At 40.7% G+C, this 72089-nt stretch overlaps 1 protein-coding gene across 3 annotated transcripts; it reads right to left on the bottom strand.

Annotated features, from left to right (window-relative positions):
* Nucleotides 1-3996: 3996 nt before the first annotated feature.
* On the bottom strand, nucleotides 3997-52283 carry kif7 (kinesin family member 7). 3 transcript variants are annotated; one of them, XM_072278134.1, is made up of 19 exons: nucleotides 52190-52282; nucleotides 51588-51738; nucleotides 49513-49917; nucleotides 43628-43828; nucleotides 41678-42594; nucleotides 40917-41060; nucleotides 34055-34291; nucleotides 31591-31787; nucleotides 28723-28850; nucleotides 26957-27151; nucleotides 25784-25986; nucleotides 24709-24906; nucleotides 22560-22685; nucleotides 20780-20956; nucleotides 17748-17963; nucleotides 14001-14207; nucleotides 12351-12549; nucleotides 9958-10122; nucleotides 3997-7994 (listed from the first exon to the last, which is right to left on the bottom strand). In XM_072278134.1, the coding sequence occupies exons 3-19, from the start codon at nucleotides 49838-49840 to the stop codon at nucleotides 7603-7605; spliced, it is 4230 nt and encodes a 1409-aa protein (XP_072134235.1). In that variant the 5' UTR covers nucleotides 49841-49917; nucleotides 51588-51738; nucleotides 52190-52282; the 3' UTR covers nucleotides 3997-7602. The 3 variants fall into 3 exon arrangements, with proteins under 3 accessions (XP_072134235.1, XP_072134233.1, XP_072134236.1); XM_072278132.1 differs by lacking the exon at nucleotides 51588-51738 and having other exon boundaries at nucleotides 52190-52283; XM_072278135.1 differs by lacking the exon at nucleotides 52190-52282 and having other exon boundaries at nucleotides 28789-28850; nucleotides 51588-52180.
* Between the last annotated feature and the right edge of the window lie 19806 nt (nucleotides 52284-72089).

Genomic DNA, 72089 nt, shown 5'->3' on the forward strand with positions numbered 1-72089 from the left:
CAAATATCCTTTCAACACAAGTAGTACCACACGTGTATTCAGCTATGGGACATCTCAAAGTGGTGGCCACAGGATAGTCCAACAGAATCCATGTATGGATTATCACCAACAGTAGCTCATCACAAAGGGGAACCTCTTCAAGGGAGCCACCACCCAGGCAAGGGTCGACACACCGGTAGATTCCACAAGGTTACCCTAAACACACAACGTGATAGCCACTTATCCAATTCCACGACATATGAAATAACTCCAACAGTGATTTGCCACAGGGGTGCCTTTCTTCAGTGAACTACCACACCCAGACAAATGGTAAATACATACGTGGTGTTCACAAAGGTTTTCCCCTCACCTGGGAACCCACTCCTGTGGATTAACTAAGTGACAATCACACTTCTGTAGTCCAATGGAAACAAACTCATTCTCGCGGGCTACTTAGAGAGAGAGTCCAAACAGTGATCTCTTTGTCACTAGGTTTCTTCTGTTTCAAACCTATCTCTCCTTGCTTCTCTTCCTGTAAACTTGTTCTAGTTGCAGAAAATTTGTGAGAGTCATTTATCAATACTCAGGATCGATCTTAACTCACCCCTTTTGGGCTACTGAAAGTTTAAACCAGCGACCGACTCACTGGTGTCTTCCATTGACCAAATCGATCTTGACTCTAACTGCAAACAACAGGAATTCTGCAGATGCTGGGAATTCAAGCAACACACATCAAAGTTGCTGGTGAACGCAGCAGGCCAGGCAGCATCTCTAGGAAGAGGTACAGTCAACATTTCAGGCCGAGACCCTTCGTCAGGACTAACTGAAGGGAAGAGTTAGTAAGAGATTTTAAAGTGGGAGGGGGAGGGGGAGATCCAAAATGATAGGAGAAGACAGGAGGGGGAGGGATGGAGCCGAGAGCTGGACAGGTGATTGGCAAAGGGGATAAGAGAGGATCATGGGACAGGAGGTCCGGGGAGAAAGACAAGGGGGGGGAACCAGAGGATGGGCAAGAGGTATAGTCAGAGGGACAGAGGGAGAAAAAGGAGAGTGAGAGAAAGAATGTGTGTATATAAATAAATAACGGATATGGTACGAGGGGGAGGTGGGGCATTAGCGGAAGTTAGAGAAGTCAATGTTCATGCCATCAGGTTGGAGGCTACCCAGACAGAATATAAGGTGTTATTCCTCCAACCTGAGTGTGGCTTCATCTTTACAGTAGAGGAGGCCGTGGATAGACATGTCAGAATGAGAATAGGATGTGGAATTAAAATGTGTGGCCACTGGGAGATCCTGCTTTCTCTGGCGGACAGAGCATAGGTGTTCAGCAAAACGACCTCCCAGTCTGCGTCGGGTCTCGCCAATATATAGAAGGCCACATCGGGAGCACCGGACGCAGTATATCACCCCAGCCGACTCACAGATGAAGTGTTGCCTCACCTGGAAGGACTGTCTGGGGCCCTGAATGGTGGTAAGGGAGGAAGTGTAAGGGCATTTGTAGAACTTGTTCCGCTTACAAGGATAAGTGCCAGGAGGGAGATCAGTGGGGAGGGATGGAGGGGACGAATGGACAAGGGAGTCGCGTAGGGAGCGATCCCTGCGGAAAGTGGGGGGGGGGTGCGTGGAGGGAAAGATGTACTTAGTGGTGGGATCCCATTGGAGATGGCTGAAGTTACGGAGAGTAATATGTTGGACCCAGAGGCTGGTCGGGTGGTAGGTGAGGACCAGGGGAACCCTATTCCTAGTGGGGTGCTGGGAGGATGGAGTGAGAGCAGATGTGCGTGAAATGGGGGAGATGCATTTGAGAGCAGAGTTGATGGTAGAGGAAGGGAAGCCCCTTTCTTTAAAAAAGGACAACTCCCTCGTCCTGGAATGAAAAGCCTCATCCTGAGAGCAGATGCAGCGGAGACGGACTGTCCTTCTAGGTGAGGCGACACTTCACCTGTGAGTCGGCTGGGGTGATATACTGCGTCCGGTGCTCCCGATGTGGCCTTCTATATATTGGTGAGACCCGACGCAGACTGGGAAATTGTTTGGCTGAACACCTATGCTCTGTCTGCCAGAGAAAGCAGGATCTCCCAGTGGCCACACATTTTAATTCCACATCCCATTCCCATTCTGACATGTCTATCCACTGCCTCCTCTACTGTAAAGATGAAGCCACACTCAGGTTGGAGGAACAACACCTTATATTCCGTCTTGGTAGCCTCCAACCTGATGGCATGAACATTGACTTTTCCAACTTCTGCTAAAGCCCCACCTCCCCCCTCGTACCCCATCTGTTATTTACTTTTATACACACAGTCTTTCTCTCACTCTCCTTTTTCTCCCTCTGTCCCTCTGACTATACCCCTTGCCCATCCTCTGGTTGTCTTTCTCCCCAGACCTCCTGTCCCATGATCCTCTCATATCCCCTTTGCCAATCACCTGTCCAGCTCTCGGCTCCATCCCTCCCCCTCCTGTCTTCTTCTATCATTTTGGATCTGTCCCTCCCCCTCCCACTTTCAAATCTCTTACTAACTCTTCCTTCAGTTAGTCCTGAAGAAGGGTCTCGGCCTGAAACTTCGACTGTACCTCTTCCTAGAGATGCTGCCTGGCCTGCTGCGTTCACCAGCAACCTTGATGTGTTGCTTGACTCTAACTGTGTGTCTGTGTGTCCTTGTATATTCAAAACAAGCTACAGAGAAACCATAACATCAATTGTCCATCAAATAACTCCACCTCTCTCTCTCTCCCTCTGGAGCAGCTCAATGTGTCCAAGAGTCAGTCTCATTCTCCCGACGTTTTAAAGTGACAGTCCACAGAAAATATGAACCCTAGGGGTACATAACAAGCAGCATTCATCTTCCCATCAATCCTGACCAGATCTGCCCTCTCTGCTTCTGAAAAATATCCCCATAGCATGATGCGGCCTCCACTATTCTTTACGGTGGGGATGGTGTTACTTGGCTGATATGCAGCAAAAGGTTTATGCCACACATACTGCTTAGTGTTGAAGTCAAAAAGTTCCACTTCAGTCTCATCCAACCACAAGACCTTTTTTCACATCTTTACAGTGTCTTCTAAGTGATCTTTGCAAAGCCTTTACGACCAAGATGCTTTTTTTTTTGGCTAGGGTTTCTTCCTTGCCACTCTTCCATAATACCCTTTTTGTGCAAGGCCTAAAAGATTGTGGAGCCATTAACATCATCTTCATTTGCAGCCACTGTCCTCTGCAGCTCTCTCAGATTAACTGTTGGTATCACAGTAGCCTCTCTTACGAGTGCCATTCTTTTTCAGCAATTAAGTTTAGAGGGGCAGCCTGCCTGTGGTTTCATATTTTTTCCACATTTTCACAACCGGCTGCATTGAGATCCAAGGTATGTTCAGTGCCTTTGAGATGACCTGGTACTATTCCCCAGATTTGTGCCCCTCTATTCCCTGACTTGTCTTGAATGCTCTTTTGTCTTCAATTTGGTTTGGTCTATTGAAAATCTTCCATTCTGTTTGACCTTGCCTGGAGAGGGGTATTTATTCTTATGAATTCATTGAAAACAGGTGATCCTCGAATTTTCTACATCAACAAATTGGGTAGGTTGGTGAGGTAATATACAATATTGCACCTGAGGAAAGTTGGCTTAATAATTACAAAGGGGATGAATACTTTTTCAGCCTCACAATTTTGGTCTTTAATTTTTAGTAAACTGTTGAGGTTTTGGAATTTTTCTTTTGATGTGACATGATGCACAATATTTTGCAGATTAGCTGAACAATCCTACTTCAATATATTTTAAATTTAGAAAATGAGACAGTAAAATGTGAAAATGGTTGTGGGGGCTGAATAATTTTTCAAGGCACTGTATATTGGTGCTAAATCTGTAAAAGAATATTCATTAAAAAGTGTAGCTGTTAAGAGTACAAGTATGAGTAATGTTTTAAAGCAAACATATGCGCTGCTGTTTGAGAATTTACACCAATTGTTTTCAAATCAACCAAGGAGATCTCTTCGCTGGAAGTAGTAACAACAAAACATAACAATAAGGAAACAGTTTGTATTTCTTTGCAAAACAAATGCTGCTCAAGTGGAACTCTTGTACAGCAAGAATATAATAAAATACAAAACAGTACAAAAAGCAGAAAAGTTAATTAAGAAAAAGTCTAAATACTTACAGAATAGGAAATTTTTTTTTACAGTTTTTCTCAGTTGCCTAGACACTTTGATCAAGCCAGAAATGCATACGGTCAATTCTGAACTTCATTTGAGCAAACCAGCAACGCCTCAGAGTCAACCATTTCTCATTGGGTGTATACAAATCTCAGTTGTCAAGGAACTCAATGCAAAACAGTGGACACAGCAGTGATCAGAAGACACAAAAATCAATTGAAGTGTCAGGTCCAGCAAAACACAATCAAATGCCCCCAACTGCCAGCAATCAATTCCAAATCTTCGGCTCAAAGTGGCTCCTTTTTGCAAGGAATTAAGCTACCCTTGCAAACCTGATACACCAATCTGCACATACTCACACACCTAAGAGTGGTTGGCAGTGCTGCAGCTTTCTGCGAACAAGGAAAATGAAAGGGTGAGGGCATCCACAAGCCTGATGGGGTGGGTTCAGATGCATGCTGAAAGATTTGATGGGAGAGGATTGTGAAGAATGAAATATGAGCGACCATTGTTGACCATGTCCTAAATCATGGACTGTCCATGCACGAGGCTGGTCTAAAGATGCAGCCCAATATGTCAGGTTCGTGCGTGGTATCAGGGATGAGAAATGGTAAGACAACACATAGCAAATTCACACCTTTATGTTATGTAACTGACTTTGACATTCATGTATAAAAGAGTAGTTTTATCAATACAAGTAGTGTGCTTCAGTAAATGTACTCAATGGAAATGTACTTGCATTTTTATAAAACTGAAAGAAGATCTCTAGCTGGTGGGCAAGCCAAGGTGTCTAGTGCTGGACAAGAGGACACAATTGTTCAGATGGTGCTTGTGAACAATACCATGCACTTTTGTGAAATAGATAGCTGTAGTTATTCATCTCAAATACTCATACAGTCAGAGTATTGACAACTAATAACAGTGTTGAAATGCCACTGCAACAGAATGAAATTGACAGTGCCCTTTGATAAAAACAATGACATGGTTAAGGAATTGAGGTATCTGTATATACAGGTAAGTTGTCAAAATCGTACATGTAGGTTTTGCCAAGTACCGTATTCCTTTTCATACACTCCACGTGTTTCACCTTGTCTTCTCTACTGAGATTACAGAGGATAATGGAGCTGGAGTCCAATGCAATACCACAAATTCATCTACGTTGATTAAGATGACTCGTATATGTCACAGACAAGGAGGTGATGGAGGAATGTCATAGGGGTAAGGGCAACAGCCCCAGGTACCGTACCAGGGAGGTTCAAACCTAACCATGTATACAGCCATATTAGACACTGTTCTTCTGGCATACATCCCAATGATTGGGCCATAAAACACCTTATGCCTTATCACACTCCTTGATGGGTTTGTTAGACAACTCTTAGTTTCCGAGGAGAAACAGCATGCCAGGATCAATGGCCCACAATATGTCATCGTGTGGGACAATGTAACTTTGAGATTCTTGATTAGAAAGATAGTCAGCATTTTCCCAGTGATTATAAGATCATGAGACATAGGAACAGAATTAGGCCTTTTGATCCATCGAATCTGCTCCACTATTTAATCAGAGTTGATCTATTTATCTGATGTTTGCTTACATGTGCTAGTGATGCATTGAATTATATATTTGAGTTATTCACTTTTGCTGTAACTATTTATTGTTTTGAATGGTTGAGTGTGTTTTGCAGTGAGAATGAGGGGTTTCTGCAAAACACGTTAGTGTTTTGAGAATGTGCCTACTGTTCTGACCAGCGTGGTTAAGTGACTGATGAAAACTGTATTTGTTCAGTAGTGTTCTCAGCTAAGTGGCATTCAATGGCTACTTGTTCTATCAAGCACTGTTGTGTTGGATGTGGCAGTAGCTCCAGCCTTTACCAAAGAAAGATCACTTATTCACATTTGGTAAAAATTGAGGCTGCCTAGAAATGTCTAATCAGGTCATGAAATGCTTCTTTTTTAAGCAGCTGGGACTGTCCTGGGAATTGCAGGCAGCCCTATTATTCGGCAAGAAATATTGCAAGTAATATTTATTTGTTCCTTTACTGAAAATGTTATAGGGAGGTCTTTATTCCGTTACAATCTCTGGTGTCATCTATACTTACCCCTGCCTGTTCCACCTAACCCTACACCCTTCACTCCAATTTTGGAAACACTGAGACACAAAATAAAATCATGCCTACCTTAACAATGAACGTCAGTCTTAATTCAGAAGCGTGCCGCTTATGCAATAGAAGTCTCAATTTCTAGACACAGCTTTCCTGATGTCTCTTAATAAGATTCCCAGTTTTATTCATTGCTTTTCGTTGAACAGAGTAAGAATCAATAATGTTATTGTCAAAATCTTTGAATGCTTGCATCCAAGAAAAAGACAACCCCAATTTAATGCACCAGCCAGTCCTTATTAACACTGAATTTCTCCCTTGTTTGAAAACCATTAGGAAATTGAGTTGTAAACTCTTACTCTGGAGAATACTGAATGGCCCATCAGGCTGAACAATTCTCCAATCAGCTACAATTTCAGAATCAATGCCTAATGTAAGAACCTAATTGACTTAAACAAAAAGTAACACAAACATTAGAGGAACTCAGCAGATTAGCACCATCGACGGAAAAGAATAAACAGTTGACACTTCAGGACAACACCCTTCATCAGGGAAAGGGTCCTGGCCTGAAACGTTAACTCTTTATTCCTTTCCTTAGATGCCACTTGAGCTGCTGCGGTTCTCCAGTATATTCTGTGTGTTACTCAGGATTTTCAACATCTTGTGTTTATTAAACAAAAATGATAGTTTTAGCAGAATTTTGAATTTTGACTTATGAAAATAAACAGTTTCTAAACTAGAATGAGGTACTTGAGATAATGAAAAATGTCTCCGAACCAGAATAGTGTTAATTGAGATTTAAACAGCAAAGTGGCTAACTTTATAACTCCACCTGTTCTCCACTAAATACAGACCACCAAACAAAAAAAAGCAAAGAAACAAAGAGCACCTTCATTGAGACCAGTCAGAATGCTCTTCAGCAGCACAGCGCGTCCTGATGAAGAGCATTGGCCCAAAACATCAACTTTTTATTTCTTTCTACAGATACTGCCCGACTGCTGAGTTCCTTCAGCATTTTTTGTGCATTACTCTTAAAGATGGTCTCTCATTGTTCAAGATCGAGCCAATAAATTTAGCTACCCAGTACTACTATTTCTAATCTTTATTTTGTTTTACTTCTGTTGGAATTTCACCTTTTATTGCTATAACCATGAATCTCATTGTTATACCTGAGATTTTTTATTTAAATGGAAATTGAAATATATTTACCTTTTCTATTACTGCCTAATTCACCAAAGTGTTAACTGCTACCTTTCATATTTTAGTTGCTTTGTAGAAAACTTATGAATAAAATAACTTTCCCTCAAAGTGTTGTTTTCTTATCTGTACAATGAATATCTGCCTTTTAGCATCCTTATATAATAAGTAATATTCAATGTTCTGCTATCCCACTGGATTCTTCCTGACATCGATAATCCCAGGATTGAAGTAAGTAATGCTTGCATTGAGATTGGTGTTTCTGAATGTTTTCTGGGGCTTCTGCCCAGGCGTGATACTCCAGTGCATGGCGCCCTCTGCAGGCTGCACCACCCTATTACACAGATGCTCCAGTTCTTCCAAACCAGTCTGATCATCTGTGGGCAGCGATGATCTCCGCCACGATGGTGGCAAAGGCACGTGAACCAAGTCTCGGAGCTCCTCTTTCGATTTGGCGATCCGTTCAGGAGCAACTGTTGCCACAAACTCTGATGGAATACTGTTCCCACTTTCTTCTCTTCCGGCTGCTGGGAGCACTCGGTCAATATGCAGCTGAGCTCTACTGACAGTTCCTAGGCCTAAAAAATATCAAAGTCGACTTTATTGTCATATATATATATATATATATATATATAGTGCATGTATGCACAGGTGTAATGAAAAACTTGCAGAAGCAACACTGGTATATAGCATCAAATAATCATAAAAAAAAACAGGAAGTGCTTTTCCCAGATTAGCAATATCCAAATCAACGACATTAACACAGTGATAAAGAGTGAGAAGGAGCCAGCGAAAGGCACGGGTTTTATTTCTGTGCATACACCTTTCTTTCCTCTGACTCAATGCTGAACCTAATTTCAGATCTGTAGAAATGCACAGGGAAGGCCTAGTGAAAGCCTCTACACCAGTAAAATCCCAATCCGAGGCAAGCTTGACCTCTTTCCCTTCCTGGGCATTATTCAACTTACACTGGGTGCCACTTGATGTAATATTTCTATGGCAACATTATATTAAGGAACTGCATAACTATTTTAATTTGTTGTAAAGTACTGGAAAGTTCTATAAGATATGAAAGATGGGACATATGTACATTATACCACATTTGACGTCAAATATGTATAAATAATCATTGGGATGATCTAGACAAGGAGGAGCACAGGTAACCTTACTCAGATACTGAACTTATGGGAAGACGGCAGCAAAAGGCAGCCAGCTCGCATTGCTCTACTTTCCCCTACCATTGAATCAGAATTGGGTTTACTTTCACGGTATTATATCAAATTTGTGTTTTGTGAGTGCAGAACAGTGTAAACAAAATTACTGTAAACTACAAAATAAATGAATAAGGCAAAAAAAGAAGAAATAACGAAGTCCTGTTCATGAACTGTTCAGAAATCTCATGATGGAGGGGAAGAAATGTTTCTGAATTATTGAATGTGGGTCTTCATGCTCCTGTATCTCCTCCCTAATGGTAGCATAATGTGGTTAAGCATAGCTTAACTAACATCTACAAATTTGCAGGTGACACCAGCATTGTTGGTACAGTATCACGTAGAGACAAGGAGGCATACAGGAGTGAGATGGATAGACAAGTTGAACCTCACTTTCAATGTCAGTAGGGCCAAAGAGATGATTGTGGACTTCAGAAAGGGGAGGCCCACAAAACACATAACAGTCCTCATTAAGGGGTCAGCTGTGGAAAGGGTGAGCAGTTCTAAGTCCCTGGATTTCAGCAACTGATGCAATCGTGAAGAAAGCATGCCAGCAGCTCTATTTGGTTGAGCTTGAGGAATTTTGGTACATCACCAAACACTCTTGCAAATTTCTAGAGCTCTACAGTGGAGAGCATTCTGACTTGGTATGGAGGCTCCAAAGCAGAGATTGCAAGAAGCTGAAGAGGGTGGGAGACTCAGCCAGCTCCATCATTGGCAAAACCCTCCACAACATTGACGACATCTTCAAGAGGCAGGACCTCGAGGAGACATCCATCACAAAGGAGCCAGCTGTTACTACCAACCACTTTCAAAGAATGGTTATAAATATCAAGGCTCTACAAATCAGGAATAATTAAATAAATAAAACTGATGAACATATAGACTGTTATAGCAAATAGAATAGCAAATTGTGAGACTGGTTTCCACATATTCTCTGGAATGAATAAACTTACTCTAGCGACTGAGCAACAAATACAGGATACAGGATTATATGCTTGAATTTATGACTATGTGGCAGAGATTTTTTTTATTTTCTTTTAACCAAACATTTTTTTTTTCCTGTTTTTTTTTCCTCTCTTCTTTTTCTATTTTGTTATGGGGTTTTGATTTTGCTTTAGATTAGAATAAAATACACCTTTTCAATATTATAGTTAATTTACTATACATAGTTATGGAGAAATTCAATCTTGTTTCTGTTTCCATAATGCCATAACATATTTTGTATTTGTCTATGCAAGTAGTTAATAAAAATATTGAAAAAGAAACGAATACAGGATCAGCAGTTAAATGGGAAGTTCGGCATCTGCTAGCATGTTGCATTCCTTACGTTTGCTCTGCTCTGCCGGAATATTCAAAAGATAAGTGGATAGGTCTTTCAGTTTCAGGTTCAACTCATGATTTGCTTGTTTGTACCAAGCAAGCTCCTTTTCCATCATTTGGATCCAACCCTCGTACTGCTTCTGGCTCCCAGCAATTCCTTCGTCCACTTGTCCTGTGAGCAAGTGGCAAAAAGAGAAAGATGATTCCATCAGTACCACAAAACTATTTCACAGGGTGCCAAGGCTTTTAAATTTTTGCTCCATTTTTTCTCTTCTTTCCAAAAGCTTCTGGCAAAGAGTGGAGCACTGCACTAGAGGCATTGATCAATTTCTCGTTCCAGCTGCTGTTCTTGTGTAACATACACTGTAAATATCAAATAATATAGCATGGAACACAGAACTGTACAGTACAGGATCCAGCCATTCAGCCCACTACATCTTTGATGAACAAAATATCAATTTAAACTGCATATTAACCTGCTAGTGGTCTTGATCCTCCAATTCTCTGTATGTTTAGTGTTTGAATAAGTGCCTCATGACTATTGTAGATGATTCCACCCCCTCTCTGGCTTCACATTTCAGGCACTGACCACTCTCTTGCCACATAAACTCCTGCAGTATGGTCCCAAATTGACAACTGCCTGGTAGGCTCAGATATTCACTGTCTGAAAGTAAATTGGGAAAGAACCAAGTCCAATAGAACATAAAGGCAAGGATGTAACGTTGAGGATTTATAAGGCACTGGTGAGGCCTCACTTGGAGCATTGTGAGCAGTTTTAGAAAGGATGTGATGAAACTGGAGAGGATTCAAAGAAGTTCACGAAAATAATTTCAGGATTGAATACGAAGAGAGTTTGATGGCTCTGGGCCTGTATTCATTGGAATTTAGAAGAATGAGGGGTGACCTCATTGTAACCTATCGAATGGTGAAAAGCCTTGATAGAGTGGATATGGGGAAGATGTTTTCTATGATGGGAGAGTCTAAGACCAAAGGACACAGCCTCAGAATAGAGGGGCATCCTTTTAGAATGGAGATGAAGAGGAATTTCTTTAGCCAGAGAGTGGTGAATCCGGGGAATTCATTGCCATAGGCAGCTGTGAAGGCCAAGTCATTGGATATATTTAAAACAGAGGTTGACAGATTCTTGATTGGTCAGGACATGAAGGGATACAGGGAGAAGGCAAGAGTTTGGGCCTGAGAGGGAAATAGATCAGCCATGACGAAATGTCAATGGCCCAAATGGACCAATTCTGCTCCTATATTTTATAGTCTTAGTCTTCTCCTTGTTTTACATCCAGGTCATTCAAGATAGATAATTGCATGCCATCACTGCCTGGAAGAAATCATTTAAATGCATGCAGTTTGGGAACCGAATCAGAGGTCTTTGCATTTGATGGCTTTTTTGCCCAGTTTATAAAGTCATTTACAGAGACAGCAGGGAAACCAGTCCTTTACATCCCCCCTCTGCTGAGTCTGTACTTATTATCAAGCATATATTTTCACAGTAATTCTATCCTAACCCATTCTATTCTCTATACATTCCCCCATCCAGTCACATTCTACCAATTATCTGAACACCAGAGCAAACTGAGTGGCTCATTATCAAAGCAAACTGCCCTTTCTCAGAAGCTGAAATACATGGGGGAGATCCACACAGACACAGTGAGAACAGGCAATCTCCACATAGTCAGCACCTGAAGTCCGGATTGACCCTGGGTCACTGGAGCTTGGAGGCAGCAGCGCCATTTTGCAGAAAACTGGATGAAACATACTGCAACAACTTAATAAAAGTCTTAATACATTTAACTCTAGGATAGTTGTTAAAGTTTAAAAAAGAAACAAGAATACATTATATTGCAGAGGCCAAGTCATTGGTATATTTAACGTGGAGGCTAATAGGTTCTTAATTAAAAGAATAAGAGGGGATCTCATTAACACCTATTGAATATTGAAAGCCCTAGATAGAGTGGACATGGAGAGGATGTTTCCTATAGTGGGGGGAAGTCTAGGACCAGAGGGTACAGCTTCAGAATAAAACTACATCCTTTTAGAACAGAGATGAGGAGGTATTTCTTTAGCCAGAGGGTGGTTAATCTGTGGAATTCACTGCCACAGATGGCTGCAGAGGACAAGTATTTGGGTATATTTAAAGCGGAGGTTGATTGGTTCTTGATTAGTCAGGGCATCAAAGGTTACAGGGAGAAGGCAGGAGAATGGGGTTGAGAGGGATAATGAATCAGCCATGATGGAATGAGGAGCAGACTCAATGGGCCAAATGGCCTAATTTTGCTCCTATGTCTTATGGTTTTATGTATCAATGATTATGCCAAGACATTATCAGAGCTCCTGGGTACAATATGCATCACTGGAATACATTCTACAGATGTAATCATTTACTACCTTGGCAGTGCTGCAGCAGGATTTGCAGGTTCCGCTCATGTTCCTTCTGCTGCAGGGTGAGGCGGCGATCGGTCTCCAGCTGCTGACGCTCCACTGCCGCCTCCAGCCAGTAAATGAGTTTCTGCTGCTCCTCTGCTCGCATCTCCAATTCCATGAAGGCCAGCTGCATCTTCCGTTCCTCTTCTCGGAGTGTTACCACCTGCGGTTACACAGCGGCACTGTTCCAGAACACGTCGCAAACAGCACGCAGTCTGGAAAACCGCTCAATCTACCTGACCAATATAGTGTGAGGTGTGCAGTGCAGCTAGAGAGGGCAAGAACAGAGCTGCTAATATCCACTCAAGATGAAACAGCCAGTCTCAAGGGGAAAATGGGAATGGTGTAGATGGGTAAAAAGGTTGGCACAGATGTGGTGGTCTGAAGGGTCTACCTATTTCTCTGTTGTACAGCTTAATTCAAGGTTCAAGATTGTTTACTGTATTGTCCTTCTTCAGTACATTAGTGTAAAGGAGAACAAAATGACTGTTATGTGGATCCGATGCAACATAAAAAAGGCATAAAAACACAATAAATATAAAAGCAATTCTATAAAAGACATGAGTGTGGCCGTATATATAGTACTGTGCAAAAGTCACAGGCACATACATATATGTAGCTGGGGTGCCTAGACCTTGGCACAGCACTGTAGTAATTTTTATGTATTGCACTGTACTGCTGTCGCAAAAAAACACAAATTTGTGAGTGATGATAAAACTAATTTTGATATGGGTCTCTAGTGTGGACTGAGTGTGGGAAGAGGGGAATCATAGTTGGGAAAAGGAGAAAGGAGAAGGGAGAGGGAAGCACCAGAGAGACACTCTGTAATGATCAATAAACCAATTGTTTGGAATCAAATTACCTTGCCTTGGTGCCTCAGGGCTGCACGTGTCTTCACCCATGCCAACCTCCACCACCCCTCCCCCTCGCCAGCACTCCTCCTCTGCCACCTGTCCCACACCCCTTCCCTGGTAATTCACCCTCGCCATTCCTAACATCCATTGCTCGTGCCAGATTTACAAACTCACTCTCCATGTACGTTGACAAATACAGCACTGTGCAAAAGTCGAGGCACCATATGTATCTAGTGTGCCTAAGACTTTTGCACAGTACTGTACATACAATTAGCATATAACGTGACTTTGATAGGAAATGGTAAAGTGATGAAGTGACTCTTGGCAAGGGGAAACCCTTGAGGTAGCTGTAGGACATATGAAAACACAGTAGGACAGTGACTGTGCCAGTGTAGCTATGAGATGTGGAGTGTAAGTGTAAAGTGACAGTGACTGGGGGGGAATGAAGGGTGCTGGGGGGTTGTGAAGAGGAGTGGCTGTTGTGGATGTAGTAGTAATGGGGTGGGTTAATGGGTGGAGAGGTTGATCAGCCTCAAAAGTGGAGAAGTAACTTTTTGAGGTGAATTCTAATGACTCTAAAGCCTGGTCAGACAATGACTACAGTGGCACAAGCAGTACAAACTTTATTGGTTCTTCTCTCACATGTACTGATCACAGTACACATATCCGTGTTTAGAAAAGAGGCAAAAATATATGTGTTCAGAAAAGAGGCAAATCCCCTCCTCGTCATAAATAAAGAATACTAAAAGTTAGCTCCTACCTTGTCAAAGTACTTGCAGAGCAGCGCTCTGGTTTCGGAAGCTGAGAGGTAGCTCAATTTTGCCATCAGATTCATTTCGCACTGGGACAGCATGCTGGCAGAGGCACGTAGCACCCTCTGCCGACGCGTGATTGTCTCATTCTTGTACTCAATGGCAGCGTCAAGCGCCTCAATAGCTTCGTCCAGCTGGAAAAGGATCCTTTCTTCCTAGAGAACAACAACTGAAAACACTGAAGTGTATGTCTAATTTTGCAAAATGATGGTAATATGAAAGACAAATGCAACACTCAGCAGATCAGACAGCATGTGTGGCGAAAGAGACAGAATAATTACTTTTCAGTGGGATACTGAATGGTGCAAATCTCACTTTGTACATGATACCTTGCAGCTTAATCTCCTGTGAAAAACCAATTAACTCTCAGCTAGAATTTTACATTCATTTATGAACATCACACTTTAGTAAGAATGCAAAATATTTCATATTTTCTAATCTGGATGAGAGAATTCAGTTATGCAAAAATGAAAGCTAGTTGTTTGCTTTGACTTGAAAACCTTTATCATCGTAAGAGGTTCCCCCTCCCACCCCCCACATCATCCAGGCTTCTCATTACTACCATCCGGCAGAACGTACAGGAGCCTTAGATCCTGCACCACCAGGTTCAGGAACAGAGGTTACCCTACAACCATCAGACTCCTAAACCAGAATGGATAACCTCACTCACCTCAAAGCTGAACTGACTCCACAACCTACAGACTCAATAGTTCATCTTCTCGGTATTATTTATTTTCTTTGTCCTTTTTTTTTGCACAATGGATATTTGTCAGTCTTTGTTATATATTGTTTTAAAATTCTATTGTATTTCTTTATTTTCCTATAAATGCTTGCAATAAAATGAATCTCAAGGTAGCATATGGTGACATATACAGTACATACTTTGATAATATATTTACTTTGAGCCTTTTTCAGGAATTTGATTTCAACATCATAAGAAGAGAAAAAAAGATGAAATGAGAAAATTATTTATATACAGGTGATTAGGAATGTTTAACACCTGTCAGCACTTGCTTCAGCCCAAGCCCTCTACCTCTTTATGCCGTCTTTCTCCACTATAATCTTTGTCAAGTTGAACAATCTTGACCAAAATATTGCCTCTTAGTTTCCCTCTGTAGCTGTTGCCTGACCCTGAGCTCCTCCAGCAGCTATTCTTGAACCAGTTTCCAGCATGTTTTGTCTTTCGCGTCTTCACTGCTTACTCTTAATGAAAATAAAGAGTAGATTTACATAGAAGGCTGCAATTCCTAAAAAGCTTTTTTGTTTTGCCCTGAGGGAAACTTGTGGAGTTTTAAACAACTTGAGCATTCAAATTCCTTTTCAGAAATTTGAAGGTGTGCATTAGCTCCTCCAAATGGCTCAAGTGGCAAATGCAGCGAATTAACTGACTGAGCTCACCCATTGGGCTGGTTCAAAACCTTGATTTCCGTTCTGTCGTGGTCAGGATAGCCAATCTTGAGTGTAAAGATAAGTGCATGTAAATAGCAAGTTTTTTTTTTAAATTATGCTATTATTTTGATATTTATCAGTTAAATTAATTTTTAAAAATAAAATTTAAAACTATTTAAATTCTTTTGAACAGTTTGTTAAATGTTCTGGTCATTGGAGACGTTCAAAAGTTACTGAAAGGCCTTTGACAGCAGGATCCAAGGCCTGAGGCGTGGAGGGCATCTGGCCCCATGGAGTCACAAATATGTGACCATGGGAATAGCAGTTCAGTGGATGAAGCATGATCCAGCCCATTATGAGTGAGCCATTAAGTGAGGCATCAGATAGGAAGAGTCTGTTGTGGAATCCTAAAATCTTCACAATAGGAAAACAGCAGGATCAAAACCTGTTACTAGTAACATGAGGTCAGAGACAAGTTAAATGGTATCTGAATCCATAGGCTCCACTGTAAAGCACCTCTGCTCCATCCACAAAACACAGAACTTCCCAGTGGCCAAACATTTTAATTCTAATTACATTCCGACATGTTGGTCCAACATGTGCAACAATGAAACCACTCTCAGGGTGGAGGAGCAACACCTTATATTCCATCTGAGTAGCCTCCAACCTGATGGCATGAGTATCGATTCCTCCTTCTCGGAAAAAAAAATTCTCTCCCCCTCCCCTCTTCTGTTCCCCACTCTGGCCCCTTACCTCCTCTCACCTCCCTCGGGGTCCCCTTCTCCTTCGCTTTCCACTATGGTCCACTCACTTCTCCTAAAGGATTCCTTCCTCTCCAGCCCTTTACCTATCCTAACCACCTGGATTCACCTATCACCTTCTACCTATCCTCCTTCCCAAACCTTTTTATTCTGGAGTCTTCTCCCTTCCTTTCTAGTCCTGAAGAAAGGTCTTGGCCCGAAACATCAACTGTTTATTCCCTTCCATAGATGCTGTCTGACCTGCTGAGTTCCTCCAGCATTTTGTGTGTGTTCTACTGTAAAGTGAGAGCCAATTTGACCTTTGATGAGAGCCATCACTTTGTATATGAACTCTCTCCAGATGAAGTTACCTTATTCAGCCATTAGTCCCTCAAAGACTGAATTCTTCAGTCACAGGAGGACCTTCTATTCAAACTTAAAACCATAATCCAGATGTTGGCTTACCAGCAGATAACATTCAAAATGTTATCAACTAAGGCTGGCGTGGGCTGTATTATCGTGAGCATGTCATATCATGCTCACAATATTAAAAAAATATATAAATTATAAACAGTGTGACTGAATATGCAACCAAATAAGAAGAACCTGTGTCAGATTCAGTGCCTGAAAACATAATCCAAGGTGCTGTTACTCAGCTTCACAATGATTATCAATGATTATGCAGTGTGTATACAAGAGATTGTACTTCACTGAACTCATAAACACCAGGTGCTGCGTGCACTCAACTGAAATAAGAGGCTCCAGGTAATGAATATTTGGTTAGCACAGTGTAGCCATTAACCTATTAGTAGTTATAGTCATAGAGCACCACTGCTCAGAAACAGGCCATTCGTCCATCTAGGCCATGCTGGCCTGTTCTATCTAATCCACCCACCTGTACCATAGCCCTCCATACCCACCCTCATCCATGTACCCATCCACACTTCACTTTAATGTAACAATTGAGTCCGCATCTATCACTTCCTCTGGCAGCTTGTTCCACACTCGCACTATCCTCTCAGTGAAGAGCTCCCCCTCAGATTCCACTTCAATATCTCACCTTTCATACTAAACCTATGACCTCCATTTCTAGTCTCACCCAACCAGAGGGGAAAAGGTCTGCATGCACTTACCCTCGTAATTTTGAATATCTCTACAAGATCTCCCCTCAGTCTCCTGTGCTCTGGTGAGTAAAGTCCTAACCTATTCAACCTTTCCCTGTAACTCAGGTCGTCATGTCCCGGCAATATACGTGTAAATTTTCTCTGTACTCTTTCAATCTTATAGATCTTTCCTGTAGGTAGATACCAGAACTGCACATAATATTCTAAATTTGCCCACAACGTCTTTTACAGCTTCAACATAACATCTCAAATCCTGTACTCAACGCCCGATTTATGAAGCCTTATGTGCCAAAAGCTCGTTTTATAATACGATCTACCTGTGGTGCCACTTTCAAGGAATTATGGATCTGTATTCCCAGTTCCTTTTGTTCTACCGCACAGTGCCCTATCATTCACTGTGTAAGTCACAGTAATTCTGTCATAAGGTACAGTTTAGACACACCTCTGCAGATAGTAGATTCCCCATCCGCAACTTCTCATCCAGTTCCGTCCGCTGTTTCATCATCTGATCCTTCTCATGTCGCAGGTTGGAAATCTCCTTGCGGATCTCCTGCTGGTCGTTGGCACTGCCATTACGCAACTGCCCATTCTTCTCAGACAGCTCCTTTTCCAGAAATTCAATGCGGCTTGACACTCTCACTATGTCATTGGTCAGAGCCTAAAGGAGAGGAAGAAACAAATTGGCCAAGGTAAAATGAGATAAGACAAGATCACAATATCCTGGTTTTACTTATACGTCAACAGTAGCACCAACTCATACTGTAGATATCTCTATTGAATAAACTTAACATAAGTTGGTTGGAAGATATAGCCTTCTATATCAGCCAGTGATCTCACTCTTTGAATTCAGATTATTTATTTCCATTAGGCCCAGAAGGATCAACGCTCATGATACTTATTACCCAGGCTATTGGGAAGATAGGTGTTTATTATTTAGCTCCTTGAGCTTGCTTTAAGGCCAATCTCCTGTTGCCTCTGAGGCAAAAAGATGTTCCTTAGGTTTTAGGATGCATCCCTCCTTACAAATAGTTTTTTATCAACCTACCAGTTCTCCACCATCAGGAGAATTTCAATCAGATCATCTCCAGTCCAAATTCAACTCTCTATTATGTAATTGTTCTTCAAAATATCACCCTGGAGATGGAGTTTTATTCAAGAAAGTCAATACAAACTCCTCTAAGGTCAACACTAAATTTTAAGTAGTGTCCAAAACTAAACATATTATTTCAACATAGTCTAACTAGATTCTCAAATAACTACAGAATAACATATAACTCCTTGACTATTTGTCTTACAGAAATAAATTTCATCAGGTTTTATCATGATATTTTTAAAAAAATCTGCCGATGACATTTCAGAACATCTGAAATATTCGCAGAAGAGCTGTCTGCGCCTGATCCAACATTCAGTAAGATGATGGATAAAACCACCTTTCCAGCCAATCCTTAAATCCCTTTATTCATTTTCCAAGATTATTCAGCCCTACTGGTTCGATAACAGAAGTAGCATGGTAGGAGGTATTCAGCAAGATGATTTCTTGTCCATGTCTTAAACAAAGGAGATTCTGCCAATGCTGGAAATCTTGAGGAACACAATCCTGAAGGAACTCAGCAAGTCAGGCCACATCTATAGAGGGGAATAAACAGTTGCCAATGCGGGCTGAGACCTTTCATCGGGATTGGAAGGGGTCAGAAGCCAGAATAAGAAGAAGGGAGAGGGGGAGGAGTACAGGCTGGTTGGTGATAGGTGAGACCAGGTAAGGCAGAAGTTCTGTGGGTTGGTGAGGGGAGAATGAAGTGGGAGGTGATAGGTGGAAGAGGTAAGGAGCTGAAGAAGCAGAAATTTGTTTGGAGTGGACAGTGGACCATGGAAGAGAGGAACTAGAGGCAAGTGCTGGGAAGATGAGAAGGGTTGAGAGGGTAACCAGAATTGCAGATGGATAAGGGGGGGCGGGGTAAGGGAAGTAATTACCGGAAGTTAGAGAAATCAATATTCATGCCATCAGGTGGGAGGCTACCCAGATAGAATACCAGGTGTTGCTCCTCCAAACTAGTTTGACCTCAACTCGGCAGTAGAGGAAGTGATGGAAAGACATGTCAGAATGGGAATGGGAAAATCGAATTGGAATGGTAGTCATGGGGAGATTATCCATCTCTGACCTGATGTTATCAAACTGAAGTCATTGTTGAGAATTGATAAAGCAACCGTGCTTCCTGCTGCATATCTCTATGCTGCCGCTGCTGATCGATCTGTCCTGTTGGCGGGATGAGATGGCGGCAGAGCTTGTGAGGGGGATGGATAGCACATTGTCTGGAAAGTATGATTTTGCCAGCATGACTATGTCAAACTGCTCGACTAGTCTGCAGGTCATCTCTCCCAATTTTGATACCAGTCTCCAATGCAAGGAGCATGTTGCAAAGTCAATTGGACTGGAATATTTTTACCGTGTCTTAATTTGATGCTATAATAGTGTTAGGTGGTTCATCCAGTTTTAGTCCTTCCCTGTTTGACCAAGGTGCTGCTGGTAGAACTGGCTAGCTTGCCTATCCCAGAGGACATTGGAGAGTCGCACGCATAGGACAGATCTAGTCACTGATAAGAATCCTGAAGGATATTAGTGAAACAGAAGTAATTTTGTGACAACCAGTTGTTTTCATGCTCGTCACTACAAAGATTATCTTGTCATTAGTTTACAAAGATTAAAGATTAGCTTTATTTGCCACATTTACATTGAAACATATGCTGACATGTGTCATTTTGTATCAACGACCAACACAGTCTGAGGACGTGCGGGGCCAGCCCATATGTGTGCCATGCTTCCAGCGCTAACATAGCCTGTCCACAACTTACTAACCCTACCCTGTACGTTTTGGAATGTGGGAGGAAATTGGAGCAGCTGGAAGAAAGCCACCCAATGACAGGAGGAATGTCTAAGCCCCCTATAGACAGCGGTGGGAATCGAACCCTGATTGGTGATCGTTGGTGCTGTAAAGCGATTGTGCTAACTGTTATGCTACTGTGCCACCCATGTTCCACATTTAAAATTATCGATCATTAGCTGAATTTAAATTCTACAGTTACCAAGTTGAGACTTTCAATCTAATTGCCGTCTGGAACTACTAATCCAGGCCTTTAGACGACTATAGTAGAAACAGAAATGCTGGAAACACTTGTGTACAACTGATGAAAAGTCCCAGAGTAAAACATTAACTGTTCTGCTTGCCACAGATGCTATCTGACCTGCTGAGTGTTTTCATAGTTTGCTGATCTCTACCATCAGCACAGCTTTGTACACTATTGGTCTGGTAACAACTACTGCATCACAGCTGTACCTATTACTGATGATACTAATAATCTCGAAGGATGGGAATAACAAATATCTTGCTACCCCTAAGCTTACAACAAGAACTCAACCCCATTCTTTCATCCATTGGAATCCTGGCCTCCTGTCTACAAAAGCCAGGCAAGTCTCACCTGACTGGATCGCAACCGCTTGCTCTCCAGACCGCTCTTCTCCTGGAGCAAGGCTTCTTTCTTTTCTACAATGGTCTCTCGTTTGTTCAGCTCCTCCTCCAGGTCATCAAGAGCCTTTCGCTGTTCTAGAACCTTCTCAATTTCCAGGTCCAACCACTTTTTCTGCTCTTCAATTTTCTACAAAATAGTTAGTTGATAATCATGACAGAATGACTGTAGAAGCAAGCCCTTCTCTTATACAAGTTGTCAGAAAACCTTCAGACATTTTGCCACCCTGGCATAATTAGCAAACTGACATGACTCTGATAGAAAGAGCTTCTGTGGTAGGAATGTTTATCACAAACACAAATATAGCTCCATTCACCCTGTTCCAAATGAATGTTTATAGGATTCAAGGCAGGAATACAGAAAACCCTCATCTTGGAGCCTCTGGGCTCTGGATTGAGTTTTGCTGGGTGGAGTATGAAAATTTATCAACCTTGCCTGCAATGGTAACATGATGGGAGAATGGGGTTGAGGGGGAAAATAAATTATCCACGATCAAATTGCGGAGCAGTTTTGATAGGCCAAATGGCCTAATTCTACCTATGTCTTATGGTCTAAGGCCCACATGGTGTTCCAGGCCATGATCTCCATCTCTCTGGGTGATGTGTTTGCACAAAGGGATAGAAAAAACATGCCAGTGATGTGCCAGGTACACGGCGACAAAAGTGATTCCCAACAACATAGTACAGCCCCAAACTTCAATGTTTCCATCCAGGGGGTCAGTGTGGACATGGTGGAGGATTACAAATTCCTGGGGATATGAACTGACAATAAACTGGACTGGTCAACGAACGCTGAGGCTGTCTACAAGAAGAGTCAGAGCAGTCTCTATTTCCTGAGGAGACTGAGGTCCTTTAACATCTGCTGGACGACGCTGAGGATGTTCTACGAGTCTGTGGTGGCCAGTGCTATCATGTTTGCTGTTGTGTGCTGGGGCAGCAGGCTGAGGGTAGCAGACACCAACAGAATCAACAAACTCATCCGTAAGGCCAGTGACTTTGTGGGGATGGAACTGGACTCTCTCACGGTGGTGTCTGAAAAGAGAATGCTGTCTAAGTTGCATGCCATCTTGGTCAATGTTTCCCATCCACTACATAATGTACTGGGTGGGCACAGGACTACATTCAGCCAGAGACTCATTCTACCGAGATGCAGCACAGAGAGTCATAGGAAGTCATTCCTGCCTGTGGCCATCAAACTTTACACCTCCCTTGGAGGGTCAGACACCCTGAGCCAATAGACTGGTCCTGGACTTATTTCATAATTTACTGGCATAATTTACATATTACTATTTAACTATTTATGGTTCTATTACTATTTATTATTTATGGCGCAACTGTAACAAAAACCAATTTCCCTCGGGATCAATAAAGTATGACTATGACTATATCTATCAAATGCTATAATATCTATACACCAACTTTGTCAAATGTTTTAAGATTTACATTACAACTCACAACAGATATTGCTAAGTTTTACCAGTCCTTTTTTTAAATAAACGGGCTTTCTTTCAATTGGGTCTGTGATAATTTGCTGAGCCAAATACTGAGAATAATGACTCTTCATTAAAAACTGACAAGGGAAGTACAACTGCAAATACTTTAATGATCCATACTTCAGTAAGGATTCTCATTTCTAGGACAGGAGGACCACAGAAGGAAAATGAAAAGGAAAACAAACACCAAACCAGAAGAAAAATTGTCTTTGTTCAGATCCAAACTTGTTCTTGCTTTACCTGCTGCTCTTCAAGGCTGATGACAGACCCATTGCTGCCACTTCTCCTCTTTCTTTGGAAGGCTGCAATCTCTTCAGTTTTAATCTTAAGAATCTTTTGCTGCTGTTCATGTTTTATTTCAAGTTCCTAGACATACAGATGGAGGAAGGATTAGTGCTTCATTATTCTCTAAGCTTGTAATCATGGATACCTTCTCTTCAACTCATTAAACTTAAAATCTCTATTTTCATCTTTGTACTCCCACACAATTCCACCCTAGCCTCTGTCTGCAGCTTTCTTCTGTACTATATCCCCCACTTTCTGGCTTTAAATATCAGTTGTCATTGCTGGTGTTGGATCTTACAGATTCTTTGATTACACACATTCACGTTCTCAGTATTACGTATTCTTTCATTTGTACAATTCACCTTCTTTTGTACATTGGTTTTTGTCAGACTTTGCTCATGTATGGTTTTTTTTATAAATTATATTGTATTTCTTCATTTTCCTGTAAACACCTGCAAGAAAATGAATCTCAAGGCAGCATTGGGTAACACATACGTACTTTGATAATAAACTTGCTTTATCTCTGACCTTGACATTGCAACTTCGCATGTCAAATCACCTGGGTCTGACTGCATCTCCTCAGCTAAGATCAAGCCTAATTCAAGAACTGCCAGTATGGTGGGATTTCAGTTTATTTTCCGGCTGTGATATTCCACCCCCCTCCCCCCACTGATATACAACAGTTCTTAACCAGTCAAGGATATTAAGATTCTATTTTGTACCCAACTTGCTCAGATTGCTTATAAAGAGTCAGATTCTCGGGAAAATCCTGACCGAGTTATTAGCTATAAAGGGGAGTTTGGACAAATTGTTTTTTTCTGGAGCGTCAGAGGTTGACGGGCAACTTGACAGGTTTATAAAATGATCAGAGACATAAATAGGACGATCACCAGTCTTTTTCCCAGACTGGAAATATCAAATACCAGAAGGCATAGCTGTAGGTGAGAGGAGGAAAGATTCCCCATAGTGAGTGGCAGGTGTCCAGAATGTACTGCTAGAGGAGAGTGTGGAGCCACATCAACAGGCAGGGACGGAGGGATATACTTCACATACAAGTAGATGGGATTAATTTGGATTTATTGAATGGTCAAACACACATCATGGGCTGAAGGGTCTGTTCTGTGCTGTATTGTTTTAGGATGTTAAGGTCAAATTGGAAGGAGGGACCTGGATGAATAGGGGTCTGGAAATTCACATTAAGCAGATCCCTATCCGACTCCTTATTTGTGTTTGCAGTAACCACTGAGGTGAAAGTGCTGTAGAGCATCTCTATACAATTCCCTAGTGGGAGAGTTCTTTATGCAAAGGTCACAGTAAATTTATTTTCAATCTTCGTATATGTCACCAAATACTACCGAGGTTCATTTTCTTGCAGCCTTCACAGTAGAACAAAGAAATACAACTGACTCACTGAAAAAAAAATACACAAAGAGTAGCAAATAACTAATGTGCAAAAGAAGACAAGCTATGGAAATAAATAAATAATACCTAGAACATGTTTTGTGGAGTCCTCGAAAGTGATTCCATAGGTTATGGAATCAGTTCAGTGTTGAGGTGAGTGAAGTTATCCAGACTGATTCAGGAGCCTGATAGTTGAAGGGTAATAATTGTTACTGAACTATACAGGTTAATAACATATAGGTTATGCAGACTCTACTGGCAGGGAAACTGCTCTATCCCTGGGATACAGCAATGTAAGCTTTCAAACCCATTGATGGAGCAGTTTTTCAGCCAAGCTAGATACTGGGTAAAGAGTTCCTAATCCATTTGAACTACTTCTTTCAATCATGTGGCCAAGTGGTTAAGGCGTTCGTCTAGTGATCTGAAGGTCACCAGTTCGAGCCTCAGCTGAGGCAGCGTGTTGTGTCCTTGAGCAAGGCACTTAACCACACATTGCTCTATGTCTGTGTGAGGAGTGGCGTGCCACACAGTCTTTCGTTCCGCGCCTTGTAAGGCATGAAAATGCCCGGCGCTGGCCTCTTAGGCCTGAGTCGACGATCCCTCCCCTCCCCTTCAATCACTGTCACCTCCTGGTAACCTGCCCATTTCATCTTTTAGGTTGTAAGGATACAGTGAAGGAAGCCCAACATGCACCATGCAGTACCTTCACTCGATGTTTTCCTTTGTGCATCTCTGTTTCAAATCGCCTTTTCTGATCCATTTCCACTTTCAGTTTTTTCTGCAGTAGCGCCTGCTGCTGCTTCATCAGCTGCACATTCCTCTCCAACTCCTGGATCCGCCGCTCGCTCTGCGATGACAGTGATACAAGTCGTTCTGTATCCCGTTTCTTCTGATTTAGGGCCTGTCAATAAGATTGACAGCAGCTGACAGCCTTGTATTTGAAATAACATCATTCAGAGCATACCCCTTGCAGTAAGAAGTAGAACTTAATGAAAGGCAGGAAAGCGACAGAAAAAATATTGTGTGCAGATCCTAAATGTTGAACAGAAATATTCTTTCACCCTCCATTCTAGATCCACAGGATCATGAACACACACACACTCCAATCCCAGGATAGGCCTGCTCTGGCCTCCAGTTTCCAGTGGATATGTAGATTTGCAGTCATTGGGCTTTCGACTTTCCCAGTGGACCTGTAGCTTCAGGACTCCGGCCATCAGGCCTTAAGTTGCGGACTTCTGATTGATTCACTGGCCACTTGTCATATGTGAATGAGTAATTAGAACATAGAACAGACAGCACAGGAAGAAGCCCTTTGGTTTACGCTGTCTATAATGATCAAGATGCCAAATTAAACTAATTCTCTTCTATCCCTACTGAACCTGTGTGGCCTGCATACAGTAATCCAATTCTTTTTCCTAGAATCCCATTTATTACACACTGATGACATGAGATGACAGGCAGAATTCCTTGAACTTCTATGCTCCCCAGGCACGAACTATAAGATTTAGAGCTAGCTTATGACTGTACTGTAAACAGAATCAGCACACTGATGTTCTAAAACAAATTCTCGATAACTATACTGAAATAAATACCAGATTATCAAAATTAAATGCTGAGATCTTGCATTTTTCTATCCACTTTAGTTTTAAGTATGGGGCCTGTGACACAGCATATTTTTTCATTTCAATCCAGCAGAATTGACGATTGTTCTTGATCATGAAACCTCCAGACAACCCACTCAAAGGCAGTCATGTCACCAAACACATCACCTCACGCACCTGCACTTTGCTCTGAGCTGCAGCGACTTTTTTATGGTACTCCTGGAGTTTGGTCTTTTCCACTGGGTCCCTGGGTTCTTTCTCCTCAAGGTCCCGCAGCTGTTTCTGAGCCTCCCTCAGCTCCACTCTTTCTTGCTCAACCTCTTGTTCCAGCTCTCTAATCTTCCGAGAGTACTGCTTGTTCATTGCCTGGGCGTCTTGTCCTGGCCATCCAAGCAAAAACCAGGTTTAACTCACAGGATTATTTATTTAGAAATACAGTGTAGAACAGGCTCTTCTGGCCCACTGTACTGCACTGCCCAGCAATCCATCTATTTAACACTAGCCTCAACAAAGAACATTTACAATGGCTTTCGTAAATTCAAAGGTTAATTGTACCAGGACAATTAATCTACAAACTAGTCCGTCTTTGGACTGTGGGAGAAAACTAGCGCAGCCAGAGGAAACCTATGCAGTTCATGGGGAAATGTATGAGATTGCTCACTACTTATAAACCCTGACACAATCTTAATGTGCTGATCCTACAGAGAGTTTGCTACAATTATAAGAGGAACTGAAGCTCCACCTAACTTCCATGCTTTTTACATTTAGTGAAGTCATTAAAACCGCAAGTGTAATTCCACCAATAAAACTGATGAGGTTTAAATGTAATAGGTAATTTTTATTTTTGGATGCTAGAAGCTATGTTTTGATGCACATGTGAAAAATAAAGCTAATCTTTATACTATTAAAATGATGACAAAAAGAGTGGGGCAACTGTGCTAAAATGTGCAGCCATAGAGATATATCTTCAATAACTTTTTCACATGATAGATGTAGACATGGTGATAAGGCAACAACAGGTTTATAATGCTTTGTTAAAAGGAAAAAATCAAACAAAATCATAAAGAAAATAACATAAAAATGTGATAAAAACAATAAAATTAAATCATAGCCCAGATTGGAAACTAATGATTTATTACATATACAAATACAACATTATTTATTACAGCCTATGATCTTTATTATATGCCTTGAAGAATATTGCTGTATTTCTTCTTCTACTGCTATTTCAATTTTAAGGAACATCGACTGAATTACGAAGCTGATGAATTACTTCGTGTGTATTTTACTGACAATGTGGAAAGGTCAATGCAAAAACAGATAAATCTATTTGAAATTGACCCCTTGTACCTGTTTTGATGAGCTCTTTGATCAATTCTTCTTTCATACGGATGTTGATGGCTAGTTCCCTCATTTTGTGCTGTGCTTGAACGAGTCTCCACTCAGAATTCTTCAGTCTGGGATGGTTCACAGGTACACCTTCCCTGAAATCATTTGAAATGGAACGATAGTGGATCCCAAAATGGTCTCTCTTCCAGCGTGGAGCTATTGAACAAAAAAAAATGATAAAGAATAGCTTTATTTGTCACCTGTGCATCAAAACATGAGCAAATTTACATTTTTTTGTATTTACACAGTTCGTCTTTTGCACATTGTTATTTTTGTCAGCTTTAGTTTGTGTACTTTTTCATTGATTCTATCGTATTTTTTCATTCTACTGTGAATGCCTGCAAAAAATGAAGCTCAGGGTAGTATATGGTGATATATATGTACTTAGATAATAAACTTGTTTTGAACTTTTGAACTCTGAAAATGTGTCATCTGCATCAAATCAAATCAGTGAGGATTGTGCTTGACAGCCTACAAGTATCACCACACTTCTGGTGGCAAAATCCCATGCCCAAGACTCACTAACCCCCAATGTACATTTTTGGAATGGGGAAAGAAACTGGAGTACCCAGAGGAAACCCACACACTCAAAAACTCTACAAACAGTGTCTGGAATTAAACCCCCAAACAAGTAATGTGAACAGGTTTAAGATCATCAGTTTGGAGCTTTGGAAAATACCAAGCAAGTTTATTAACAATACAATTTTGAGGGTTATCATGCTGTAGCTTTTTCAGAAAAAAAACACAAGCCGATAAATTCTACTTTACCCCATATCGGATGACACACTCTGCAGGTTCCCCCCTGTTCTCATGCCATCTGCTGCAAAGTTCAACTGAGCTCACTGCTGAACAGACAACCGAACGAGTGCTGCATATTTTTACTGAAGGAAACATGCAGCCATGAGGGCAGGAATGAGGCCAGTGACTGGTAATGAGGGTGAAGGCCATTGGCCAAAAGCATAATCAAGTAGGTGGCTTGCTGGGGCAATGAGGTATAAACCCCCCACCTCAGAAATTCACAACAAATGATTGGGAGGTCAGCTAATGAGGCAATAGGGATGGAATGGAGACTGAAGCTTCCATCAGAAGCCTTGTAGAAATTCTAACACGTGCAAAGGTAATGCACTTAAGAAAGTGCGTGGCTGCATTCCTGAATGCCACAAAATGACCCAGAAGTGAACATTATTACACCAATACAGGAAGATTAATTAAATAACTCCTGGGGAAAAAAAATAAAACTGCAGAGTCTTTACTAATCCTCCACTCTCCACAGATAATGCTGGACCTTTGCTGTATCTGTTAGGCATTGATTTTATTTCAGATTCACAAGCTCTTACAACACTTTTGCTATCTATATGTGTAACCTGACTGTTGTACTGTGATGGGACTGTCAGAAAACCCATGGATCTCATCTCACCCACAGACAGAGAAATAGTTTGTGAGTTGCAGTGATAAGAAAATGCTTTCAATCCCACAGTCTACCAACCATCCAAGTATATCATTGTGCTGATTTCAAGCAGTTTTCTACAGACAAATCTATCATGGCATAAGTGTTTTGATATACAAACTGGCTTTTGATAACAATGGCAATGGGATAAAGCCCCAGCTTCATAAAAAGAGAGAAGCTATTTGGAAATAACACAAGTATCGAGGCCAGCTCCATGAAACAAACATACTGTTTGCTGCACTGACTGTTGGTTAGTAACCAGACCACGAGAGGTACATACACTTCATTATTTCACACTGAGAACTGCTCAGGTCACTATGCCCATGGTGTATGAAGCTGTTTCTACCTTTCACCATGCTGTTCATTCCAGGAACATCTCGTTTAGTCCAGGTCCGATTGATTTGCCGTCTGTTAGAGACAAACAATTAATTTCAGAATATCAGAACAATACAAAACCTTTACAAGCATTTTTATTGCCCTGCACAATATTACACAGAGCAACACAAAGATATGCATTTCCAGGTTCCCTGATAGGTTATTGATTTCTTTGGCATTAATTTTTAACCTGAATGAATTTATGTTGTAATAATAAAAGTCCAATTCTATAGTCTTTCTGTTTTAGTGTAAATCTTCTGCCCTGTGTATTACATCATTATTTCTCCAGATCTTCCCTCCTCCTCTGAAGTCAATGCCCCTTATTGTAGTCCAGGTCTCTTAGATGCTTGTTCCCCTCAGGTATGTTGTGCTTCAGGATATCATTCATGGTAAATAAGGAGGAGACTGGGGAATTTTTAAACTCTATTTCACAATGTGACAACACATATCATGGGACTGTGTGAGGGACTTGCATGTCTGGAGAAAATGGAGTGCAACGATGGGCTTTAATCTGCTTAGATTACAAATCTAATTCAAAAAAAATCCAAGCAAAGACAATCGGATTGTTTCAGATGATAAATCATTCAGTAGATAGATAGATAAATAGATACTTCATTGATCCTAGAGGAAATTAGTGTTACAATAGCATTACAAGTGCACGGATACACAAATATTAGAAGAGAAGAAAGAAAGAATAAAAAGTAAGTTATCTCAAACAGTCTAACAGAAGGGGGACATCACTTCCCCGGCTATAGGTTGATTCATTATAGAGCTTAATGGCTGAGGGTAAGAAATTACCTCATATAGATAGATATCTTATTGATCCCAAAGAAAATAACTGTGTCATGGTAGCAATACAAGTGCACAGATATAAATATTAGAAGAGAAGTAGAAAGAATAAAAAATAAGTTAGCAAGGTCTGCAAGAGGGGGTCATCACTTCCCCGGCTATAGGTTGACTCATTATAGTGCTAATGGTCTAGGGTAAGAATGACCTCATATAGCACTCCTTGAAGCAGAGCAGTTGTCTTAGTCAATTACTAAAAGTGCTCCTCTGTTCAGCCAAGGTGGCATGTAGAAAGTGAGAAACATTGTCCAGAATTGCCAGGGTTTTCATAGGGTCCTCTGTTCTACCACAGTCTCCAGTGTGTCTAATTTGACTCCTTTAACAGAGCCGGCCTTTCTAATCAGTTTATTGAGCCTGCTGGCATCACCACAGCGCATGGATAAGCCTTCATTTTCTCATGCAGGGTCAAATTTCGGTTTATTGTCTTATGTATGCACAGGTGCTATGAAAAACTTACTTGCAGCAGCATCACAGGCACACAGCATCAAATACATTCATATGAAAAACATAAATAATATAAAACTATAAAAGAAAGAACACAAAAAATTGCTCATTGTAGTGCAAAGTGGTCATAGTATTGCTATAATAAGGTAGTGATTTGTTTTGCAAACAAGAGAAAATCTGCACATGCTGGAAATTTTCAAAGTAACACACATACAATACTGGAGGAACTTAGCAGGCCAGGCAGCACTGCTGGAAAAGAGTAAACAGTCGCCATTTCAAGCCGGGACCCTTCATCAGGATTAGTTGAAGGATCCTGATGAAAGGTCTAGGCCCGAAATGTCGACTCTTTTCCATAGATGCTGCCTGGCCTGCTGTTCTTCCAGCATTTAGTGATTTATGTTCTGCAGTTTGGTTAAAGAAATTAATGGATGAAAGGAAGTAACTGTTCTTGAACTTGGTGGTATGGGACATCAGACTTCTGTACCTTCTGCCCTGTGGTAGCTGCAAGAAGGTGGGATGGCCCAGATGGGAGGGAGCTTTGATAACAGAGGTTGCCTTCCTGTGTCAGCGTCTCATACAAATGGTAGGGAAGAGTACGTGCCGATGATGTGGCTTGAATGTGATTGAAACAAAAATAAAACATGCCAGACATTTTTATGGTAGTTAAGCGAGACATCAAGGGGAGGTTCCTGGTGTGAAATTAAAAGACAAACCTACATTTTTGACTATCAAAAATAATTGTCTTAAAATCATATCTTACGTATAGCATTCAAACATAGGATTGTTAGCACCAACATGGCAACATCTAAAGAAGATGTAATAAATTTCTGAGGAATTGCTTTATTCATTAGTTTTTTCATAACTATCTCCCTTGGATTAGACTGACAATTAACCAGGGACAAACATATCAAAATAACGAGTAGCACCAGGAAGACAACCTGTTTAAGTAAAGTTACTAATAAAGAGGCACAAGAAAAACAGAAATCGAAAAAATACATTTGATTTCCCCTGTTTGAAGACTGAATAAAATTTTATAAAGTATTTCTGTTCTAGCAGATGCTTTGGAATTCAAAGGTCTACAAACCAAGATTGGAACAGTACTTCACAACTGAAGTTCATAATGTATTATTCTGTATTGCTTGTATTATCTCTTATTATATGTTTAATAACTCTTGATTTATTTATTTATCAATATAGCATGAGGACAGGCCCTTCCAGATCAGTGAGCCTGTGCTCCCAATCAACCTTCTAATCTGTACATCTTTGGAATATGGAAGGAAACTCACGTGGTCACAGGGAGAACATTCAAGCTCTTTACACAGTGGGAATTGAACCCGGGTCGCTGGCACTATAATAACTGTGTCACCTCACAGATTGAATGTTGACCACTTCCCATTCCACGTCAACATTCAATGACATAAGTTCTATCATTGACTTTGAGGAGTAAGAATACAGCTGTTCTGTGAATGTCAATATACCTCACCTGCTTTTTCCTTTACTCCTGCTGCTCTCAGTTTCCTCTGATTCCTCATCAGATCGCAACACTGTTGATTCATTGAAGTCTCCCGTGATGTGCCTGTGAAGCACAGAATGCTCACCTGGCAGGCTCCTTTGCAAGCGGTGACTACGATCACAAAATCCGCCATCTGAATACTCCAAGGAAGAAGCATTTACATCAGTCTAAAAGAAGACAGAGAAGAATATGACAAAAATGCAAAATAACAATATGTAAGTGATCCAGATTTTGATCTTCCATTGACTGGTGACAGAAGGCAGAACTACAATATGAAATCTTCCCTTACTAGGTACAACTTCCACAAGCAGCAATTGCTCTATTATAATACATAGTAACAGGAACTGCTCATATCAAGTGGGTAAATGTATAGTTTCCAATGTTACTCAGTCACCTGAGTCAGAGTGCTGACGCAGGGAAGCAGCATCTATCATCAAGGACCCCAACCACCATCCAGGTGGTGCTCTCTTCTCCCTGTTGACATCAGTTAGAAGATACAGGAGCATCAGGACCCACTCCACCAGGTTCAGGAAAAGTTATTACCCCTCAACCTAAAAGGCTCTTGAACCAGAGGGGATAACTTCACTCAACCCATCACTGTACTGTTCCTACAACCTATGAATCACTTCCAAGAACTCTTCATCTCATGTTCTCAATATTTATTGCTTATTAATTTATTATTATTATTATTTTCTTTTATTCTTTTTGTATTTGCATGGTTTGTTGTCTTTTGCACATTGGTTGGAGCAGTCTTTAATTGATTCTATTGTGTTTCTTGTATTTATGGTGAATGCCCACAGGAAAATGAATCACAGGGTTGTATATGGTGACAATAAACTTACTTTGAACTTAAAATTATTTATCTCAGCTATGGTGGCAATAGGAAGGAAATCATGGCAAGCTCAAAATCACTACTATTAAAAGGCCAAATGTATGCATACAGGAATTAGATACAGGTGTACCCCGTTTTCTGAAGGTTCGCTTTACAACACCTCGCTGTTACGAAAGACCTACATGAGTTACCTGTTTTCGCTAACAGAAGGTGTTTTCACTGTTACGAAAAAAGGCAGCGCGCGCCTGAACAGCCAAGCTCCTCCCCTGGAACTGCATTCTAGCCGGCATTGCTTAAACACGTGCTTTATCTCGATTTATTTTGTGCATCCGTTAGCAAGATGAGTTCTAGGGTATCGGAAAAGCCTAAAAAAGCTCATAAGGGTGTTACACTTAGCGTAAAACTAGACATAATTAAGCGTTTCGATCGTGGTGAACGAAGTAAGGACATTGCGCGTTGAACATGCCTGTGTCCACCATTCGCACTATTTATACGCAGAGAGACAGAATTTTGAAAGCTGCCGATGTTACTGTTGGTTCTGCTCGTAGCAAAGTGGTCTCTCTTAGTCAGCATCCAATAATGGATAAAATGGAAAGTCTATTGCTTGAGTGGATTGATGGGTGTACAAAGTGTGGTGTTCTGTTAAGTTTTCTTAAACTTAAGGAGAAATCAGTCAGTCTTCTTAATAAGCTGAAACAGAAAGCACCGGACGATGGTGAGGAAAGTGTTGCGGAAGTGGAATTTAAAGGTAGTCATGGGTGGTTTGATCGGTTTCTGAGGTGAGGGCAGCTTCATAGTTTAAGCAGTGGTCCCCAACCTCCGGGCCGCAGACCGATACATTGCTGCGAAGAATACAGTGCTGCAGCGGTAGTCGGAACGTACCCAGCACATCTTTAAGAGCCAAAACAAACAAGCTAATTAATTAGGTGCCACCCAGCAAGTAAATGTCAGCCCAGATCAGAGGCGATTGCCGATTGTGTCAGGTGGTTATTCGTATAAGCAAGTGTTTAACTGCGACAAAACTGTAATTTATTGGAGTCTTCCCGATTCCGGTAAGTGAACCTACACTGTACATACATTATTTCAGGAGTGCAGCCTGAAGGTGCACACTCAACAATTCAGAAACAGCTTCTTTTCCTCTGCCATCTGATTTCTGAATGGACATTGAACCCATGAACACTACCTCTACTTTTTTTACACTACTGATTTAATTTCACTTTTTAACTCACACTATACTATTGTCCATGTTATCCTTACATATCCCCAAACTGCTTTAAATAGCTGTCAATGAATGTGGGGAAAAGATGGCTATTGTTTTAGTGACTTTTTACTGTGCACATTACTTGTTTTCACTGGAATATCAGTCCCTTCTCTTCCCTATCTGGTGCTGCACATATGTAATATCTCATATAGAAGCCAGTTGTTCCAAAAACACACTATTTCTATTAAACTGCAGTTCATGTTATTATTTTACATCTAAACCATCAAGTTTTGTATGCAAACTTTTTAACTCAGAATTGAAAGTGTTAGCAACTGAGCCATAACCACATAACAGAAGGGCAGCACATTTAACAGTTTTCACAATGGACAAGTCAGGCACACCTTTTTGGAAAGATTTCTTCCGGTTTCTTCGTTGAGAACATAGTTGCAAAGTGTTGCATTGAATCTGCAAAGATGTCCATTGTTTATGGGGGCGGTGTGAGGTCTACAGTTTAGGTCACTAAGGTGAAGACTTTCCAGCAGTTCATCCATGGTCACCACAGTATGGCTCCCCTCTACCTGCTTCAGTCTGCTCTGCAATTCAACAATCTGGTCCTCCTGCTCTAGTAACATTTCATTCTGGAAAAACAAAATTAAATTATGAAGAAACAAGGCATCCATTTCTTTCTAAATATTCTTTGATGTTTTACAGCAAGCAGCAAATTCTCCTGGGGTACAGGATTCAACAAGGAACTTAAATGCTTTGCTTAAAGAGAGATCAGAACATGCAACCCATTGAGGCCTGGACTAGAGAGATGCATTTAGAGTCCAAGATTCCAATCTAAGACAGTCCCGTTTATCCGCACTCCATCCATATCCCTCTAAACCTTTCCTATCCATGTACCTGTCCAAATACCTTTTAAAATGTTTTTAATTTGCCTCCCTCAGCCACTTCCTCTAGCAACTCATTCCACATACAGACCACCCTCAGAGAAAAAAGTTGCCCTTGAGATTCCTATTAAATCTCTTCCCTTTCTTACTAAACCCATGTCCTCTAGTTCTTGAGTTTCCGGCACTGGGAAAAAAAGCTGTGTGCATTCATCTTATCTCTGCCCCTTATGATTTTATATGCCTCTATAAGATCACACCTCATCTCCTACACGCCAATCGATAAAGTCAACATACCGGTTCATGGCCTCCTCTTGTGGGTGGAGGCCACCCTCTCAGGGTGGAGGTGCAACACCTTATTCTCTGTCTGGATAGCCTCTAACCAGATGGCATGAATAACGATTTCTCCTTCCAGTAAAACAAATCCCTCTATTCCTTCTTCTATTTTCCACTCTGGCCTCTTACCTCTTCTCACCTGCCTATCACCTCCCCCTGGGTCCTTCTCCTATGGTCCACTGTCCTGTCCTATCAGATTTCTTCTTCTCCAGCCCTAGTCCTTTCCTACCCTCCTGACTTCACCTATCATTTCCAGCTATCCTCCTTCCCCGCCACTCATCATTTTATTCTGACGTCTTCCCCCTTCCTTTCCAGTCCTGAAGAAGGGTCTCAGCCTGAAATGTCGACTGCTTATTCATTTCCATGGATGCTGTCTGACCTGCTAAATTCCTCCAGCATTTTGTGTGTGCTGCTTTGTATTTCCTGCATCTGCAGAATTTCTCATATTTAAGAGTTCCAATCTGCTCAACCTCTTTCATAACTCAATCCCTCAAGCACCTGTAACATCCGTGTTAACCTCATCTTCTCTTAAATTTAGTTTTAGGGGATGCTAGATATGTACATGAAAAAGAAATAGATGAGTATGTTGAAAGCTTGGGGGTGAAGATTCGGATGAGGCTTAACACCAGCAAAGTAGTTAAACCGAAAGTCATGATGCTGTACCTCAGAACATGATGCAATCCCAGATAGGTAAGCTCCACAGGCTCTGCTTTCAAGTCAAGTCTATTATCATTTAAACACATAAATGTATATAAGGTATATAACCATATAATATATACAGAAATGAGACAATGTTTCTCTGAACCAGGGTGTAAAGCACAGTAGTACACATAATACACAATAACTTACAGACAAATCACACATAAGTAACAAACTAAAATGCATTAATATTAAATATCGTAAGGCATGGAACAGATTAACCAGTGATACTTCAAATACGATGCAGGAGGGAGTTCAGAAGACTGAGGGAAGAAACTGTTTCTCATCCCGAACGCTCATGTTTTTATGCATCAGAGTCTCCTGCCTGATGGTGGAAAGTCAAAGAGAATGCTCGATGGGTGGGTGGGATCCTTAATAATACTCAGGGCCCTGCATATGCAGCGCTCCTGATAAATGTCCCCGATGGATGGTAGGGAGACCCCTATGATCCTCTCAGCTGTCCTCCATAGTGATGAATTTTAAAATTGCCTTTCATGATTTCTTTTCTTTATCATGTTTCTAAAAGCAGTAGTTCATATTGGGATATAAATCTCAAAGATCTATCTGGTATCTCATCTATGTGAGAGTTTGACAGAATAATAAAGTTCTTATGTGACATGCGTGCACCACCACAGAAATAATCCTTTTGGCTGTTGAGTCTATACCAAACAACAAACACCCATTTTACACTAAGCCAGCTGTAATCAATCATTTAACGTTGAGCGATGAGAGTTCCTCAGCCTTTTGAGTCAATGCTGGGAGCATTGGCAATTTTGCTCAACATGATCTATCACAGGACAGTCTGTGAGATAGTAGATGACTCAATGCCACCTTTGTACAGCTAGAAACTGGCCACACAAATTGCTGAAGAGATAGAATCCAGGACTGAGGCCCTGAATCAGGAGGAATATAGTGACTCCGCTGAAACCGGAATGAAACCAAAAGAAATTCTCTCCATATTTGTAGTTCCACCAAGTCGACATGCTGTTCAACACCTCCACCCATTAACCCAGCCTACCAACCCTTTCCTCCACCACCACTACTTACACAACACCTAGAGTAGTGCCACTTCATGTACCTACAATCGGTCTATATACTGAATATAACAGTTACTTGGATATTGAGATTAATTCCATAGAATGTGATTTGCAATATTTGCTATGTTAAGGGAAGTTGTTGTTGTTGATGACCTTACTAAGGGCCTGAGTAACAATATTTTCTGCTTTTCTGTTGTGCTGATGATTGGAATCTCTGTTGCACAACCTGTCCTCAAAATGAATTATGGAAGTATGTAATTGTTTCTGTATTACAGCTGTCACCTTGGAAACATTCACCATCTATGTAAATACTTCTGAATTGAGAATATATGCATGTTGCTTTTAATTAATCCAATAATACTCTTTCATTAGCATAGCCACTTTATGAAGTACAGTTTAAGAATTACAAAGGTTTTAAAAATCACAAACAAGAGAAAATCTGCAGATGCTGGAAATCAGAGCAACACACACAAATGCTGGAGCAAGGCCAGGCAGCAACTACGGAAAAAAGTACAGTCGACATTTCGGGCCAAAACCCTCCAGCAGGACTGGAGAAAAAAAAGTTGAGGAGTAGGTTTGAAAGGGTGGGGGGAGGGGAGAGAGAAATGCCAGGCGATAGGTGAAACTTGGAGGGGGAGGGATGAAGCAAAGAGCTAGTTGATTGGTGAAAGAGGCAAAAGGCCATGAAGGAAAGATAAAAGGGGGGGGAGGAGCTCAGAGGGAGCCGATGGGTGAGCAAGGAGATAACATGAGAGGGACAAGGGGATGGGAAATGGGGCAAGCAAAGAGATAACATGAGAGAGGGGCAAGGGCTGACGGGGGTGGGGGGGGGAAGGCCATGGATGGACATATCGGAATGGGGATGGGAAGTGGAATTAAAATGAGTGGCCACTGGGAGATCCCGCTTGTTCAGACAGACAAATGCTTGGCGAAGCAGTCTCGCAATCTACGCTGGGTCTCACTGATATACGAGAGGCCACACCGGGAGCACCAAACACAGTATACGACCCCGACCAACTCACAGGTGACGTGTCACCTCATCTGGATGGACTGTTTGTGGCCCTGAATGGTAGTGAGGGAGGAGGTGTAGGGGCAGGTGTAGCATTTGTTCCGCTTGCAAGGATAAGTGCCAGGAGGGAGATCAGTGGGGAGTGCCGCCCTAAAACAGAAAGACCATACTAGAGAAAGTTTCATGTCAGGAGATAGGATTAATTAATGATTGCATAAAGAATGCACCCCTCTATGGGGGCAATCATAAAATGATTGAATTTTATATTCCACTGAAGGAAAGAAGAATAGGTTTAAGATTAGTATTTCAAACTTACATAGCAGCAATTATGATGACACATTTTTACTGAGAAGCAAAAATACCAAAGATATGACTGCCATCAGCAAGCAGAAAATTGAAGGCCAGGTAACTTAACATCTGACCAAGGGAAAATGTTAAGTGCACTACACTGAAATTAAAGACACTACAGCTGGAGATCAATTAAAGTCAATGTAGTTTTGTGAAAGGGAAATTATATCTGATCAATGTCTTTGGACAAGTAATATGTGCTGTGGATAAAGGGAAACTGGTAGATGATCTGTATTTAGATTTCCAGAAGGCATTTGTTACAGAGCCATACCAAACTTTATTGTAGGAAATCAGAGTTCAAGGTGAAGGGATAACATACTAGTGTGCAGAACACTGGCTGGCTGGCAGGAAACAACAGCGTTGACATAATTGGGTCTTTTTCCAGCTGGCAAGATGTAACAAGTGATGTACGATGAGGATTGGTACTGGGGCCTCAACACTTTATGAATTGTATATATCTCTCAGATGCAAGTACCAAAAGAATAATTGTAAAATTTACAATGACAAAAAGGAAGATGGGATAGTAAGTTGCAAAAAGGATGTAAGGTAGCTACTGAGGATACAGATGAATAAATGGGCAACAAACTAGCAAAAGGAGCTTAATACAGGAAAATGTAAAATTATCCATTTGGCAGGAAAATATAAAAAATATACATTATCTAAACAGTGAAAGCTCAACAATGCAGAGATCCAGATTTCTCATGCATGGTTCATAAAAGGAAAATATAGGGAAAGCTAACAGAAAGAACAAAAAGCTAACACCCGCCAAAAGCAGAACTTCCCAGTGGCCAAAATTTTAATTCTGATTCCCATTCCTGTTACGACATGTTGGTCCATGGCCTCGTGTGCCACAATGAGGCCACCCTCAGGGTGAAGGGGCAACACCTTATATTCTGTCTGGGTAGCCTCCTATCGATTTCTCCTTCTGGTAAAAATAATTCCTCTCACTCCCCTCTTCTTCTAATCCCACTCTGGCCTCTTCTCACCTGCCTATCACCACAACATGGGTCCCCTCCTCCTTCCCTTTCTCCTATGGTTCACTCTCCTCTCTTAGCAGATTCCTCTCTCTAGCCCTTTACTTTTCCTACCCACCTATTTCACCTATCCGCCTTCCCCTCCCACCCACCTTTTTAGTCTAGCATCTTCCCCCGCTTCCTTTCCTGTCTTGAAGAAGAGTCTTGACCTGAAACGTTGACTGTTTATTCATTTCCGTAGATGCAGCCTGACCTGCTGAGTTCCTCCAGCATTTTGTGTGTAAAACTAATAGAATATTACAGGTTATCATGAAGGGAATACAAAAGTACAACAGTTATGCTTCAGTTATTTGGGACAATAGTGAGACCACGTCTGGAGTACTCTGTACTGTATTGGTTTTATTAAAGGAAGTAGTTCAGAGAGTTCCAAAACTAATACCTGGAATAAGCAGATTTATTGGGAATTTTTGGGGAAAGTTTAAACAGGCCACACTGGTATACGCTGGTATTTGAAAGAGCAAGTGGAGATGTATGAATTTTGTTAAATCTGAGGGCCCCTGACAGGGTGAAAGAGAAGAGGATGTTCTTCTTGTGGGAAATTTAGAACCTGGGGTTACTGTTTAAGAATAAAATGTCACCCATTTTTCTCTGAGGATCACAAAGCTTTGGGAACTCTATCAAGAATGGTGAACAAACAGTTTCTGGATATTTTTAAGGCAGATTCAGCAAGGAAATGGGTGAAAGGTTACCAGGATAGACAGCATTGTGGACCCTAGGTTATAATTAGATCAGCCACAAATGGTAGAGTGGGGTTGAGGTGCCTAATGGCTTGGTCCTGCAACTAATCTGTATCTCATTCAGCCATGGTGGAAAAAGCTAGTGAGATGGTCCAGGCTCCTCCTCCTGATGCAAGATCATTTAAGATAAGCAACAGTAATTCACTGGTGTGTTAATGAGAATCGAAGGACGTGATTACAATAAGACATCAGAGAAAACAGAGCATTCTCTGGAGCACTGAAAGGGGCCGTGACGATGGATATATTCAAAATAGTGAAAACATTAAGCAGGTTACATAGAATAAAAGGACACAAACATAGAATTAGTAAAGGAACCCTGGAAGAAAGTTAAGCCGAAAAATACTATAACAATTGAATATTGACTTTTCTCCCCCCCCAACTAGAGCATTTAAGAGGATGTTTGAAGAAAAATATACAAAATGAAAGGGAAAGTGAATAAGATTAGAATAGGTAACCATGGAGCAGAACTAACAGGCAGAACAGATATTTGAATCCGATTCCATATTTAAAGGCTTTACAGTATTACTGCTTTGATACCAACACATCAACTTAATAAATCAATAACTGTGAGAATAGTACATCAATAAAATCAGCTTCTTACAGGAGAAAAGTTTATCAGTTGGTCAATCCAAACTGATCCTACATGAAAGGGCAGTGAATCACAAAGAAGTCATGCAAAAAAATCTACCACATAAAAAATATTAAAAAGGGAAGAACGACATATCAATAAAAGTTCACTATTAGCGTTGCACAAAGTAGCGGTGCAACGATGCATGTCTAGACAGAAATTGTGTTAGTCTTTAAAGGTGTATTTCACGATGTTCCTGGTCAAATTTCTGAAGTGAATGACTGACTGAAGGTTTGTTGTCATGATTCAATCAATAAATCACGACGCATAAACTGAACAACGTGATCTAATTTCTAAATTGCTGTGTACTTAAATCAATGCATTCAATAAATAGTTGAATTGGACAATAATCCATCCATAGACTCTGAATTCAGCAAATAATAAATATACATTTATCAAACCTGGCTTTTCAAATTACGACAGAACTGATTTACCTTGAGTTTATGCTTTTGTTTTCAGCAGAAGTGGTTAACCCACTGTATCTGCTGTTCCTGATTGCCCGCAAGCTATTGAGGTCTCTTCTGAAACATACCTACACTGTTCCTCACCTGCTGCTTAAACCGTTCCATAGCATCTTCGAGAGCGGCAAGGAAATCTCGGTTCTCTTCCTCCAGTCTCAGGACCTGTGCCTGCAGTTTTGGAACAAGCTGCTTCTGCTCTTCTCTGGGTCCACTGGCAAAATGAGATGTACCCTGTTAGAAAGAAACAAAGACTGAAATATCATAATAGACATCTACTATAGATACACTTACTCAATCATTCACAATATGCTTACTAGTCTGTTTACAATATTGACAAAACAATCTTAAGAGTTAAATTTTACCTAAAATGTATTTGAATTCAGCACTTGGCTTCCAATCTTACGCATATACAATCAGGGTACAGCCAGAACTTTATTTTTATTTAGGTTTTCGATTTAAAAAAAAATAAGACCATAAGACATATGAGCATTCATCTCATTAAGTCCGCTCCACCATTTCATCATGGCTGATTTATTATCTCTCTCAACCCCATTCTCCTGCCTTCCCCCTGTAATCTTTGATGCCGTTAGAATCCATCAACCTCCTCTTTAAATATACCCAATGTCTGTGCCTCCACAGCTGTCTGTAGCAATGAATTCCACAGATTCACCATTTTCTGGCTAATTCTGGAAATATTCTGCAGATCAGACAGTTTGGAAACTCAAGAGAAGAGCTGATGTTTCGTCTTTCTCAGGCACAATATTTTAACTACGTACACGAAATATTTATGCTCACTATTAATATCAGCTTACACTTTTTTATAAAACCTCTCAGAGTTACACTTGTACCTTGGATACATCTTGAGTCTTGGATTCATCTGTAGAAGTACATTCAATACCGCTATCCAGCCCAGAGGCAGTGGACAGCTCGCTGCGTGTCTCCTCCACAGTAGTTATCCACTCTTTTAATTTTAGCACCTGATCTACTGTGAGGTTCCTCTCTTGCTGCAACTCCATAAAGATGCGGTATGCAGCATCGGTACAGGACCGATAGTGGGAGCTCTCCACCTGGAGCCGAGCTACATTTTCGTCAGTCAAACGTTTGAAGCACTTGGTTGATGCTGCGTGCTGATTGCGCTTCAAAGCCTCGTGCAGGGTCTTGATCTGCAGTTCCAGCTCATTGTTCCGGTCTACCTCCTTCTTGCAATTTATCACAACCTGGTTCTTAATGTTCTGCGCCCTTTTTGCATAATTTAAAGAGGTTAAATTCTCGTCAAAGTTTAAGGAAGAGGGGCTGATACAGGCGATCATGACGGTCTTTGCATTCCCGCCAAGTGAATCTTTCAAGATCCTGGTAATCTTGGAATCTCGATAAGGAATATGAGAACCTTTTCGTTTGGAATCACCCAGGACACTGATGACATTTCCCAAGGCCAACAATCCACTATTAATCTGAATGGATTCTTTCAAGCGTTCACCAGTATTGCCAGTCTTAATAATTCGTTCTGAGCCTGCCAGATCCACGAAGTGGAACTTAGAGGTTATCACCTGTGTTGAACTAAATGGATCTCCAGCAGCAGCTGCAAGTCGTGTGATACGACCAATTCCTCGCCTCTGCTCCATGGTTATGGTAAAGATGGTGTGGGAACGGCTGGAACGTGTGTTGATCTGTGTGGCACTGGTGTGCTTAGTCGTGTTACCAATCTCCAGCAGGCTCAGAGCCTCATCCAGACCTTCCACTTCACATTCCTTGACACCACAAAGCACTAAAAACAACATACGTGTTAACAAATCAATGAAAAGATAAATCAAAAGAGCACCGCTTGTTGGAATGAACGTAACAGTGAATAACAAAAGCAAAACTGTCTGCTGTACTGCCATTACCCTGCTCAACTACAGCAACAAAGAACTACTTGGGAAATTCAGCAGGTTAGGCAGCCTCCATAGAGGGAAATGCATAATTGATATTTTGGGTTGAGACTCTTCTTCTCTTCTTCTTAAACTGGGATTGTTTTGGGATTGCCCCATTTAGACATGTAAACAGTGAAATACCAACACTTCTACCAACCGACTTAGCTCCAGTGAAGGTCAGTGGGGGATGAAAACATAGATCTGTCCAAAGATCCGGCAAAAGGTCAAATAAGGTGTAGAAAGTGTGTGTTGATTTGATAAAGGGAAACGGCTGTGAATGATCTGAAAAAATATTTGGGACTTGTATGTTTTGTGTGTTTTAGTTTATTTTAATAAGGAGAAAGTACAGGATTCATATAAGTGCTTGAGGGTCAGCTGTGAACTTGATGGGTCAACCTGTTTCTATTATGGATGATTCTAGGTTTATACTAGTATTTAAAACTTAAACATATTAATCAAGTTTATGGATTCATAAAAGTGGATTTTTAATATTCGTGATTGATAACAAAACTTATTTATAGATAGTTCTACATATAGGAGTCAAAATTAAGATGGCCATTAGCCTTTTCCTTTTTGTGGGTGAGGATGACTCAAGCCTTATTCAGTGTTCTTTCAGCATAATTTAACCTGTCTAAAAAGGGTTTTATAGAAGAAGGATCTCCAGCTTTCACTTATGCTCCTGACTGGAGAATTACTTCGGATAAGTGCTTCTTGTTTGCAACATAATCAAGTGGCTAGCATAGCAACTTGCTTCTAGTAATATCGGCCCCAAACCTGCTCCAAATTCCCTTTATAGATGTTGCCTGCCTCCTGAATTTAAAATTATACTACAGGATTTAAATGAAGATCTGTTTAATCCCACCCTTTACTGAATATGAGCTCACGGACCTGTATTTCCTTTGTCGTCCTCCCGAGTGCGTATGTCTTTGCTTGCTGTTTCTACCTCCAGCAAGTCTTTGAATTCTTCTTTGTACACTTCAAGGTACGACACCTTAACAGTGTGATCCACTGCATCATTCTCATCAATCAGCTTAAATATCTCAGCCAAAGCACGGGGAATTATCCCTTGATCATCTTCCGTCACAGAAGCTGGAGTGAAAGAACAGAGATTCATATTTAACTCTCTATCTTTCAGTGACTGTCTCCATAAAACAAAAGCGCTTAGGAATATGCCACTAGATCCAACAAAAACCTATTCCTTTCTTATAAGACTAACTTTGTCTACCTATTTTCTCACCATTGCTTCCTCCAAACCGTTGCTGTTATATTTCTTTTATGCCTTCTGAAGTAGGCCAGTAATCTGCTCGATCCAGGGACTAGAAAAAGACCATCTCTGCCAACCCAGCTAAATACATTCCATGGATGAATAAATTAAAATATTAAAATTATGTGCAGCACAGTAGCATAGAAGTCAGCACCAGCCATCTGTAAGGAGATTGTACGTTATCCCCATGACCACATGGGTTTTCTCTGGGAGCTCTGGTTTTTAGATTATGAAGACACGCAGTCCTCTTTTATTGTTATTTAGTAATGCATGCATTAAGAAATGATACAATATTTCCTCCGGTGTGATATCACAAAACACAGAACAGACCAAAACTGAAAAAACTAACAAAACCACATAATTATAACATATAGTTACAACAATGCAACAATACCATAACTTGATGAAGAAGTCCATGAGCACAGTAAAAAGTTCAAAGTCTCTCAAATGTCTCCCATCACACGCAGACGGGAGAAGGAAGAAAAACTCTCCTTGCCATACCCGACCACGGTCCGACTCTGAGTCATCCGAAAACTTCGAGCTCTGCTCAGCTCTCCGACACCAAGTACTGAGCGCCATCTCTATCCGAGCGATTCGACCTCCATCTCGGTCACCAACAACAGGCAAAGCCGGGGATTTTGAGGCCTTCCCTCTGAAAGATTCCCGATTCACGCAGTAACAACAGCAGCGAACTGGCGTTTCAGAAATTTTTCCAGATGTTCCTCTGTGCTTTCATGTCCATCTCCATCAAATCAGAATTGCCCATGGCCCCTATTTAACGGATATGATATCATTTTTCACCGGAGGGCTGTGCACATTCCTCCCACATTCCACAGTTGTACAGATTAATAGGGTAATTAGTCACATGGATGTAACTGGGGAGCTTGGGCCCGCTGGGCCGGTTACCCTGCTGTATCTCTAACTAAATAAAAATAAAAAATAATATTTAGGTGCAGTGTTCCATTGTTTTAAAATCTGAGAATAATTTCACTTTCCTGTGAAAAGCAAAGAATATCGGAGAGTAAGTACTCCAAGAGCTGGAAACTTCGTACCACACAGAGTGTAGGATCATGACCTGATGTAAGCTTGATAATTTTGAACAAACCTCAGCACAAAGAAAATCAAAAGGTGCTGCCAAAGTGAATGCAGATTAAGATGACAACAGAACACAGTCTGTAATTACTAGATGAATGTATAAAATTTCTTATCTTGTACTATGTACAGTGGCATGCAAAAGTTTGGGCACCCCGGTCAAAATTTCTGTTACTGTAAGTAGCTAACCAAGTAAAAGATGACCTGATTTCCAAAAGGCATGAAGTTAAAGATGACACACTTCTTTAATATTTTAAGCAAGATTACTTTTTTTATTTCCATCTTTTATAGTTTCAAAATAACAAAAAAGGAAAAGGGCCCGAAGCAAAAGTGCGGGCACCCTGCATGCTCAGTCCTTAGTAACACCCCCTTTGGCAAGATCACAGCTTGTAAACACTTTCTGTAGCCAGCTAAGAGTCTTTCAATTCTTGTTTGGGGGATTTTCGCCCATTCTTCCTTGCAAAAGGTTTCAAGTTCTGTGAGATTCTTGGGCCGTCTTGCATGCACTGCTCATTTGAGGTCTATCCACAGATTTTTGATGATATTTAGGTTGGGGTCTGTGAGGGCCATGGCAAAACCTTCAGCTTGCGCCTCTTGAGGTAGTCCATTGTGGGTTTTGAGGTGTATCATTATCCTGTTGCAGAAGCCATCATCTTTTCATCTTCAGCTTTTTTACAGACGGTGTGGTGTTTGTTTCCAAAATTTGCTGGTATTTAATTGAATTCATTCTTCCCTCTACCAGTAAATATTCCCCATGCCACTGGCTGCAACACAAGCCCAAAGCATGATCGATCCACCCCCGTGCTTAAAAGTTGGAGAGGTGTTTCTTTCATGAAATTCTACATCCTTATTTCTCCAAACATACCTTTGCTCATTGCGGCCAAAAAGTTCTATTTTAACTTCATCAGTCCACAGGACTTGTTTCCAAAATGCATCAGATTTGTTTAGATATTCCTTTGCAAACTTCTGACGCTTGTGGTGAGGATGCAGGAAAGGTTTTCTTCTGAAGGTCATATTTGTGCAGGTGTCGCTGCACAGTAGAACAGTGCACCACCACTCCAGGGTCTGCTAAATCTTCCTGAAGGTCTTTTGCAGTCAATCGGGGGGGTTTGATTTGCCTTTCTAGCAATCCTACGAGCAGTTCTCTCAGAAAGTTTTCTTGATCTTCCAGACCTCAACTTGACCTCCACCATTCCTGTTAACTGCCGTTTCTTAATTACATTACGAACTGAGGAAACGGCTACCTGAAAATGCTTTGCTATCTTCTTATAGCCTTCTCCTGCTTTGTGGGCATCATTTATTTTAATTTTCAGAGTGCTAGGCAGCTGCTTAGAGGAGCCCATGGCTGCTGATTGTTGGGACAAGGTTTGAGGAGTCAGGGTATTTATAAAGCTTTGAAATTTACATCAGCTGGCCTTTCCTAATGATGACTGTGAAAAAGCCTTAGCCCTAACAAGATAATTAAGGTCTCAGGCCTTGGTAAAAGTTTTTTGAGAGCTCAAATCTCTTGGGGTACCCAAACTTTTGCATGGTGTTCCCTTCCTTTTTTTCCACTCGAAAATTGTACAAAACAAAAAATAATACACTAATCTTGCTTAAAATGTTGAAAAGAATGTTTCATCTTTAACTTTATGACTTTTGGAGATCAGTTCACCTTCTACTCACTTAACTATTCACAGTAACAGAAATTTTGACCGGGGTGCCCAAACGTTTGCATGCCTCTATATGTCAACCTCTGCACCTTGTCTTAGCAAATGCCTATTTCAGCAGCTTTTTCTCAATATGGTGGTCCTACAGACTCATAGGAATTCAAAAACTTTAAAATATACCAGTAATTACTCCCAGAAGTAATATTTGTCTGAATATTAACTAATGCAATAACAATTTATTCGCAATATAAAATTTAAATCATGCAGTGATTCTCCTTCAATACATGGCAAATTAAAAGGTTAACTAACAATGGTTGGTCTTTCATTACTTCTGACTGCTTAGATCAAAACTCATTTTCAAGTATTTAATTACAATATTAGCTAGATTAAATGTGGAATTGAAATAGCTCCTAAATGTGCATTGTTTGAAGTGAAAGCTACCGAACTAGAAGCGGAATTGTGATCTTATCTAAAGATTATTAGACACACGTCTTTCACTTCACTCTCATAACAACACACTTCTGGGAGTCTGAAAAAAAATCTGAAGTGATACAGCAATGAAGACAAAACAAAAATGAAGCATTTAAACTATGGAAAGAATAGAGAAATCTCAGACTAGGGTAATCATTAGATCATAATATATAAAATGCAATTTGTCAACATGCAGCAAGTCCCTACAAGTTTACAACTGTGTGATGGTGTTTAATGTGAGCACAGAAAGAAGAACTGAAAATTCTGTCAGAAACATTGGCATTGGCTGTAGAGTCATTAGGTTAGATAACTATTAAGGCTTTCTGTACAACACAGTTGGGTAATATGTGTGCAATCATTGGCATTTTGAACTGCTACCTGAACAGTTTCAGTAAATTGCAGGTTCACCTTCAATACAATGAACTTAATTTATCTGAACTCGTACAACACCAAACTCACATTTTGCTTTCAAGTCATAGAGCACAATAACACAGAAACAGGGCCTCCTGCCCATCTAGTTCATATCAGGCTGATCTTCTGCATAGTCCCATCTATATGCACCTGGACTATCGCCCTCTATACCATAAGGCCATAAGATATGGCCTAATTCTGCTCCTATTTGGCCCGTCAAGTCTGCTCTGCCATTTCATCATGGCTGATCCATTTTCCTCTCAGCCCCAATCTCCTGCCTTCTCCCTGTAACTCATCATGCTCTGACAAATTAAGAACCTATCAGCCTCTGCCTTAAATATATCCAATAACGTGCCCTCCACAGCCACTTGTAGCAACGAATTCCACAAATTCACCACCCTCTGGCTAAAGAAATTCCTCCTCATCTCTGTTCTAAATGGACACCCCTCTATTCTGAAGCTGTGTACTCTGGTCCTAGACTTCCCCACCATAGGAAACATCCTCTCCACTGAAGTCTTTCAACATGATAGGTTTCAATGGGATTCCCCCCTCATTCTTCTGAATTCCAGTGAATACAGCCCCAGAGCCATCACACGTTCTGCACATGATCAGCCTTTCAATCCCGGAATCATTTTCATGAACCTTCCTTTGAACACCTCTCATCCATTACCTATCCAAACTTCTCTTAAGTACTGTAATTGAACTTGCATCTACCACTTCAGCTGGTGGTTCATTCCACATCACACTCTGAGTGAAGACATTCTTCTCAGATTCCCCTTAAATATTTCAACTTTCACCCTAAAGCTATGACCGCTGGTTGCTATCACCGGCAAGTATTTACCCTATCTATATCCGTCATTATTTTCTATAAGTTCTCCCCTCATTCTCCTGCGTTCCACTGAATAAAATGCTAAACTATTCAGCCTATCCCTATAATTCATGGCCTCAAGTCATGGTGACATCCTTGCTAATGAGAGGTCAGAAGAGAATGGGTGGACTGAATTAAGCAGACAGGAGGGCAACAGTACCTCAAATAACCGCATGTTACAACAGTGGTGTGCTGAAGAAAATTTCTGAATGCACAGCACATTGAATCTTGAAGTGGATGGGCTTCAGTAGCAGTAGACAACGAACATACACTGTGTCCGCTTTATCAAGTACCTTTTTACCTAATAAAAGAGGTCACTGACTGCATATAGTGACTCAGGTGTCTGGAGCAATTCACAAGTAATAAGGCATTTTCAAGTACAGACTCTTATAAAGTAGGAAGATGTCCAATTCAAGTATGAAAAGCCTCCAAAAATAGCACTGAGAGTATTGCCAGATAATCAGAATTTATACTGTAGAGACTAATTTTACATGGCAGAGACTAGGGCAGCACAGTAGTGAAGTGGTTAGCACAATGCATTACAATACCAGCGACCAGGGTTCAACTCCCAATGCTCCTTGTAAGGAGTTTGTACATTCTCCACGTAACCATGGTTTCCTCCCACAGTCCAAAGATGTTACCGGTTGGTAGGTTAATTGGTCATTGTAAACTGTCCTGTGATTAGGCTCAGATTATATCGGGGGATTGCTGGGTGGCACAGCTCGAAGGGCCGGGAAGGATCTGTTCTGTGCTCTATCTCAATAAATAAATAAATATTGGCCATGGCCATCTCCTGGCATGGATGAAGTATTTTGGCTGACTTCCCCCTCACACTAGCATTGAAATGAATCCTATTGTATTGTTTCAAGTAGATAACAGCAGTGAATGAGATTTAAATATAGCACCCTTTCAATTTGTGCAGCTCAGCATCCTAACTTGCATGCAAATGAACCAATTTTTTTTAAAGTGGAGAACTACTGAGTTTCAATGAATCAAATCCTACTTTTGTATAACTTACATATGTAAGATTCGCCAATGGTATATGTTTTGCCTGATCCCGTCTGTCCATAGGCAAACACAGTGGCATTAAAACCCTCAAAGAAAGCTTCCACAAGAGGCTCCACACAGCTCTTGTACACTTCTTCCTGGCTGGAGGTCTGGTCAAAGATCATGTCAAATTGAAAATGTCGACTGTGTCCCAGGGTAAGCTGTTGCGAGTCAAGGTCAACATAGACACACGACTGATGTCCATGCAGTACTTCCTTGGGCAGCAGTGGTCTTACCCGAACTGCTACCTTAACTGCTGTTTCTTCGGTCTTTGTGGACCCACTTGACTTTGGAGGCATATCTAGAGCTTGAAGCTTCTACTTTAAGTGGTGAGCTCTCCAAACATTTGAATGCCCGGTAATATTCAGCTGGTGCACTGTGGAAGAGAAAGAACATTAATTTCTATGACAGCATTTTCCCCCCAACAAAATAACCAACCACAAATGTATACTTCATGAATTCATCATGTTACTCCAAATCCCAAGGAACACACAGTTTTGAGGAATGGAAAGTGATCTCATTGATATGCATACAATTCTACTGGCAAGATAGAGGCATGATACACAAAATGACGGAGGAACTCAGGAAGTCAGGTAGCATCTACAGAGGGGAATAAACAATCAACATTATGGTCCACGACCCTTCATCAAGACAGTCTCGGCCCAAAATGTCAATTGCTTATCCCCTCCATAGATGTGTTTGACCTGCTAAGTTCCTCTAGCATTTCATGTGTGTTGTTCTGGATTTCCAACAAAGAATTTTGTGTTTGAAGACAGAGGCAAGGACATTTCCCTTGGCTGGAGCATCAATGACAAGTCCCAGAATTAAGGACTGAAGTGGGTGCAAATTTCTTCACTCGGAGAGAAGTAAATTTTTTGAATTCTCTACTCAAGAGAGATGTGGAGGCTTAGTTACGGGATATATTCACAACAAAGAATGATAGCCATTTAGTTATTGAGGACATCCATAAAGGTCAACCATGATCTTACTGCATTACTCAGCAAGTATAAGGGGTCAAGCAGTGTACATCGGCTATTGTGTTCTCCCTGCCAGGGTAGAATTTGAAAACAATTCAGGGCACTGAATTTCATTAGAATTATTTTAGCCATTTCTTCATCCATTTTTAGAGCTGTCAACAGTAGCAACTGCTGGAAAAATGTTGCAGGTTTTGCATTGCAAAGACATTTTGAATGACTTGCACAGTCTCCTCAAATAAAAAAAGGCCACATTCGGGATATTACCCAACACTGGATAAGAACAAAAATGGAAGTAAATGGTTCTTTAGCACAAACAAGGATGAAATCACCCTTTTGCTTGAAGAGATTAGAATTCAAACTATTGTTTAAAAATAATAATGAGCCTGGGATTATCTTCAGAATTTAGTAACTGTTTAAGAACATAGTTCTTAAAGAAAATTACCACCTTCCATGAGATCACCAGCACTAGAGTACAAATGTGAGATGTCAGCTGATAAAAATCTGATTATGAAAATTCAACCAAAATGATCCCCAATTTAATGATTTCAATGTGCCTAATAAATTATCTCATAAAATTAAATTACAGAGCAAAATAATGTGATTGCCATGTAAATTGCCAAAATGTTGCAGTAAAAGCTGATACATACAGTAAGTGTCATGGCAAAAACAAATTCAAAACAGAACCAAAAACAACTGCCTCCAGCCTGCGACTGCCACAGTGTTGTTATACTCAGATCCATTGAAATGATCGCTCCAAAGAGAATTTCTTATTTCGATCCTTTATTAGTAATTCGTAAACATACAATCTTAAAGCAATATTAAGTGGTCAGCAAAGGTCCGCTGATCCCAAGCTACAAAACGATACGAAATAAGAATACGTAACTTATTCCCTTTGCTTTTACCACACTCCCCCTCAAGTGATTAGTTACTATAATACACGCACAACACAAAATACATGGCTCCTTACAGTAAGGAATGACTGAACTTGTGGAAGGATGCAAGTTCAAGTTATTTCATTGTAAGTCATGCTAAGTAATCTTGTTATTCATGAAGGTGCTGGGCTTGTTACCTGGAGGGTAGCTTTGTCGTACCAACAACCCTCCAGAAGGAATTGCTGCTAGTTTCACAGGTTGATAAATGCCGCTGGCCTTCACAATTATATCCAACCCTTCACACAAGACCCAGCAACAGCAGTCAAACGGGTATTTTATGATCAGAAACTGCGTGGCGAAGAATATATCGACACTGAAATGGTGCTGGGGGATAGAGGGCTTGGAGGAAAAGGCAGGGCAGATGAGTCGGTGGAGGAGGTAATGTTGTAAGGGAGAAAGAGGGAAGGTGATGGAATGAGAAGGAAACTTAATTTAGCAGTAATGGGTAATTGGAGCAATAGAGAAAATGAGGCTAGAGCAGGGAAAGGTGAGGAGAGCCGGGCGGGGAAAGGTGAGGAGGTGAGGCCCCGGGGGAATTGGTAGGGTAAAGGGAAGAATGCGGCGGGGAAGCGGGGAGCGGGATGAGGAGGTTCGTATGTGAAGGGAGCCGGGCAAACGGGGGGCAGCCGACTGATCGCGGTTCATTAAGCTGCGGCCTCAGGTCACGATTACAACCCGCTGCCAAAGCCCCGCACGGACTCAAAGGAGAGGAAGCGCCCGGACGTAAAGCACCACTGACCGGCAGAGGTCGAGGCACCAGACCGCGATCCGCGCACGCTCCAGGCCGCGGCCACAGCAGCAGGAAGAGGCCCGGCGTCCCGGAAACACGTCACCGGGAGCAGGAGGAGAATCCCGGGGTGAGGACAGGGGAGGAGTCCGGAGGCTTGACCGGAGGTTTGGTAGTTCGTGAGGCAGTATAATCCTTACACCTCACTTCTGTGAGCTTCAAATACGCGGCTTTAAACTTCATTCGTAATGGCAAAGTTCCCTCTGTATTCCTTCAGAAGAAGATGCACCCATCGTCGTATTATTTAAGATGATTATCATGTCTCATTCAATGTGTCAGTATCAGAGTGTTTGATATCCAAAGATGTAATTTCAGAGCAGTGCTCAGGTCTGTTAGTCATAACTATCTTATTAAGTAAGAATCTTAACCAAACAAAAGAAAATCTGAGCATATTTTGCCGGTTTTGGCAACATTACGCTGACTTCCTGTGTCCTTTAGGATCAATTTTAAAATACTTTTTTTCTTATATAAGGCTTTGATTAATCTAGCTCCTCTGAATATTTTGGAGTGTCTATTCCCTTACATCCCTAATCGTAATCTTAGATTCGCTAACGCTGGTTTGCTTAGTGTTCCGAGAGCCAAGTACTGTATATAAGAACTGGTGATGCGATCATTTCCTCTTACGCACCAAAAATCTGTAATAATTTACCGACTCAGATACGTACTGTGGAAGGTTTCAAAACATTTGTAAAAACCTACTTTTTAAATTTGGCCTACTTATGGTTTTTCTTAATGTCTGTTAATGTTGATTGCATTTATATAATTTGGTATATTCGATTACGTTTTATTCTATATAATGATTGTTTTATGATTTTAGTTTTGTCTCTATTTTTAGACCTGAATCTTAATGTATGAAAAGTGCTACATAAATAAAGTTATAATAATAATTATTATTATAAATAATTTTATAATAATTATTATAAATTTTATTATTATTTATTATTATTATTATTATAAATTTATTATCAAAGTGCACATACGTCACTGTATAAAACCCTTAGATTTGTTTTCTGCCAGGTACACACGGTAAGTCCAAGAGACACAATAGAATCCATGAAAGATCATTCCCAATATGACAAACAAACAACCAATGTGCAAAATACAAGTTGTGCAAATACAAAATAAAAAAAAGTAACTGAATAAATAAACAATAAATATTGAGAGCATGAGATGAAGAGCCCTTGAGAGCGACTTCATAGGTTCATCCTCTCATAACACAAAAATTACAGTGAACTGTCAGGTCAGCTGAAAAAGCCACTCGCTGCAGTCTACCATCACTGCAGAACTTGTATGTGGCCTGGATAAAGAAGTGGGAAGGAAAAATCATTGCGGATACTACCCATCTGCGTTTTCCAAAAGCTCTCTTCTGGAAAATGCTATAAGGCTATTAAAACAAACTTTTAAAAGTTTCTTGCTCCAGGCAGTTAATCTGTTCAACCATTCTAGTTATTACCTGAGTCTCTGCACAGCACTGTAAACGCCTTAAACCACTTTTTATAATGTTGTTTATATTGTAAGTACATGTTGATATTTGAATAAATATGCACATTTTATTCCATACCTGTACTGCTTTTTCAATATTTTTATTGCTATTATATAAATTGCATGAATACAAATACAAAATTCATAAGGATACAAGTAAATAATATGAATTACATTACATTTAAATCACAGTATTATGATCACAATATCTCATATTCCAAATCAATCATGTAGAAAATAAGATTGAATTATGAAATGAAATAAACTAATTGTATTTTATTTTAAAAAGTCTACCCCTACTACCAAAATGAGCTGGTTGGTAAAAAAAAAAGAAGAAAAAAGAAAAATACTTTACCATATGACATTATGATAATAATGGCTCAGATCCATACTTTATTAACTGTTCAAAGATTGTGAAAATAATTCAGAAAGGGTCCCCATAACATTAGAAAATCATGTTTAGAATCATAAATCGAACAACGAATCTTCTCTAGATCAAGGCACAACATAACATCAGATAGCCATTGAACGTGAGGGGGTAGGGCGGCCTCCTTCCACTTGAGCAAGATCACCCTCCTGGCTATAAGAGACATAAAGGCCAATACCTGCAAATTAGATCCTTCAATTTTGTAGCACTATCCTCAACAATACCAAACAAGGCAGTCAAAGGATTGGGCTTAAAGCTGACATTGAAAAGTGCAGAAAAAGTTTGAAATGCATCTTTCCAGAATTTTTCAAGGCTCAGACATGTCCAAAACATGTGAATTAGTGTGGCCACTCCATTAGTACATCTATCACAGTAAGGGGAAATATCTGTGTAGAAACGGGAAAACTTGTCTTTAGACATATGAACTCTATGTACCACTTTGAATTGTAATAGAGAATGATGAGCACATAATGAAGAATTAATCAATTTTTAAATAATCTTCCAGCTCTCTTCAGATATGAAAATCTGTAAATCCTTTTCCCAATCTCCTTTTATCTAAAGAGGCCTTTTTCAGTCCCAACAGTAGACCATAAATGTAAGAAATTGAACCATTATCGAAGGGTTTCATATTAAAAGTTGTATCTATTATATTCTTACCTGGACTTGTAGGAAATGTAAGTAATTGAGATCTTAAAAAATCTCTAATCTGTAAGTATCTCAAAAAGTGACTGTTGGAAAGGTTAAATTTCACTGAAAGTTGCACAAAAGAAGAGGGAATCCCTTCACCAAACAAATCCTGAAATCATTTAATACCCAATCTATCCCATTCTTTAAAAGATAAGTCAATTAAAAATGGTTTAAAAAAACAATTATAAATTATGGGACTTGAGAGGGAGAATCTCAATAAACCAAAATGTTTTCTAAACTGTAACCAATTCCTCACTGTATGTTTAACCACCACATTGTCAATTAGTTTATTTAAAGATAAAGGAAGCGAGGATCCAAGTAAAGAAATAATAGAAAATTTTATAACAGAGTTGACTTCCAAAGAAACCCATGCAGGGCAATTCTTATGGTTAATGTAATATATCCAGAACGTAATATTACATATATTAACTGCCCAATAATATAACCTAAAATTGGGTAAGGCAAATCCTTCGTTCTGTTTGGTTTTTTGAAGGTGAGCTTTATTTATACAAAACAGCACATCAAAATCAGGTTTATTATCATTGACATATGTCATGGATTTTTTTTATTTTATGCACCATTAATGTTCAAGTTATTACTATAAGTTACAAATTAAATAAATAGTGCAAAACATAAATAAATTAGTGTTCATAGGTTTAAAAATGTAAACACGGGGAATTCTGCAGATGCTGGAAATTCAAGCAACACACATCAAATTTGCTGGTGAATGCAGCGGGCCAGGCAGCATCTATAGGAAGAGGTACAGTCAACATTTCGGGCCGAGACCCTTCGTCAGGACTAACTGAAGGAAGAGCTAGTAAGAGATTTGAAAGTGGGAGGGGGAGGGGGAGATCCAAAATGATAGCAGAAGACAGTAGGGGGAGGGATAGAGCCAAGAGCTGGACAGGTGATTGGCAAAAGGGATATGAGAGGATCATGGGACAGGAGGCCCAGGGAGAAGGAAAAGGGGGACGGGGGGAAAACCCAGAGGATGGGCAAGGGGTATAGTGAGAGGGACAGAGGGAGAAAAAGGAGAGAGAGAGAGAGAAAGAATATGTGTATATAAATAAATAATGGATGGGGTACGAGGGGGAGGTGGGGCATTAGCGGAAGTTAGAGAAGTCAATGTTCATGCATTCAGGTTGGAGGCTACCCAGATGGAATATAAGGTGTTGTTCCTCTAACCTGACTGTGGCTTCATCTTTACAGTAAAGGAGGCCGTGGATAGACATATCAGAATGGGAATGGGATGTGGAAGGGTCTCGGCCCGAAACGTCGACTGTACCTCTTCCCAGGGATGCTGCCTGGCCTGCTGCGTTCACCAGCAAATTTGATGTGTGTTGCTAGTGTTCATGGGTTCATGGACCATTCAGAAATCTAATGGTGGAGGGGAAAAGCTGTTCCTAAAATGTTGTCTGTGTGTCTTCGAGCTCCTGTAATGCAAAGAGGACATCTTCTGTGTGGTGAGGGGCTTGAGTGATGGATGCTGCCTTTTTAAGGCATTGTCTCCTGAAGATGTCTTTGATGGTGGAGCTAGTTGAGTCCATAACCCCATGCAGTCTCTTGCGACCCTGTGCTTTGGAGGCTCCATACGAGATTCTGATGCAATGAGTCCAAATGCTCTCCACTATACTTCTTTAGAAATTTGTAGGAGTCTTTGGTCACATACCAAATCTCTTCAAACTCCTAATGACGGAGGCATGCCCTCTTTGTGATTACATCCATGTGTTGGGTCTCTATAAGATATTGATGCTCAGGAACCTGAAGCTGTTCACTATTTCCACTGCTGAATTCTCAGTGAGTTTTGGAGTGAGTTCTCCCAACATGCCCACTACTGATACTCCCAGAAAGATAAGAAGAAGAAGAAAGCCCTTAACTCCAAATGGAGTCATCAGGACGCTGTCATGACAGCGTTTTTTTAGCAGGCTTTCTTATTTTTACGAGGCTGAGTTGCTAGCTCGACGCTCAACCCAGCTCGGAAGGGAGGCTCCCAGCGTGCAAGGGAGCCTTTGCTCCGAAGTCCAGCGCCGATGCCACTATGTCACCAGCCGGCCACTCCCAGAAAGATGGGCTATGACTAGTGTAGTCTAGTGTAGTTTTGTGCTGTTTCATGTAGCACCAGGGTTCTGGAGGAACATTGCTTTATTTTCACTGTACCAGTAGCTTATGGTCAAAATGAAACTTGACTTGACTTTTACTACTCTCTCATAGCTGGCACAATAGATACTTAAGCTATTCTGTCTCTTTTGGTCTTCATCCTATTAGCAAACTTCCCAATGTTTTCTCCATACTTCTTCTTCCTCTGCAATTTAAAATGTCCAATTTCTAAATTTCCTTGGTTCTGAAGAGAGGTCATCTATTACCTGTTTTCTCCTCACAGAAAATGAAAATCAAAATACCTGAAGATGGTCAAAATGTGAAATACAAACAGAAGAGACTGGAAATTCTTAGCAGGTCCAATAACATCTATGAAGAGAAACAGCCAATATTTCTGCATTTTTGCTCCTATCCTTGCCCACAGATGCTGCCTGACCTGCTGAGTGTTTTTGACATTTTCAGTTTGTATGTATATTTTTTCATCTTGTGTGGTGTTGTGCCTGAATATTCTTGTAAGGTTCTTAAGGAACTTTGGCTATATTAAAACTGCAAGTTATTGTTACCTAGGGGATCACCGTAGGAATCATATGGTTGGACCAATAGAAAGAGAAAGTTGCATAGGTTTTGCAAGACAACAGAACCGCAAGACTAAATGACAAAACAGGGAAATTGAATGACTGCGGTAGGGAGGCTGAGGACAAAGAACTAGAGATCTAAGTGAAGTGAGAGCTGGTATAGTGGAGTGACTGCGGAAAGAACTGAGATGTTGATGGTTATGTGGCATTACAAGTAGAGACAGAAAATCAGAGAAGTTGCCCTTTTAAGTCAGGCTCCACCATTCAACAAAACAAACAGTCCAAATTTCAATTTAATGTTTAACAGATTTAGTAGAGAAAGACGTACATATGATCTTACTTTAACCAAATCCAGACCACCACACACTGTTAAATTTCATTAAAATCATCCATATTGATTGAATCCAGATTTTATGATTATCATTATTTTCCTGTTTGTGTATGTGCATGTTTTGAATATCTTTGAATGTTTTAACTGAAATGTTTAAGGAAGAAAGAAACATTTGCAACTTCTTTTTAACCATGAGATTATGAGACATCTATAAGCATTGTGGTAGAATCTTTAAATACAGTTTGAATGGGTTTTAGCTTGTTATTATTTCTCTATTAGGCAACTGGTGACCTAAGCTGCCAATTCATCTATTGGTGAGAAGTGCAGTTCTTCAGCCTTTTGAATCACTGCTAGGAGCATTCTTGTTGTGAAATCAGGCACCAAATCATCTCTATAAGTGGACGTGAATCATCACAGATGCCTTGAGCAAAAGCACAGGTCTTTTATCATTACTACAATATCCTACAAAGGTGTTCAAATATCATGGGTGATTTTCAAACTGTATTTTCCATGCTTTCTACTATATGTACACAATAAAAGAGTGGCATGGTAGTTAGTGGTTAGTGTAATACTCTACAGTGCCACCAATCAGGGTTCAATTCTCACTGCTGTATGTAAGGAGTTTGGATGTTCTCTCTGTGAATACATGGGTTTTCTCTGGGTACTCCAGTTTCTTCCCACAGTCCAAAAGGTTATGGGTTAGGGTTAGTAAGTCATGGGCATGCTATGTTGGCACCAGAAGCATGGCAACACCAGTGGGCTGCCCCAGCACATCTTTGAACTGTTGGTTAGTGACGCAGATTGCTGAATGTTTCAATGTACATGTGACAAATAAAGCCAATCTTTCTTTCTTTCAGTCTCCCTAATCTACTGCTTGCTGATTGACTTTAGGCACCACCTTTGACACTATTACCCATTCTCTTTTATTGCACAATATTCTCCACCACAGCCTTCTGCAATTTCTTCTGGTTTCATTCCTGTTTCAGCGGAGTCGCAATTTTCCTCCTGTTTCAGGGTCTCACTCTGGCTTCTATCTCTTCTGCAATTTGTGTGGTACGTTCCTAGCTGTATAAAGGTGGTTTCTAAATGGACAATGAACCCTTAAACACTACCTCACTATTTTTGCCCTCTTTTTGCAATATTCATTTAATTAAAATATATATTTTATAGCCATGTATAGATGTTTTATGTACTTTTCATGACTTTTGTAACTGATAATAAACCTGATTCTGATTGACTGGTATACTCTCCAACTGATTCTGCTGTGTTAGATCCTTTTGAGCAACAATGGCAATGGTAAAGCTCTTCTACTCACTTCTCCACCAATCTCTGAGTGTGGAACGGCTTGATGTACATTCTGAGTTTTCCATTCAAAGATGAATGGATTCCCTTTACTCCAGCTCTTGACCTTTTCCATATACTTGTCTTCACCTATCATCTTCCAGCTAGCTCCTTTTCCCTCTCCCCTTCTTTTTATTCTGGCATCTTCCTCCTTCCTTCTGAGTCCTGAAGAAGGGTCTCGACTTGAAACGTTGACTATCTATTCCCCTCCATAGAAGCTGTCCGACCCGCTGAGTTCCTCCAACATTTTGTGTGTGTTGCCAAAGATGAATTAATTTCTTCCTTGCACCTAACCAGCTGCCATTGATCCTCCACTTTACATAATTTCCTGCTTTCATCAGTCTCTATCAAGCCTCCTCCTTCTATCTACAACCTATCTAAACTCTTCGACTGTATCCGAAATAATAACACATAGCTATTTATCATTCCACTAATAAATCACCTGAAACTCTCTGTTAAATTAAGGCTGCACCTGAATATTCCCTTTTTAGAACCTACATCCTAATGTTCCTTTAAAACCTCACCCATAATTCATTTCTGATTGTTCTTTCTTCTAAGTATTTCATAAGGATAACTCATCCACAATTTAAATATATTGATGCATGGAATCAAACTAAAGATTAGCCCACTAACTGAATATATGTTTGATTGTGCAACATACAGTACGGGATGAGAAGAAATCTCTTCTAACAAAATACCAGAAACACTAAAGCTATTGTGCTCTATCTCAATAACAAGAATTGCTTAGCCACTGACTTCATCTCTCTCCATGGCAACTGGCTGAAACTAAATCAGACTATACACAACCTGGTATCCTCTTTGAATCTATATTGAACTTTGGACAACGCATCTGTCTATTTCCCAAATTGTAATACTGGCAAACTCCATACTTACCTCAGCTCATATGTTCCTAATACCATCTTGTGTGTCCTTTTAACACTTGTGATTATTTCAATGCACTATGTGCCAGCCCCCTTCTGCAAAATTCTTCTGCAGATGGTATCTCTACTCTTGTAACAAAGCCTTCACTGACACTCCTATGTTAGTTGACATTCACTGGGTTTTTGTTAAACAACATTTCAATTTAAAAATTACCATCTTTGTCTCAAAATGTTCTGTGCCCCCACTCTCTCCCTAGCTCTGTAAGATATCAAAATTTCCTTAACTCTGAACTCCTGATAATTTCCAATTTTAATTGCTCCATCACTTGTTGATGAGGCTTTAGTTGCCAAAACCCAACACTCAGGGATGCAGCTAATCAATGTTACTTCTTTCTTTAGTAACCTTAATAACCAAACTTTTGAGCAAATATGACTAAATAGCCCCTAACCAACTGAAAGTTCAATGTCTGATTGCTAAAAATTCCACAGGGTGTGACTTGCGATATTTGCTATGTTGAGGGAGCCATATAATGGAGTTGTGTTTGTTGATGACCTTACTAAGGGCCTGAGTAACAATATTTTCTGCTTTTCTGTTGTGCTGATGATTGGAATCTGTGTTGCACAACCTGTCCTCAAAATGAATTATGGAAGTATGTAATGGTTTCTGTATTGCAGCTGTCACCTTGGAAACATTCACCATCTATGTAAATACTTCTGAATTGAGAATATATGCATGTTGCTTTTAATTACTCCAATAATACTGTTTCATTATCACAGCTTATTTAGAAATTACAAAGGTTTTAAAAATGCCTTTTTTAATTTTTCATCTAGTCAAGCTTATTGTCATAGAAACATAGAAAATAGGTGCAGGAGTAGGCCATTCGGCCCTTCGAGCCTGCACCGCCATTCAGTATGATCATGGCTGATCATCCAACTCAGAACCGTGTACCAGCCTTCCCTCCATACCCCCTGATCCCTTTAGCCACAAGGGCCATATCTGATTCCCTCTTAAGTATAGCCAATGAACTGGCCTCAACTGTTTCCTGTAGCGGAGAATTCCACAGATTCACCACTCTCAGTGTGGAGAAGTTTTTCCTAATTTGTCATTTAATTATATACATGATCATAATGTACAAAACCATATAATGTATTTAGAAATGAGACAATATTTCTCTGAACCAGGGTGTAAAGAACAGTAGTACACATAACACACATAAAATGTGATAACTTATGAAAGTAAGGATGAAATCTACAGATGTATCACACATAAGTAAGAAACTAAAGTGCATTAATATTAAATATCGTCAGGCATGAAACAGCTTAACCAGTGACACTTCAAATACGATGCAGGAGGGAGTTCAGAAGACTGAGGGAAGAAACTGTTTCTCATCCTGAACGCTCTTGTTTTTATGCATCAGAGTCTCCTGCCTGATGGTGGAAAGTCAAAGAGAATGCTCGATGGGTGGGTGGGATCCTTAATAACACTCAGTGCCCTGCATATGCAGCGCTCCTGATAAATGTCCCCGATGGATGGTAGGGAGACCCCTATGATCCTCTCAGCTGTCCTCCATAGTGATGAATCTTAAAATTGTCTTTCATGATTTTTAAAATCATGTTGCATAAAACATTAGTTCATATTGGGATATAAATCTCAAAGATCTATCTGGTATCTCATCTATATGAGAGTTTGACATAATACTGTAAAGCTCTTATGTGACATGCTTGTACCCCCACAGAGAAATACAGCACAGAAATAATCCTTTTGGCTACTGAGTCTATACCAAACAATAAATGTCCATTTTACACTAAGCCAACTGAAATCATTCATTTTAACGTTGAGCGATGAGAGTTCCTCAGCCTTTTGAGTCAATGCTGGGAGCATTAGCAATGTTGCTCAACATGATCTATCACAGGACAGTCTGTGAGATAGTAGATGACTCAATGCCACATTTGTACAGCTAGAAACAGGCCACACAAATTGCTGAAGAGATGGAATCCAGGAATGAGGCCCTGAATCAGGAGGAATATAGTGACTCCGCTGAAACCGGAATGAAACCAAAAGAAATTCTCTCCATATTCCCAGTTCCACCAAGCCGACATGCTGTTCAACACCTCCACCCATTAACCCAGCCTACCAACCCTCTCCCCCACTACCACTATTTACACAACACCTAGAGCGGTGCCACTTCAGGTACATACAATTGGTCTATGTACTGTATATAACAGGTTCTTGGACATTGTGATTTATAGGCTTGCATTTATATTTATATTAATCGTGTTTTTATTGTGCTTTTTCATGCTGCACCAGACCTGGAATAGAATTATTTTGTTCTTTGGGTGCTCCAGTTTCCTTTCAATGATTCTGAGTTATGAAAGGAAACTGGATCACCCAGAGAAAATCCACGTGGCCTCAGGCAGGACACACAAACTCTACACAGACAGTCCCAAAGGTCAGGCTTAAGGGAGCTGAGAGGCACATAAGGCTGAGGTAATGATTCCTTTGCTGCATGGACTAAGTAATAATAAATTTTGAGTGTCACTGTGCCATGCTGAGGCATGCCCAGCCTCTTATTCTTTATCCAGACTTTTATGGCTCCATTACATCTTTCAAGATCTGTCAGCCAAACTCTACGTCTAAGGAGGGTGTACAAAGAGGCAAGCCTAGTTGGAATCAGAATCAGGTTTAATTTCACCAGCGATCCATTCCTGAAGGTTTCTTGGGTCTTATGACATTAGTTTGAACTGGTTTATTGGCTAAGCAGATGTTAGTGCCTGGAGGAACTCATGCAGTGATGTCATGAGGCTGGGATGATCAACCTCAAGTATCACAACCATATTTCTTTATTTAAAGGGTAATATTGCCATTGAAGGGATTTTCTCTTCTTACACATTTACTTCATGCTCTTTGAAGTCACACTGGAAACGTGTGGTGGCATGATGGCTTAGAGGCTAGCATAACAATTTACAGCACCAGCAACTGGAGTTCAGTTCCCGCTGTTGTCTGTAAGGAGTTCTCCCTCTTACCGCATGGGTTTCCTCTGAGTGCTATGATTTCCACATTTTAAAGACATATGGGTTAGTAAGACTTGTTAAATTGCAAAGCATGACAACACTTGCAAGCTGCTTCCAGCACATCCTTGGATCCTTTTGGGCGTTGATACAAAATGACGAATTTCACTGTATGTTTTGATGTACATGGGACAAATAAAACTATTAAAGCTAATCTTTAAGTGACCAAACTCTAAATTATCTATATGATTTGCAGGGTGACTGAATACTGTCCACTTGTTTAGATAGTGCAATTTCAGCAATATTCAAGATTGGTTATTGTCATTTCCGGTACACAGGTGTAAAGGAGAATGAAATAATTGTTATGTTGGATCCAATGCAGCATATAAAAACACATTAAGGTAAAGAACACAATTAAAAATGTGGAATGAGCTTCCAGCAGAAGTGGTTGAGGCAGGTTCTATGTGGTTGTTTAAAGTTAAATTAGATAGATATATGGACAGGAAAAGAATGGACGGTTATGGGCTGAGTGCAGGTCGGTGGGACTAGGTGAGAGTAGCGTTCGGCACGGACTAGAAGGGCCGAGATGGCCTGTTTCCGTGCTGTAATTGTTATATGGTTATGTAATACATAATAATAAAAAACCGTGAATTACAGGAAATATATATTAAAATTTAAATTAGATAACTTGTGCAAACACAGAAATTAAAAAGTAGTGAGGTAGTGTTCATGGGTTCAATGTCCATTCAGAAATCGGATGGCAGAGGGAAAGAAGCTGTTCCTGAATCGTCGAGTGCGTGCCTTCAGGCTCCTGTACCTTCTCTCTGATGGTAGCAATGAGAAGAGGACATGTCCTGGGCGATGGGGGTCCTTAATGCTGGTTTCTGAATGCTGAGTGCCCGTGATGGAGCTGACTAACTTTCTGCAGCTTATTTCAATCCTGTGCAGTGCCCCCCACCCCCTAGCATACCAGACAGTGATGTATCCAGTCAGAATGCTCTCCATGTAGCAATTTGCAAGTGTGCTTGGTGACATACCAAATCTCGTCAAATTCCTAATAAAATATAGCTGCTGTTGTGCCTTCTTTGTAACTGCATTGATATCCATTGTTTCACTTTGAGGAGAACTTGTACCTGCATAATTAATGGGCTGTATTGCAAGAATGAATTCACACATGTGTGCATTGACTCGCTGGTTTAGTTAAGTTAAAGAAATTATCTCCATTTGCTTCTTCAACACAATGAACAAGCATGACATAAAAACATTGAAAGTCTGCATGGCATTTTCTTACAAAAATTAATTCAAGATTCAAGATTATTTAATGTCATTTCCAGTACACAAGTGTAAAGGAGAATGAGATCCAAAGTGGCACAAAAAAAAGATAAAGAACACAATAATAAAAAAAACAATAAATATAGATACATAAGATAGCTTATATACATAGATTGACTGTATGTACATAAAGTGACATTAGATACAAGAGTCATAAACACGAGAAAATCTGCAGATGCTGGAAATCCAAAGCAACACATACAAAATGCTGGAGGAACTCAGCATGTCAGGCAGCATCTATGGATGTAAATAAACAGTCGATATTTCAGTCCAAAACCCTTCTTCAGGACTGAGAAGGAAAGGGGAAGATGCCAGAATAAAAAGGTGGGGGGAGGGGAAGGAGGATATCTAGAAGATGATAGGTGAAGCCATGTGGGTGGGAAAGGTCAAAGGCTGGAGAAGAAGGAATCTGATAGGACAGGAGAGTGAAGCATAGGAGAAAGGGAAGGAGGAGGACACCCAGGGTGAAGAGATAGGTAGGTGAGAAAAGGTGAAAGGTCAGAGTGGGGAATAGAGGAAGAGGGGAGGGGGAATTTTTTTTTACCAGAAGGAGAAATCAATATTCATGCTATCAGGTCGGAGGTTACCCAGATTCAAAATAACGTCTTGCTCCTGAGAGTGGCCTCATCTTGTCACAAGAGGAGGCCATAGACCAAATGCTGGAATCAAAATTAAAATGCATGTAAGGTGATTCTAATAGGAAATGATAAAGCAGTGTTGGTGGGGGTGTGTGGAGGGGTGGACTAGTGGGTGGGGTGGAGGTGTTGATCAACCCTACTGCTTGGGGAAAAGAACTGTTTTTGAGTTTGTTTAGACCTGATGTGGATGCTACATAGCTTCCTCCCTGATGGGAGAGGGACAAACAGTCCATGATTGGGGGGTGGGATCCTTAATAATATCACTAGACTTTTCCTAGCACCTTTCTGTATATATTCTGGTTTTAGTAAATATTTACCATTTTGGACGTTGAGGAATCTTTGCTACTGTTTCTGAGAGAAATGTGGAAAATTGCCCCATCTATCAAATGGATCATGGTCACCTCAAACAATCAACTCGGAACAGAATGAGTGTGTTATCGTTGTGCATCTTGAATCTCTGCACGAGCCTTTAATGCCAGGAATACTTTAAGCTGAGGAACAGAAGGTTAAGTACATCTTTTAATTAGTTGCAAAAAATGATTAATGCTGCTGTGATGCTTGAGTGATCACCTGCTGCTTGACAATGGACTGACCTGGGAGCAGTGTGTGTTCGGTATCTTCCATCCCATTAGCTAATCAAATTAGCCTGCTGCTCACCATGTGTGTAGATTGTCATTATGTAATGACCTCTGCTCCTGTAAGACACTATGTTTGATTAATGAAGAGATTGTCATCTGCACCTGCATTTCTGAAAGTAAATAGAATGTCTGTGCTCTTTGTTTGACTATGGTATCAGTGAAATACTGCGTCCATGTGTGTGTACAGTTAACATTTAATGAACGACATTAGTACAGGGAAGGGAAAGATCTTTGGTTGAGACAGCACCCCTCCTATCCTCATCAAGTACTTCTGGATAAATTTAAGTTTGGACTAGTTGCAAAACTGTTTAGGTTAGTTGGTTTCCTCCCACAAAGTGAAACCAAGCGATGTAGGTGGTGACAAGATTTTGCTCCCAGATGAGCTCAATGTTTTTTATGCTTCTTTGACCATTAAAACATGGAGACACCTTCACAAACTCTGCAATTACCTTGGGACTTCAGTCTCTGAGGCCGATGTGAGAGCATCCTTCAGGAGGGTGAACTCACAGAAAGCATCCAGCCCAGCCAAGGCACTTGGCCAAGAACTAAAGACCTGTTCTGATCAGCTGGTTGGAGTGTTCACTGTTATCTATAACCCCTCACTTCGGCAAACTACCCACCTGCTTCAAGCGGGTTTCAATTATACCAGTGCCTGAGAAGAATGTGGTAACCTGCCTCCATAACTATCATCTGGTAGCACTTACCTCCACTGTGATGAAGTGTTTTGAGAGGTTGCTGATGAAACCTATCAACTCCTACCTGACTTGGATCCATTCTAATTTGCCTATCAGCAAACTTGCTATTTGATTGGCTTTCCACTGAACCTTGAAACATCTGAATACCGAAGATGCATACATCAGGATGTCTTCATCGACTACAGCTCAGCATTCAACACTATCATCCCCTCAAAATTAAACAAAAAGCTTCAAGACCTAGGCCTCAATAGATCCTTGTGCAACTGGATCCTTGATTTCCTCACTTTCAGAATCCAGACAGTTCAGATTGGGAACAGCATCTCCTCCACAGTCACCATCAGCACAGGCACACCACAAGGCTGTATGCTTAGCACACTGTTCTACTCATTTTATACTTATGACAGTGAGGATAAGCACAGCTCCAATGCCATATTTAAGTGTGCTGACAACACCACAGTTTTTGATCAAATTCAGGATGGTGATGAATCAGCATATAGGAGGGAGTGGTGTCATAACAATAATCTCTCACTCAATGTCAACAGGACCAAGGGGCTGACGTAGATTGGGAGACCGCTTTGCCGAGCATCTATGCTTCATCCACCAGAACAAGTGGGATCTCCCAGTGGCCATCCATTTTAATTCCACTTCCTACTTCCACTCCGATATGTCCATCCATGGCCTCCTCCACTGTCGTGATGAAGCCTCACTTAGGTTGGAGGAACAATACTTTATATTCCGTTTGGGTAGCCTCCAACCTGATGGCACGAACATTGATTTCACAAACTTCTGGTAATGCCCCACACCTTTTCCCTCTCTCACCTTATCATCTTGCCCACCCATCGCCTCCCTCTGGTGCTCCTCCTCCCTTTTTCTTTCTTCCATGGCCTTCTAACTCATTCACCAATCAACTTCCCAGCTGTCTACTTCATCCCTCCCCTTCCAGGTTTCACCCATCACCTGGAGTTTCCTTCACCCCTTCCCCACCTTTTAAATCTACTCTGCAGCTTTTTTTTTCTTCAGTCCTGCTGAAGGGTTTCGGCCCAAAACGTCAACTGTGCTTTTTTCCATAGATGCTGCCTGGCCTGCTGAGTTCCTCGAGCATTTTGTGTGTGTTGCAAGGAGCTGATTATTGACTTCAGGAGCAGGAGGAAACTATCTGTCTATGAGCCAGCACTTATTGGGAGATCAGAGGTGGAGAGGGTCAACAACTTTAAACTCCTCTGTGTTATAATTTCAGAGGATGTGTCCTGGGTCCAACACATGTATAAGTGCCATTATGAAGAAAGCATGGCAATGCCTCCACTTTCTTAGAAGTTAGAAAAGATTCAGCATGTCATCTAAAGCTTTGACAAACTTCTGTAGAGCACATTTACCTGGAGTGCTGTCACAGGAAAGCAATATCCATCTTCTAGGACCCCCACCATCCAGACCATGCTCTCTTGAACCAGAGAGGATAACTCACCCCCATCACTGAACTGTTCCCACAACCCATGGGCTCGCTCTCTAGGACTCTTCAGCTCATGTTCTCTATATTTATTGCTTATTTATCATTAATATTATTATTATTTCTATTTTGTTCTTTCTTTTTGTCTCGGCATAGTTTGTCATCTTTTGTACATTGCCTGTTGGGTGCAGTCTTTCATTGGTTCTATTGTGTTTCTTGTATTTTCTGTGAATGCCCACAAGAAAATGAATCTCAGGTTTGTATATGGTGACATACAAAGTATGTACTTTGATAATAAATTTATTTTCAACTTTGAACTTTGAAATGAAATTCCTTCCACTTTTTCCAGTCTGCGTAACTTGTGTGAGATATAGAGTAAAGCTCCCCTCTACTATGCAATCTCAGTTAAGTATTTCAAGCAAAAAAAGTATTTTTCTCTCTCACTGATGTGACCTCTTTCCATTTCTCGTGCACTGAGATTGCATAATAATGATATGCACTCAGTGGCCACTTTATTATATTCATCTGTACACCTCATTTATTCGAATATCTAATCAGCCAATCTTGTGGGAGCAACTCAATGCATAAAGGAATGCTGGTATGCTGAAAAGGTTTAGTTGTTTTTCAGACCGAACATCAGAATGGGGAAGAAATGTGATCAAGGTGACCTTAACTGTTGAATGATTGTTGTTGCCAGATGAAGAGATTTGAGTATCTCTGAATGGGCTGATCTCCTTTAGGAATTTCTTGCACAACAGTCTCTAGAGTTTATACAGAATGGTGTGAAAAACAAACAAAAAAAAATCCATCGAGCAGCAGTTCTGTGGGCAAAAATGCCTTGTTAATGAGAGAGATCAGAGCAAAATAGCCAGACTGGTTCAACAGGAAGTCGGCAAAAATTCAAATAACCAGACATCACAACAGTGTTGTTCAGAAGAACATCACTGAATGCACAATATATTGAACTTTAAGGTGGATGGGCTACAGCAGCAGAAAACCATGACAGTGCACTCATTGCCCACTTTAATAGGTACAGATCATACCTAAAAAAGTGGCCACTGAGTGCATAAAGGAGAACCCAATGCCTTGAATTCATTCTCGTACTGAGAATTGGATTGAGACTGCCTTGGTCTCTATTTACATGGATCTTTATTTCATTTACCAATACAGAAGGAGCCAATTTGGCCCAGGAGGTCCTCAGAACAATCCTATTAGTCTCCTTCCCCCTCTCCTTATATCATTGCGTCTCTGTGGCATATCTCATCCATACGTCCCCATCAATTCCCCTTTGATTCTTTTTGCCATTAACTTGCATAAAGGAGTAACTCAATTAACCTACTGATACATGTTTGAGGTGGAAGGATACCAGAGGACACCTGAGGGAAACACACAAGAGGACAGAGAGAATGTGCAAACTCTCCATAGCGGTACCCAAGGCCGAAATTGAACCCAGATCTCCAAAGCTGTGAGCAGCAGCATTGACTGTGGCACCACTGTCCTACCGATTGTAGAGATGGGATTTTATCAAATGATATGCTGTTCTGCACAACTTAATTGAGGTACAGTATAAAAATAACCTTAAAGATATGTCTAATGTAATAAATCCAGCCCTTGAAATATGAATGATATTAGTTCAAATTATACAATTAATAACAGAAAAATATTAGTACTCTTCAGTAGGCAGCCTACTATTAGGTAATGGCATCTCCAAAGGTTCATTCACTCTCTGCTACCTTGAATAAGAGAACAATCTTTTAATTTGAGCCTAGGTGCTAGTATTAGTGCGGTCACTCGAGTTGAGTGGGATGTTCTCCTAACGGATTGTTTATTGCTGGGTCCTCAAGTGGATGGAGAGGACAATCCGGGATCTACATAATCGAGATCCTTCCTGTAATGCCATAAGACAAAGACAAAGACAAAGGAGCAGAAGCTGGCCATTCGGCCCATCGAGTCTGCTCCACCATTTTATCATGAGCTGATCCATTCTCCCATTTAGTCCCATTCCCCCACCTTCTCACCATAACCTTTAATGCCCTGGCTACTCAGATACCTATCAATCTCTGCCTTAAATACACCCAATGACTTGGCCTCCACTGCCACCCGTGGCAACAAATTCCACAGATTCACCACCCTCTGGCTAAAAAAAAATTCTTCGCATCTCTGTTCCGAATGGGCGCCCTTCAATCCTTAAGTCATGCCCTGTCGTACTAGTCTCCCCCACCATGGGATGTGAGATATTAGGGTGGATTCTCTTAACAGAGAATGCTTGTGCAGTACTTAGTTTAACATGGGGAGGCTGATGCATGGGCAGACCCACAGGTTCCTTGATGGTTTGGGGTTAGGGTCTAATGGCATGGAACACAAGACGACTAGGGACCCTTCATCGCCTCAGCCTTTTCTGCTTTCACTGTCGTTATGATGTGCCATCGCCTTCCACCAGCTCTACCGTTGAGGTCTTGGTTGGATTGCTGTTTGTCTGGAACTTCCCCCCCTTGATCTCACTGCCATGGGTGACCCTACCGGATAGCATCACTCTCAGGATCACAACAATTCACAGGTCTCTCCACCATGACAAGTGACAATCCACAGAGAAGAGAGTCTATATACTAAATGGTGTGTTGCCGGAGAGATCATAGGACAGCAATCAGAAATTCTAACCCGTGTTTGATTGTCCTGCCCTGCTAGACAAGCCTGCTCAATATGTTTGACTGATAAAACCTGTTAGCTCTTCCTTTTTTCAAACATAATAAATTCTAACCAGTTGCCAACTAACCACTGGTCCAGTGAGAACGCTACAATGTAGAGTACGTACAGGTTAAAAGTCTACCTTTTACAATTGATTCAGCTGCAAAGATGTGAGCCAACAGTGATAACTAAGCCCGCCAATGTAAATTAAGTATCTCCCACTCATCCTCAGTGCAGTTGCTCTACATTCCACTACAGCAGATACTTTCTCCTCACTGCTGCCATCTGGAAGAAGGTACAGGTGCCTCAGGACTCACACCGCCAGGTTCAGGAATAGTTATTACCCCCAACCATTAGGCTCTTGAACTAAACTTGTCTCATCATTGAAATGTTCCCGCAACCAGTGGACTCACTTTCAAGGAATATTCATCTTATATTCTTTATATTTATTGCTGATTTATTTATTACTTTTTATTTTCTGTATTTGCACAGTTTGTTGTCTTCTGCAATCTGGTTGAATACCAAAGTTGGGTGGCCTTCCGTTGATTCTGTTAACGGTAATTATTCCATAGATTTATTAAGTATACCCACATTTTGATAATAAATGTCCTTTGAACTTTGAAGATGAATTGCAGGGTTATATATGGTAACATATATGTACCGTTTGCACTTTGATAATAAATTTACTTTGAAGTTTGAAGTTTGAACTTTGTACTTGAGGGGGAAATGGCAAACAATATTTGCAATTGGCAGGAAATCTGTTGCCATAGACCAGGGTCATGGTGTGAAAAGTCATGTTTGTTAACCAGGAGATTGAGCAATTTAAGCTAATTTGGGCCGGATCTGGGCCGTATCCTCCAAATATCCGGACCTGCCTCTCGTTTTTTTTGCACTACCTTACTTTCCATTTTTCTATTTTCTATTTATGATTTATAATTTAAATTTTTAATATTTACTATTGATTTGTAATCCAGGGAGCGGGAAGCACAGAATCAAATATCGCTGTGATGACTGTACGTTCTAGTATCAATTGTTTGGCGACAATAAAGTATGAAGTATAATTTCTACCCTTTTTTGTGTTCTCAAACAACTCAGGAAGGCTAAATGCAGTAATCTACCCTAGGGCCGCTAACTATTTCTACCTGGGTGGGTTGCAATTTTGTGCCAACTAACACTCCATATGAAATAAGTGGCAACAGATAATCTGCTGGAAGAAATCAGTGGCTCAAGCATCACCTGTGGAAAGAAAGAATTTGTTATTTCAGGTCAAAATGTTGCACCATACAGTAAGTGGCCACTTAATCAGGTATCTTCTGTGCATTCAGAGACGCTCTTCTGCACACCACTGTTGCAATGCATATTTGAATTACTGTCGCCTTCCCGTCAGCTTAAACCAGTGTGGCCGTTCTCCTCTGACCTCCCTCATTAACATGACATTTTCACCCACAGAACTGCCGCTCACTGGATGTTTCATTTTGTTATTTGCACTATTCTCTGTAAATGCTAGAGACTGTTGTGCATGAAAATCCAAGGAGATCACCAGTTTCTGAGATACTCAAACCATCCCTTCTGGCACCAACAATCATTCCA

The sequence above is a fragment of the Mobula birostris genome, chromosome 14, assembly GCF_030028105.1.
Source record: "Mobula birostris isolate sMobBir1 chromosome 14, sMobBir1.hap1, whole genome shotgun sequence".
In the NCBI taxonomy this organism is placed as follows: Eukaryota; Metazoa; Chordata; class Chondrichthyes; order Myliobatiformes; family Myliobatidae; genus Mobula; species Mobula birostris.

Bases quoted from the DNA above. Each gene is read 5' to 3' on its own strand.
- kif7 (XM_072278132.1), bottom strand. From the start codon at position 49,840: ATGCCTCCAAAGTCAAGTGGGTCCACAAAGACCGAAGAAACAGCAGTT. The intron at 41,061-41,677 runs GTACAAGTGTAA...TCTTTCTAACAG, and splicing joins AGACTCAAGATGTATCCAAG to GGTACATCTCATTTTGCCAG. The intron at 14,208-17,747 runs GTGTGTCTAAAC...GTTGTTCTCTAG, and splicing joins GGAATCTACTATCTGCAGAG to GAAGAAAGGATCCTTTTCCA.